Below are 72,089 nucleotides of genomic sequence, written 5' to 3' on the forward strand. Positions count from 1 at the left end.
AACCCACCGGTCGGAGGTTATGAGAGGCCACCTGTAGTGAAAAAATTTTAATCTCCCCCCGACTGGTAGATCGTCCGGCACAGGTACATGTATAGCAGCTATGCTCATCTGGAGCCAGTCAAAAGCCCGTCCCTTGCTTTTGCTGGGGAGCTGCAGGGGCCTGTCTGCGCACACGCTGTTGATGCAAACGAGCCTGAGAAGGCTGTCGGGAAGGTGGATTGTACCTACGCTTATTGTAAGCATAGGGAGCATTCTTCCTTCCCCGGAAAAACCATCTACCTGTTGAGGTAGATGCTGAAGGCGCCCAGTGGGAGAGCTTGTCGAGGGCGGTTTCCCGCTGGTGGAGCTGCTCTACCACCTGCTCGACTTTCTCGCCAAAAATATTATCCCCCCATGGCAAGGAACATCCGCAAGCCACTGCTGGGTTCGATTGTCCAGGTCAGAGGCACGCAGCCATGAGAGTCTGCGCATCACTATACCTTGAGTAGCGGATCTGGATGCAACATCAAAAGTGTCGTAAGCACCCCTGGCCAGGAATTAGCGACACGCCTTCAGCTGCCTGACCACCTCCTGAAAAGGCCTGGCATGCTCCACAGGGAGCTTGTCCACCAGGTCCGCCAGTTGCTTCACATTGTTCCGCATGTGGATGCTCGTGTAGAGCTGGTAAGACTGAAATTTGGATACGAGCATAGAGGACTGATAGGCCTTCCTCCCAAAAGAATCCAGGGTTCTAGATTCTCGTCCCAGGGGCACAGAGGCAAAATCTCTAGAACTCCTTGCTCTCTTGAGAGCGGAATCCACAACCATAGATTCGTGAGGTAACTGCGTCCTCATCAACTTAGGTTCTCCGTGAATCCGATATTGGGACTCAGCTGTTTTGGGAATGGTGGGATTAGTTAGCGGTTTCATTCAATCCTAAGCAATGTCTCCTTAAGGACATTATGCAAAGGGACAATGGATGACTCCTTTGGTGGCAAAGGATAGTCAAGGACCTCGAGCATCTCAGTCCTGGGCTCATCCACAGACACCGCAGGGAAGGGAATGCCCACAGACTTTTCCCGGACAAATGAAGAGAAAGAAAGACTCTCCGGGGGAGAAAGCTTTCTTTCTGGAGAAGGAGTAGGATCAGAGGGAAGACCACAAGACTCCTCAGAAGAGAAATACCTGGGATCCTCCTCTTCCTCCCACAAGGCATCCTCCTCGGTGTCGGACAAGAGTTCTCTGACTGCAGTCCGAAACTGGGCCCGTCTTGACGCCGAGGAATCCCATCCTTAATGGCGATGTCAAGAAGTCGACTCCCATGCCGGCGACGATGAAGCTCCCTCTAGCGATGTCGACGGGGAGTCGACCTGGGTGGCAGCCGAGGTCGATACTGCAAGCAGTACCGGCATCGGGGGCCGCACCACAGGCACAGAGCCAGCTGCCGCTTCCATCAACTGTACCAAGGGCGCAAGCACCCCCAGTACTGGAAGAGACTGATGCAGCACCCCTTCCAGAAGACATGGGAGAATGGCTCGGATGCGCTCGTCCAGAGTGTCTGCCGGGAAAAGCTGTGGGGCCGGTGCAGGAGTCGGTACCTGGCTGTCCGAGGACCGACGCACAGACACCTCTTGAATGGAGGGTGAGCGCTCCTCCCAGCATCGACGCTTCACGGGTGCCGAATCCTTCGACGCCCTGGAGCTCCCGGTAGCTTGTCTAGGAGACCGATGGTGATGCTTCTTAGCCTTCGCTCGAGGCACGTCATCAGTACTCCTCAGTACCGATGAGGAGGACGTGGAATCCACACGCCTCCTCGGGGTCGGGTCCAAAAGTGGTCAGTCCCGGTGGGCCTACACAGCAGGAGTCTTTGAGGCAGGTGGAGACCCACTCGATGGCTCACTGCTCCCAGCGTGTGGTGGTCTCCGGACAGCCATTACCTGCGCTCCTGATGTCGATGCCATCTCCGGTGCCGACATCAACGACGCTGACCTCGGTACCGATGTCGACACCGAAGTCTCAGGCAAAGCTCCAAACAGACGGTCCCGCTGAGCTTGTCTCGACACCTGTGTCCGCTTTTTAAGACTAAGACACAACTTACAAGCGTCTGAGCGATGGTCGGGCCCAAGGCACTGAATACACCATGAGTGGGGGTCGGTACCTGAGACTGCCCGGTTGCATCGAGCGCACTTCTTGAAGCCACTGGGAATCTTCGATGTCATGGACAGAAAAATAGCGGCGGTTAAGTCAAAGTTCTCGATGGTGCCAAAAAGAAGGGCACAAAAATGAGAAACATGTACGCACGAACTAAAGAGGGCTGCGATGGAAACGAAAAGAAACTTAAGAGGGGACAAAACCTAAGAAATAAAGGATTTGGGTTTTTTTTTTAAAGAAAACAGCTCAACCAGAGCAAAAAATGAAAGAAAAAATGGGAAAACACCACAAAAACAAAGGCTCTTTTCAGGGCACACGGAGAGAGACAGCAAGCAGTCACTCCCTTACCACGGAAAGAAAATAACTGATCGGGACTCTCGCGTGACGGGCGGAAAGATGGCCACGCCTGTGCGTGCTCGAAGGCTCTAGCAAACTTTTGTTGCTAGGAAGATTTCCGTTTACCACGGAGAGAAAAAGAACTGATTAGGACTCTCACGTGATGGGTGGAAAGATGGCCACGCCCGTGCGCGCTCGAAGGCTCTAGAAAACTTTTGTTGCCAGTCGTGAGAACAAGCAGCCTACTTGTCCTCAGAGAATGGTAGGTTGACTCTAACTAGGAGCAGTGAAGGGGGGGGGGGGGGGAAGAGATCAACGGTGAGCCGTTGCACAGCACAAGGCTTAGGGAAGGCCTGTAGGGGTGAAAAGGGAGGATAGGTAGGGGTACTTGGCTGGTGTGCAAAACATTGATTGCGAAACTGGGGAGCAAGTGGGATTTTGCTAATAGTGGGGTAACATGATCACGACGATGGGCATGACAGAGAACTGACTGGAGATACTTGAGAAAGGAGTTAGAGAGACCAGAGTACATTGAGTTGCAATAATCCAAGTACATAGTGACCAGGGAGTGAAGGAGTGTAGCACAGGAATCATTGTCTAAATACTACTACTCCTTATCATTTCTATAGCGCTACTAGACGTACACAGCGCTGTACTATTGAACATGAAGAGACAGTCCCTGCTCAAAAGAGCTTACAATCTAATCAAGACAAACAGGACAAATAAGGGATAAGGGAATTACCAAGGTGGGAATGATTAAACATACATGGATACTGTACAAGTGAATAGGAGTACAAGTGAAAAGGTGTTAAAAGCAGCATCAAAAAGATGAGCTTTTAGCCTAGATTTGAAGACAGCCAGAGACGAAGTTTGACGTACTGGCTCAGGAAGTCTATTACAGGCATATGGTGCAGCAAGATAAAAGGAACAGAGTCTGGAGTTGGCAGTGGAGGAGAAGGATACAGATAAGAGAGATTTACCCAATGAACGGAGTTCCCGGGGAAGAGTGTAGGGAGAGGCAGGGCCGCCGAGAGACTAGGCCGAGCCCAGGGCAAGGCTGCCCCGCCTCCGCCCCCCGTCGCTTCCCCTGCCGCTTAACGCTTGGCTGCTCTGCACATGCTCAGCTGACCGACTGGCGTCCCCCCTAGGAAGAAAATCGCATGCAAATGAGCTAACAGCGAGCAGCTCATTTGCATGCGATTTCCTTCATGCATGCCCATTTTTTTCAGAATCGCTAAGCAGCAACCGGGTATTGGTACGGGAAAGTCTTTTTTTCTTGTAGTTCATCTGGGCCTAAGTTATTTTGCCAAAGATCACAAGGAGCAGCAGTGGAATACGACCTAAACATTCTGTTGGCTTGGAAAGATTAATAAAATTAAACCATGTGCAATGTTACCTTCACTGTCAACAGATGTTAAAAGATTAATTTTACAATCATAGGCACCAACTTTTCAAAATGACTGGGGGTGCCAAACACAACACAAATTACCTCTCTTTGGATACAGTGAAGGTGCTTGCTCATTATTGGGGCGTTTTGAGTACCATCTGTACCACAAAGCTGGCACCTATGCTTACAATTTAATCACAGAAGGCCACTATCCCAAGGGAACAGGTATTGTGTGCTTCCCCACCAGTTGCAAGTATATATAGCAACCAGTAGCAAACTCATGGTTCAGTCACTAGATGTCTTCCTACATCTCAAACATTAAAGTTCTATGGGGTTTTTTTTTTGTTTTTTTTTTAATATTGTTTATTAACACAACTTCATGCAATACAAGATATTATGACCACAAAATTGAAAAAAAAAAAAAAAACATTTCACAAAAAAATTGTTAACTAACAAAAAAGACTATCAAATCTGCTCAAACATATGCTGAACCTATGATTTTCATTTTTCTCCCCCCCTCCCCTCCCTCTTTGCTTCCAAACAAACTCTCCAACTGATACCCCTCCCTCACCCTCCCCTAACAATTCAGGATCCTGCTTTTTTCTGTGGGAGTAAGTGAGTCCCAGAACGGCGACCAAACCTTACAAAAAAAATCTCCCCTTGCAGAGGCCAGCTCGCGGATCTTCTGTTTCTCCACTGAGCAGCACTGCATCATGGCGCTACGCCAGTGCGATGTGCAGGGGGCCTCTCGTGTGGTCCATTGCTGCAAAATTGTTCTTTTCCCCATCAACACAGCTCTCCTTAAAAAAGCCCTCAGTCCCTCTGGTAGCGGTCCTTGCACCAGAAAGACATCAAATAGTTGGCCCGGAGTAGGCCTCCACCGTACCCTCCACATGCCCGACACCTGTCCGCCCATTGCCAACCAAAAGGAACGCACCAATGGACATGACCAAAACATGTGTCCCAGAGATGCTCCCGGGCCCCTACATTTAGGGCAATCATCTGACTCTCGCAAAGTTGCTCTGAAAGCTCTGTGGGGCGAAATATGAAGGCGCAGCAAGAATTTGTAGTTCAACTCTGTCCATGCTGCATTCTCAGTCACTCTCTGAGACGATTTCAAACAAATCTCCAGTTGTTGTGGTGTCAAACACCAGCGAAGCTCTTTGGACCATCTATCGCATATGAGAGTAGTGTCCAATGGCGTTAAAGAGTCTCGCAAGCAGCTATGGTAGTATTTCAGTGGGGTTCTCTGCTGCGCCTCCAGCCCCAGCAAATCGTCCTGCAATTCCCACACACCCCTGGCCAGGGAACCGGCCGGCAATGAACGGACATAATGACTTAGCTGTAGATATGCAAATGTATCACCCCCTTCCAGACCAAATTCCTCACATAAGGTCTGAAACGGTTTCATTGACCCCTGCTCTGTTACTACCTGAAATAGGAACCGGATCCCCCGCGCTGACCATTTTTTAAATAGGGTCGAGGACCCTCCCTCCGGGAATGCCAGGTTACCCCGAATTGGCAACAGGGGCGACACCGATCTGTCCCACTTATAGGTTTTGCTTATCCAGTGCCATGTTTTCCTTAAAGGGTTCAAAATATATTTGTAAGGACCCAGAGGAGGTAACTGGTTTGTTGGCGCCTGTAACCAGTATGCAAAATGTAGCGGTTCTGTCAGAGCAGTCTCAATCCCAGTACATGAAAAGTGTTCAGTGGATCGGAACCAGTCCGACAGATGGCGCAAACAGCTGGCTATCGAAAATAATTTCAGGTCCAAAAGTCCTAGTCCCCCTTTCCCTTTCGGCCGCATCAATGTCTTGATCCCAATACGTGCTCTCTTTCCTTGCCATAAGAACCCATTAAGCTGTCTCTGAAGCCATGTGTCCTCTTTACAACTCAGAATGAGCGGGAGCATTTGTAAATATATGTCCACTTGGGGAACAGGGTCATGTTATATAGAGCTATTCGTCCTTGTAATGAGAGAGGTAACCCCCTCCACCCCCGCAGTGTTGTTACTAGCTTGTCTTTCAGTGGACCGAGGTTTATCTCAGCTAACCAGGAAAGATCAGATGGAATTAGCACACCTAAATATCTGACCACCCCCTCTGCCCATTGGAACGGAAAGTCCCCCACCCACTCCTCCCTCACCGCAGATTGAACCGGGAGAGCTACTGACTTATGTAAATTTAGAGAAAGGCCAGAAAAAAAACCAAACTCCTCTATAACCTCTATTAGATGGGGGACCGAGATGGTAGGTTGGGTGAGGGTCAAAAAAAGATCATCCGCGAATGCAAGTACCCTTGTTTCTTTCCCACGACATGTTACTCCTTTTATATTGTGATCTTTTAGTATGGTGCGCAAGAGGGGTTCTAAGTACAATAAGAACAATAATGGGGACAGGGGACACCCCTGTCTGGTACCCCTTGCCACTTTAAAAGCGTCCGAACGAAGTCCATTAACCAGTACCCGTGCCGTGGTGTCCCGGTAAAGCGTATTTATGGCAGCCAAAAGCCTCCCTCCCACCCCAATATATTCAATGGTTTGGAACAAATAGTCCCAGTTGACTTTATCGAAGGCCTTGGCTGCATCAAACCTCACTAATAGTAGTGGGTCCCCTGTAGCCTGCCCGTAGGCCGTTGCCAACAATACTTTCCGCACATGGGTAACTGCATGACGGCCTCTTACAAAGCCCACTTGGTGTTCCCCTACCAGAGATGGAATATGGGCTGCCAACCTGTCTGCCAGTATCCTAGCCAAGATTTTTATATCCACATTGAGGAGAGATATAGGTCTATAGGACTCCATCTGGTCCAATGGCTTGCCAGGTTTAGGAATCAGAGTAATAAGTGCTTCATTTTCTCCCTTAGAAAATGAGCCCCGGTCTATCACTTCATTATAGTAATCTATTAAAGGACCATATATTTGGGGTGCCATGATTTTATAGTATTCATTTGAGAAACCATCTACCCCTGGGGCAGACCCCAGCTTTAGTTTCTTGATGACTTTTTGCACTTCTATCCCCTGAAGTGGTTTAGACAGAGCCTGTTGGGCCTCTACCCTCAACTTGGGCATCCCTGCATCGTCTAAATAGTCCCTCAACAAAGGCCCACGTTCACAATTCCCTGTGGCATACATATCCTCAAAAAAATCTCGGAACCCATCTAAAATAGCTTGTGGCGTAGAAACTTGTGACCCCCGCTGGTTGATAATCTTGGGGATAAACTGTCGCGGAATGTTCGACCGTGCCACCCTCGCCAAGAGTCTGCCCGGTTTGTTTCTAAAGCACTGGAACCTAAGGCGACCCGCCGATAGATGTCTCTGCGCTTGTTCGTGAAGAAGGGAGTTAAGCGCCACCAGGGAGGCATCCATCTTGTCTTTGTGAATCCTAGAAGGATCAGCAATAAATTTTTTTTTTGCTAATTTATACTCCCCTTCCAGGCGCAGCACCCCTGCCGCCATTCTCTTGGCCCTAGCACTTTGAAAAGCAATCACCTCTCCTCTTATAACAGCTTCAGAGGCCTCCCAAAATGTGATTGAGGAATCACATGAGTCAGCGTTAGTGTCAACATAAAATTGCCATTTTGTCTGTAAGTGTTCAATGAACTGTTTGTCTTGGTGTAAAAAAGACGGAAATCTCCATGGTCGTGCCCCTGTTACACCCACAGCCAGATCCAAAACCAGCCAGATCACTGCATGATCAGAGACAGCTAATGGGCCTATCTCAGCCCTCCGAACCCTAAAGAACCAAGACTGGGATATCAGTATGTAATCAATTCTCGACCAGGTTTGGTGGACTTTAGATTGGTGTGTATAATCTCTAGTGGTGGGGTTATGCACCCACCAAGGGTCCACCAAATGAAGTTGGCGGCAAAGCGTCCCCATGTCCTTCCCTCCCCCCGGTCCCCTGAAAGCCCTAGGGGAAGATCTATCCAGGGCAGGGTTCAGTACTTGGTTGAAGTCCCCCGCCCAGATCCATGGAGCATCGGCATTTTGAAGGCCCAGGGCAGTAAGAGTTTGAAAGAAGCTTGGGCTATATTAATTGGGGCCATAAACCGTGCACAGATAATACTGTTGGCCCTGGTAGTTCATCTGCACTAACACTATACGGCCCTCAGCGTCCTTGTGGATTAATTTGAACTGACATGGGAGACCCTTTTTAATTAAAATGGCCACCCCACTTTTCTTACCCCCTGAAGAGGAATAAAAACACTCCCCTACCCACTGTTGCTTTAGTTTTTTGTGTTCAATGTCCGTAAGCTTAGTTTCTTGGAGACATGCGATGGTGGCACCCCTGCGCCTCAACTGTGTCAATATTTTGTACCGTTTCACCGGGGATGTAATTCCAGAGACATTCCAGGAAAATATTTTTATCTGAGAACGATCAGCCAGTCGCCAAAATTTCAATAGTTAGGATGACAGATTTACTACTCTGAACATCCCCGGGGGCCAGCCCCTCCCCCCAAGGGATCCAACTTCCATACAGAGCAGGGGTTCTCAGTACAACCATATGATTCACCAATGATATCCCCCTTCTCATACCTTTACTCACTCCCACAGCACTAGTGCACCTCCATGTAGCCCTCTCCCCCTCTCTCCCCTCCCTCCCCACTAACCTAATCCCCTTCCCTCTCTCTCCTCCCCCCTCCCCCCACCCTTGTCCCTTCCATCCCTCTCCAACCCCCTCCCCTCCACCCCTTCCTCCCTTCCCTTTAAACCCACACATGTATTACCCATTAGAATGGGTCCCAGGGGTTTTCCTTGTCTCCCTGCACCCGACTCCTAATGCAATTTAAACAATATACCAACCCTGCAACTTAGTGTTCTAGTCCTGATCAGATTAGCCCAGTACTTAGGACTATATGCAGTTCAGCCACTGCCTGCAGCGTCCCGGTCCTTCAGCTCCAGTTGTTGCACATACTTCTGTGCCTCCTCAGGAGTTCCAAGGGTTCTCCACTGACCATTGTCTTTGACTTTTAGCACTGCAGGGTAAGCCAACATAAACTGGGTGCTCATTTCATGCAGCTTTTTGCAGTATGGTGTAAACAGCTTCCTCTTCTCCTGCAGAGCTGCAGAATAGTCTTGGAAGATAAGTATTTGGTTACCATCAAATTTGGTTTCATTCCGTTTCATCCGAAATCCCCTGAGAATTTCCTCTTTATGTACATAATTATGTACTTTCAGGATTACTGTTCTTGGGTTGCGTTGGCCATCTTGCTGTTTGCCCACGCGATGGGCCCTCTCCAAGCATAAGGGCCCCGCGTGGTCAGATAAAGCGAATTCCTTAGCCAGCCATTTTTCCAGCACTGAGGGTAGCACCGACGCACCCACCGATTCCGGTAGGCCCACAATTCTTAAATTGGCTCGACGAGACCTGTTCTCTAATTCATCCAGTTTTTCAGTTACAGACTCCATTTTTTTCCCGATCTCTTTAAACTGTTGCACGTTGGGGATTAGAGACTCCTCCACTGCTGACACCCGCTGCTCGAGCTCTCCCGTTCTCCTTGTTGTATCCGTGATTAGCGCCTCCATCGTCGCGAGGCGTTCTAATACTTTGTCCCATTTAGGTTCGACCACCGCTCCAACTACCTCCGCCAGTTGCCGCAGCTGCTCCGCCGAGAAAGCCGTGGAGTCTTTTGGCGGCGGGCTCGCCTCAGCGCCGCCCGCCGTTTTCGGCTTCTCTTTTTCTTTCTTAGAGCTTTTGGGCGCCATTGGTTGGTTCGGGGAGTTCAAAAATTTTTCCATATAATCTCCCCTCGCAATTCCACAGTTGTGGCAGTGTTTGCTTGTAGTTTGCAGGGTTTATTCCTGAAAGATCGAGTCGGGGCCTGGGAGAACGCGGAAACCACGTCTGCCTTGCCTTAAAGCATCACGTGACCGTCTAAAGTTCTATGGTTTTATCACTATGTTTCACACTAGAATTTACAGTAAACAAAATGAAATACAGTTGGGACAGAGGGATGTGAGGAATGCATATGGATCATGTGTCACTGAATTATTTCCAACCCCTCTGTGTGCATGCTTCTATACATGTGTGTGTATATACTTGTTGGCTCTCTTGTGTGTCAATGTCCTTGAAAGGAGATGAAAAGGGGAGGGCAATTTGAAAGGTGAAATTCCCTAACTGCTGTATTACAGTGAATGAATTACTGCTGTAGCTGCTGGAACCGCCTTGCTCATAGAAATGCACTGAGCCTTTTTTTTTTTTTTTAATTTAAAGGAGGGACTTTATTTTTCTGCAGCTTTCAGTCTAACCTGATCCATTTTCAAACTTAAGTTTCTTTTCCCCAGTTTTGCTTCCATGCCAAATTTGATACTGAGCCATTGTTATTTTGGCCCCCCGTTATTTTTTTTCAAATCATCAAGTTTAATTTCTTTCCAACTTTTTATTGGCTTTGAAAGAATAACTTTAGGAAATATTAGAAAGTTTGCTGCAACTCTCTTTGATCAGATAGAACCTCCACAATCCTACTTCTCTTACCAAGAGAGTGGTGGTGCTTACCTTTGAGAATTGGTCTAGCCCATGGTTTCTCAGGCCTGTTCTAGTAACCCCAGCTTCATTTAACCACTTGTTATTTGGCACGTTCAGCAAACCTGGAATCCTCATAAAGATTTCAATAAATTCTATATGCAGTTTGTAACATGCTGACCTAGTCTAGATTTTATATACAAAATTTAAGGGAGTCATTCACTAATGGTTAATGCATGGTGTTAACTCTCTCACTGTATAGGTAGGGGTACTCTTGTGAGTGGAAGATCTCTTGTTGATGTTTTGGGCCTACTGATAATCCCTCCCTTTCCATCCACACTGGTGAAATGATAGTCAGCTGCTGGTGCCTGCAACACCTCTGCATGCCTCCCAAATTCTACAAGCTCATTCATTTTGCTACAAAACCAGCCAGCTAAGACCTCTCTATTAGGCTTCAGCAATTTCCAGAACAGATAAGTGATTCAAAATTAAATCATTTCAACAATGAAAAGATAGAAGCTTTGTCAAAGAAAGCAAGAATTCATACGGGACCTTAGAAAATAATGTATTTTTAAACATTTGTTCTCTCTTACAAATAAAATTAATCTTCCTGAGATATACAATTCATTTACAATTGATTCTCCAGCAGAATCTAGTTCAATAAAAAGACTAAAAAAAAACCCCCTTCAAATTAATTTCTTATAAAGTTTGGTCTTTGTATCTGTTTCGTCCCCCAGTAAAAATGGAATCTTGCAATTCAGTTATTTTTAAGAAATGTGCTTTTAGTATAATGTTTGCTGCCCATACTGTCTTTGAAAATAGTTCTATATCAGGCACAATAACATAGTAAAGAGTGGCAAATAAAAATAAACAAAAAAACCTATCCAGTCTGCCCAGCAGTGATTTGTCCTCTGGTTATATGGGAGTTTGTATGCATATCTGAAAACCAATATCCAGTCCCTCAGCTAACCTATTAAAGTAATAATTGCCTTTTAGAGTTGCCCATTTCTCATTGCTTTCTCATAGAACCACTGGTTTTAGGACTACAGCTGCTGCTCTGTGTTCATTACTTCAGTGCTTCATTTCCATCCTCTTGCCACCAGGGATCCTCTGTGTTCATATCACTCTTTTTAAAATTCTGCTACGTATCTGAACTTGACTGAATTGTAATATTACACGTTGGATTGACGTATAGTACACATAAATGGTGAATATTCTGGAAGGTAGGGAAGGGAGGTGGGGAGGGAGGGAGGGAGGGAGGAGGGGGGGAAATGTAAAAAAGGAGATGAAGAGATTGTTATTTAGTTTGCACTCATTTTAACTTGTTTGTCCAGTTTGGATATGTGCTGAGAGGATTGCTTGTATGTTTTGCATTTTCATCAATAAAAATTATTGAAACATAAAATTCTGCTACTGATTTTATCTCTACTGCCTCCTCTTGGAAAGCATTTGAGGCATCTAGCACCCTTTCCGTGAAAAAAATATTTTCTGACATTGTTTCTGAATCAACTCCCTTGGAACTCCACATTATGACTCCCAGTTCTATAACTTCCTTTCCACTAAAAAAAGAAAGGTTGCTTTTTAGATTACTACTGCCCTTCAGGTATTTAAATACTGCTATCATATCCCCCATGTCTCTCCTCTAGGATACACAGTCACTTTCGCTGTCCACCCCATCCAGGCTGTCTCTCTCTTCCTCAGTCTCCACAATCCTCATCTGATTGTGGTCTCCAATCTGTACATTTCTGGCATGTTGAATCTGGATGACTGGTTGGGTACCACCTGAGGCATACTGAGTTCCTTGGGCATCAGAAAAATGCTGAAAGGGCATGCCATTTAATTGGTAGGGCATATGAGCCATCGGGGGAGGCACTGGGCCCAGTGATGGGAAAATTTGAGAACAGTCTAATGGGAAACCACTAGCTGTCCCTGGAATTTGCGGCATGCCTGGTTGAAATGGTTGCTGTGGTCCTGGAAGATGGAAAGTGGGAGTATTGTACATAGTCTGCAGAAGCTTCAGATGTTGACTAGACAAAGCTAAAGTGGCATCTTTTATTTGCTGGTTGTATATCACCTGTTTTTCGGTTATCTTATTTCTCCTCTTCAGTTCTCTGACCGCCTGCTCCTGCTTCCAGTTTTCCTTCATCTGTTGAATTCGATATGGATTGAATGTTTTCCGTGCAGTCCTTAAAAACGTTGGTAATTTTTCATTTAGAGGTACAATGCTGTTCAGCACCATGGGGATTTCTTTCAGTGGGTCCTCCTTGGGCAGGAATGGAATGACGCTATTGAATTTGTGTTTCTTATTAATAGAATTCATTAGTACAGTGTTGGTTTGGAGACGAGCCCAGCGAGATACAAAATGGCTAGTGAGCAGCAGGATTGTGAAGGCTGAGTTATCTACAGCATCCTCAATGCAGGTTAGAGGACTGTACCCTGGCATCTCAAATTCTTCACAGTAGGTGGTTCCATCAGGAATCCCAAAGTTTTTTAAAGTGTCTCGCACCTTTATGGCAATAGCTTCATCTCCTTTGGCATGAAGAACAACAAAACTGAAGAATGTGCTTTCACTATCTACTGTCTCAGTTAACAGAGGAGTGGCAGAGGAGATAGGTTTAGAGTCTATATTGTGTTGCAAAGTACTATTATTGTCTGCCGGAGGCACAGTGGAGCTGGGACTGCTCTGAGCAATCTCTGTGCTGGAAGATACTCCAACTGATGTCACATCTGTTCTTTGGCCACTGCCATTTTCAGGTTCATCTGTCAGCATTACATGTTGACTGGTGCTACTGGGGTCTGTGCATTCTATAGGAAAACAATAGCTAGTCTGAGGCACTGAGGTTTCAGAACCTGGGCCAGTGGAAGGATAACTACATGAAACCTCTGACTCCTGACTATTGTGCGTAGTTGGCATACTGGGCTCTTGTACTGCTTCATCCTCCTCATTAGCGTTCTGAACCCCAAGATCATCCTCCCCCACTCTGTGCTGTACTGGACCATGTATGTTGTCTTGGCAAAGCTTGCTTGGTTCAATATGGTTATTGCTACATTGAGTAGGCCTGCTGAGAAATTCTGCTGTAGGGGACTGACTGATTTCCAGATTACTGCTGAAAGATGCCATGTTGCTAAAGGAATGCAGTGATCCAAGTGCTGTGGGAGCACAGCCCTCATTCCTTCTCCTGTTGCTGGGAATTGATAAGGGGGATGTTGGAGCTGTAACATTAGGGATGGATTTTAAAGTCAGAGGTTCGTTAAACCCAGTACTGTTGAAGCTATGAACACCACATGCCTGCAGAGATTCACTCAAAAGATTCTGCAGTGAGAACTTATCACCAGATTTAGAAGCCTCAATGGCCACTTGATAGGCTCGATTCCTGGCAGACTCTGCACAGAGGTTTTCCTTTACCAATAGTGTGTAAATTCGTGCCACTGTTATCAGGACATCTGGATTTTGATGAGGGGCCACAGAGTTACTGCCATAATTTTGGTGCCATTCTGAATGCTGTATTTTATTAGAAATATGTGGTGCCACTTGGTCAGTGTCTAATGTGGTTAGAGCCACCTGTGCTTCGTCATCTTGTCCCAAAGTGTTGAGGATCATAGCTTGGAGTAGTTTTACATACTTAGTACTGGATCTCATACTATTCAGTTTGTCTTGGAGGCTAAGGAGCTTCTTTTTAGGGGTTTTGTTTAAGACGTTACAGATATTCTTGTAGGTTGGATGTATAGCTAACATCTCAGCCATTTTGTCATGTATGCAGTCCACAGCAGGATTAAGTAACATAAAAAGAATAGTGAGTCAGTGGGCACTGGTCATCATCATACAAAAAAGGAGCCAAGAATTGTTCCCAAAACACATTTCCCTTGTGGTGCTTTACGCTCTTCCTCAGTGCCGAGCACCTGGACCTGCAATGAACAGAACAAATTGTTAAAGACTAAGTTAGCATCCAGGAATGTTTTCCTGATTTATTAATATGTTTTAAATCTGAAATGTTCTTTATAGTTCAATTAAGTTTCTGAGTGCACACAGAAAAATGTGTTTATATATTGCGAACAAATATTACAGCAATAATAAATTCAGCAGGGGGAAGAAAAAATATGTTTTTTTAGAATATATAAACAAAAGGATTAGAGAGGAAAAGCAATCTTATTACTTAAACATAATTAAAGAAAGTAACAACAGTACTAAAGAGATACTTAAGGTGATGAAAACTATTTCAGGGACAGTAGCAACAAGGTCAAGGGTGGTGTTAACTGCAAAAGACTTTGCAACTTATTTCCAATAGAAAATCACTGAATTTAACTCATCACTCCAGAGTTATCTACAGACAGATCAGACCAACTTAACACGGGACAAGGGTGAGAACTAATACCAAAGGGAGAATGGTGGGACTGTGGCAGATTGCTCTTGGCCTTCCTTTGCATTAGTAACAGTGATTTGGAAATTTGCTAAAGGAGGATGTCCTGTAGACCCTTTGCCCTTGTGGATAATGAAAACAATTCCTGATTCTTTATTACTGTATATTGCAAAATGGGCAAATCTTTCTTTATAGGAAGGATGTTACCCAGAACAATTGGGTCAAATCAAAGAGAGAAAAGGTAGGGTTAAAGCAATTTATGAATTATCACCCAGTAGCAGACATTCCAGTAATGGCAAAGACAGTGGAAGCTATAGTAGGTAGGCAGCGACAGGATCATCTGTTAGATTATGTTTAAATCATCTGTTGACCCTCCCTTACCTAATCTTCAAACACTAAGAACTATACCTGTTATCATGAAATGAAATGATTATGTCATTACCATACTCTGTAAGCCACATTGAGCCTGCAAATAGGTGGGGAAATGTGGGATACAAATGCAATAAATAATAATAATAAATAATAATTATTGAAGCAGCCGATTATAAAAAAACAAAGCGTCACACCTGCGGTGTAAGGATTCAATTTCAAATACAATTGGATGTTTTATCAAATATTCAAACTTTTCTTTAATAACAACTCTCCCTCCTCCCCCACCCTATCAACCCCTCTTCCCTCCTCCTCCTAAACTTTAATAATCCTTAACATTAAGGCACATTAACCACATTGTGAGGAGAGCCACAGCCCAGAAAAATAATGTTCTAAGGCTGATTCAATAAACGGCTACGTGTAGCAGGGTGTAACGTGTCCCAAAATCGCTCCCAAGTACGCTGGAACTGTATCCCCTCCTTTTTATTTATTTATTTTTTATTACATTTGTACCCTGCGCTTTCCCACTCATGGCAGGCTCAATGTGGCAGGCAATGGAGGGTTAAGTGACTTGCCCAGAGTCACAAGGAGCTGCCTGTGCCGGGAATCGAACTCAGGTCCTCAGTTCCCCAGGACCAAAGTCCACCACCCTAACCACTAGGCCACTAATATCTCTGAGCCCAAAATGCTCCAACTTAAGTTAATCATATGAGTGCTCCACATTGCTACTTTCGGGCCACAGGATTGTCTCCAGTGTAACAGTATGACTTTCTTACCAATTAGAATAGCTCTGTGTAAAAATGATTTAAAACCTGGTGGACTCGGTTTCTGGTGATGACATATATTAAAGAGCATTAATGGGTCCTGTGCCACTCTATATTTACAAAGCCCATAAACGGTCTGCAACAGTTGTGACCAAAAGTGGCTGATTAACGGACAGTTCCAAAACATATGGCTTAGGTTTGCTGATCTCTGATGACATTTTGGGCAGTCTCCTGTTCCACCATATGAAGCACGATAGGCTCTGTATGGAGATTTATATTTATATTGTAATTCTGAATAATGAGCAAAGGGGCGATGTTTCAGTACGTTCAAGCCAAAAGTTTGACATTGTTCTGCTGCTACTCCATTGCTAATTCCTTTGACCAAATCTGAGCAAAGTGGTTATAATCCAAATCCTCTGTTACATTATAAATTACTAGATCCAGCATAATTGGGATTCTACAGCCTCTAAAGGATGGAGATGGCAGTGCCAGCGGTAATGACTGAATTGAAGTTGATGCTAGAAAAAGACCAGCAAGTATTTCTGATGCAATTAGATTTATCTGCAGCCTTTGATTTAATGCTCTACTGATTACTGTTACAGAGACTGAGTGATGTAGGAGCTGTGGACTCTGTTATTAGATGGTTTACAGGTTTTCTGAGACAAAGAATTTTAAAGGGGAGTTGGAAGGGACAATTCTCGGTACCTAAGGTTATGAATCGAGGAGTCCTACAAGTGTCACCATCGTCCCCAATCATTTTTAATTTATTTCTTAGTCCATTAAGATGAGTGTTTAAATCTTTGCAGGTAAGCGCTGAACTAAAGGAGTGTCAATATGGAATCACCTATAGCAGTGTTTCCCAAGTCCAGTCCTGGAGTATCCCCTTGCCAGTCAGGTTTTCAGGATATCTACAATGAATATGCATGAACTTGATTTGTATACAGTGCCTCCATTATATGCGAATCTCTTTCATGCATATTCATTGTTGATATCCTGAAAACCTACCTGGCAAAGAGTACTCCAAGACTGGTAGCAAAGAGTACTCCAAGACTGGACTTGGGAAACTCTATCTATAGAGCATATGTTCCTCATGTGAGACTCCTCATGAGAGATTCCTGAGAAAATTAAAAAATCATGGGAGAGCAGGCAATGTCCTTTTGTGGATTAGGAATTGGTTACTGGCCAAGGACTTTCACTAACCACACCCTCTCCAAAAGACATTACACAATGTGATACCCGCAAGCGAGCCTTCTCCAGAGTAGCTTAACACAAGACTATCTCTACTTCAGCAAGCAGGTGAAAGTTTGGCTCTTCAACCAGGCCTTTACTGGAAGAAGTAACTAACTCGCTGGTCTCACTCACACACACAAGGAGTACTCAGGCTGCATATACTGCAGCAGGACATGTTTATCCACTCCTACCCTAGCTGAGATAATATTTAACCATCTCTCTGACCTCACATGCAACTTTCTTCAAATCAATCACCTTACTTTCTAATTCTTCCTACTTTCTTACTCATCTATATGTTACAACTTTGCCTTACCCCTACCAATTATAATGTTCTAGTACATATTGAGGGGCATAATCGAATGCAAACGCCTATCTCCATGGGCGTTTATCTCCGAGAACGGGTCCATGAAGGGGCGGGCCGAACCGTATTTTCGAAAAAATGGACGTTTTTGAGCTGGGCGTTTGTTTTTTTAGCGATAATGGAAACTAAAAACGCCCAGCTCAAAAACGTCCTAATCCGAGCCATTTGGTTGTGGGAGGGGCCACGATTCGTAGTACACTGGCCCCCCTGATATGCCAGGACACCAACTGGGCAATCTAGGTCAGTGCGGTGGACTTCAGAAAAAGCTCCCACATGCATAGCTCCCTTACCACGGGTGCTGAGCTCCCAACCCCCCTCCCCCAAAACCCACTACCCACAAATGTACAACACTACCATAGCTCTTAGGGGTGAAGGGGGCACCTACATGTGGGTACAGTGGGTTTTGGAGGCCTCCCATTTACCAGCACAAGTGTTACAGGTGGGGGGGATGGGCCTGGGGCCACCTGGCTGAAGTGCACTGCGGTACCCACTAAAAGTGCTCCAGGGACCTGCATACACGCAGGCCTCTAGGACTTGTTGCTGCTGTATAACATTGGCACACCAGTTGACACCTGAAGACTAATCTCTCTGAAAACGTCCTTTATTGGAATAACCGCGTTTACTCACAGTTAACTGCAGATCAGAGGTTGTGCCCCACTGGCAACGAGTCTCCCTGGTACTGAGATTAGCAGTAGGTCAGAGCTGGCAGAATGCTGTACAATGCCCTCTTTCAGCCACATTTAAGGTAAGAGCTAAGTTCTCTAACGTGGCTAACACAGGAAAGGGAACTAAAACTGGCTTACAAAAATGGCCACTACTGCATGGACTACAACAGGAAACACAACAGGGTACACTCTGACCCAGTAGGCAGGGGGAAAAGCACCATGGGAGAAGAGCCTACCAACTACCAACATCGTGAGACTGTAACACAAGCTAATGAAATCACGGAGCCCAATACCCTACACCCACCACAATGCAATGCTGATGTGACCCTGTACTGCACCCGAGAGCCACATCTGACCCAGGGAAAGGCTGTGACAGGATCGAACACATTCTGCTGTCATGGAGGTGGGTACGGCATTTGAGGCTGGCATACAGGCTGGAAAAAAAGTTTTTAAAATGGGGTTTTTTTTGGTGGGAGGGGGTTAGTGACCACTGGGGGAGTCCGGGGAGGTCATCCACGATTCCCTCCAGTGGTCATCTGGGCAGTTGGGGCACGTTTTTGGGACTTGTTCGTGAGAAAAAAGGGTCCAAAAAAAGTGACCCAAAATCGCGGTCAAAACGCCTTTTTTTTCGATTATCAGCTAAAGACGCCCATCTCTCCTCAGCTGATAACCACGCCCCAGTCCTGCCTCCACCACACCTCCGACACGCTCCCATCAACTTTATTCATTTCCGCCACGGAGTGCAGTTGGGAACGCCCAAAATCGGCTTTCGATTATACCGATTTGGGCGCCTTTGCGAGAAAAACGCCCATCTCCCAATTTGGGTCGAAATATAGGCGTTTTTCTTTTTTTCGATTAGAAGCAGGATTGTGTTGTCACTGCAAGCAGTATACCATGCCATACTTTGTATTGCTCTTCGAATATTTTTACAGCTCTAATTGCCTCCTGCTCGTGTTTGATCTATTCTTACTGTACACTGCCTTGAGTGAATTCCTTCAAAAAGGCGGTAAATAAATCCTAATAAATAAATAAATGTTGATACTTATACAATCATGTCAGGGAAATGGAGAAAAACTCTGCAGTCTTGAGTGGGTTCCTAACAGCTGACTACAGAAGCCTCCATTTTGGATACTGAAATTCAACCAGGTATGTTCCACATAAGGCCAACAGTGCAATCCAAACTATAGTCCATTATTTCACCTCCCAATAGCTCCTCATTTTAGACTGCAAGTGCAGATTGTGAAACAAAACCCTTTCACCCCACAATCTCCTATACTGCAGCAAACATCAGTGGGAAAGATATATGCTTGCAAGGTTACTAATGCCATAGATCTTGCATTTTGAACTAGGTTAAGCATAAAAATCAAGTTTGTGGTTGACACTTCATGACTAAGAGCTGGTAGCAATGGGAAAATTCATTAATTCAAAGATCTGAGAAGTTTTGAGAGAAGAGGACATTTCTCTGGTAAGTGAACGTTATTTTGCTCTGTGCTTTGGTGATTTAAAGACTGGAGGTAAAACAGAAACTGCAGGATTATTGATAAAGACAGTGTGAATTTAGAAAAGCAAACTTTATTAACTAGTTTCCATAGTGTAAAACCCTTTTCCCCATAGTTTTATACTTGAACATTCTGCCAGAGGTAGAAACTTAGCTGTCTCCGCCAATGGCATTAGCAGATTGCCTCTAGAAGGCACAGCAGGGCCTAGTTCAGTTTTTATACCCACCTCTCCTCCTGAATGTCTGCCCCTACTACACCTCTTCCTATACAGTCTTAGGGCTCCTTTTACAAAGCTGCGCTAGCAATTCCGGCACAGCACATATGATGAAGCCTATTCAGTTCCTATGGGCTTTGTCGCATTTGCTGCGCCGGAATCACTAGTGCGGTTTTGTAAAAGGAGCCTTTAATTTATAATCAATTATTCTAATTAGGATAACAAGAGGGGTGTTTTCATTACAGAATTTGAATTACATTTCATTACTTTCTGAAAAGCAAACACTAAATAAATATAATCTTAAGGCTCTTTATATTAGTATAATATCCATAGTACCTTAACAAGTTTTAATTAAACTCAGTAATACTAAGATGTAGACAGCAGTCCAGAAGTGAGAGGGATGCTATCCAGTTTTTTTTGCATCGAGTGCCACATATATGATTATCTCCCAGTTGGCGAGAAGTTATATGTGTTTGCTCGATGCAAACAGTTCCTGGCTCTCAAAGAACAAGTTTGTTCTCTTGAGGCTAAAGTAGCAAACCTGGAGAAGCTGAGGGAGACAGCGAGCTACAGGAACATTGTACAGAAGTCCCACCTCCTGTCTGGCAGTCCCTGGATGTGTCTCCAGGAGCTTCTGTCCAGGAAGGAAGGGTTAGAACAGCTGTTGTAGTTGGTGATTTGAACATTAAGCATGTACATAACTGGGTAGCTGGTGGACATGAGGATCACCTGTGTCGCTGCCTGATGCGAAGATGGCAGACCTCATGTGTCACCTAGCCAGGATTTTAGATAGTGCTGGGGAGGAGCCAGCTGTCTTGGTACATGTGGGTACCAATGACATAGGAAAATGTGGAAGGGAGGTTCTGGAAGCCAAATTTAGGCTCTTAGGTAGAAAGCTGAAATCCAGATCCTCTGTGGTAGCATTTTCGGAAGTGCTCCCCGTTCCACACACAGGACCCAAGAGGCAGGCAGAGCTCCACAGTCTCAATGTGTGGTTGAGATGATGGTGCAGGGATGAGGGATTTAGATTTGTTAGGAACTGGGCAACATTCTGGGAAAGAGGCAACCTATTCCAAAAGGATGGACTCCACCTTAACTGGTGGCACCAGTGGCGTAGCCTGGACCACCCAAATTAGATTTGGGCTCCCCAGAATCTGCAAATTTGGCTGGCAAGGGTCCCCAAGGCCCACCAACAGAAGCCTTCCTCCAGCGCTTTTCGTGGCCTGCCCTGCTTCCCCACCCCCGTGTGCATGCTTGGTTTTAGAGAAACTGAGCACGCACGAGGCTTCGTGTATGCTCAATTTCATTAAAACTGAGCATGCACGCCACAGGGGGCAGCAGGGCAGCGAACAGCGCTGGAGGAAGGCTTCTGCTGGTAGGGCTTGGGGAACCCCGCCAGCCCAGGTATGTGGGGTTGCGGGAAGCAGAGAGCAACGGGGAGGTCTGGCTATGCACCCGGTTGGCACTACCATTTAAAAAGGAAATAGAGCAGCTTTTAAACTAAAATGGGGAGAAATCCAACAGTTGCCCAGGAATATATGGTTTGGTGTGGAGTATCCTTCAAGGATACTATTGAAAAAGGACAGTCAGGGAATCCCAATTGTGAGAGTGCAGGTGAAAGGGGATCCGGGAAGGCACAAAGAAAGGGGGTGCAGGCAGCCGGGGAACCCCAACGGGGCAGATTTCATGTGCACAACACCCACATTCAGAAAGCTGGTCTACCGGAGGCAGAGAGGTTGGCCGGGTTAAGGAAGAAGAGGAGGAACTACCAGTCCCAGAATCCTTCTCTTCCCCACCCGGCGGTGCAAGAGTTAGGGGGAGGAGATAGAAGATTGGGAAATGGTCTCAGAGGAAGGTGATGAGGGCCAGCTGGAGAGTTTGGGGGCGGGGGAAGTTGGAGAGGAGGATAAAATTGAGGTTACTGAAGGACTAGGGGAGGAACAGATGGCGATTGGAGCCCTGGCTCAAACCCAAAAAGCTGCTGTAAGAGGGTGGCTAGCTGTACCTTGGAGAGACTGGTGGAAGACCAGAGGAGAGAGGCTGAGGCACTGGGGGAAATCTCTACTAAAGAGGAAACAGGTGCAGCCTGTGGGAGAGAAAGAGAGCTGGGCACAACTGAAACCCCAGCCTGAACCAGGTGGGAATAAAGCTGTGTAACCATGCTGTAAGAAGGTGCAAGAAAGACTGTGTAAACTGTTTCATACTAAAAAGGTCTGGGCTGCAACCTACCAAGCTATTGGGGGTTTTCCCTCTGATAATGTACTGTTCCCTAAGTGAAGTAATCTGAGCCAAAGTGAAGTGAAGTTATATGGACTGTTTTTAAACCTGAGTTTGAAGTTATATGGACTGTTTTTGAACCTGAATTTGACTGTGTTGAACCTGAATTGTGCTCTGGGCTGCGAGCCTAAACAACCTGGAGTGAAGGGTGTTTTGTTGATTTGAAGCAAGAAACTAAAAGCTCTTACTTATAAACATTGGGCTTTGAATGTGCCTCTGTGAAAGGAACGGAGGGAGGAGGAAGTCCTGGGAGTTCGCAGGGCCTGGAGCCAAGGCTCAGAGGAGCCAGATTGCTGTGGAGTGAAGGCGACAGTTGTGTGGAGGAAGAGGCAGCTAAGCAGGGTCAAGCCTGGCTGGGTCCTGGATGGGCGACCCAGCTACACAATACAGAGGTTTCAACAATGGTGAAAGAAGGCCAGGGGTGTTTTAGGACACAGTAGAGTAAAAGATGCAAATTATCCCCATCAACATCTAAGCAGCTTGTAGATGCAAGGAAAAAACACAACTTGAAGTGTGTATATACAAATGCTAGAAGTCTAAAAAAGATAATATGGAAGAGTTGGAGTATATAGCACTAAATGAAAAGGTAGATATAATAGGCATCTCAGAGACCTGGTGGAAGGAGGACAATCGATGGGACACTGTGTTATCAGGGTACAAAATTATATCACAATGATGGAGTGGATCAATTTGGAGGGGGAATTATACTATATGTTAAAAGGGGAATTGAGTCAAACAAAATAAACATTCTACATGAAACAGACAGCAGCGTGGAATAATTATGGATAGAAATTCCAAGTGTGAAGGGAAGGAATATACTGTTAGGGTTGTATTACAGTCCACTAGGACAAAATGAACAAACAGATGAAGAAATGTTTACAGAAATTAGGAAAGCTGGCAAATTGAGCAACAGTATAATAATGGGTGATTTCAATTACTTCAATATTAACTGGATAAATGTTACATCAGGGAGTGCTAGGGAGATAGAATTCTTAGACATAACAAATGATATGACTGCTTTATGGAGCAACTGGTCCAGGAACTGACAAAAGGGGGAGCTATTTAGATCTAGTCGTTAGTAGAATGCAGGGCATAGTATGAGAGGTAATGGTGCTGGGTCTGCTGGGAAACAGTGATCATAATATGACCAAATTTGAGCTAAGATCTGGATTGAAGTCACAAAGGAAATCTACTGTAACAATGTTTAATTTTCAAAATATCAACTATGATAAAAAGAGGAAAACAGTTAAAAATAAGAAAAAAGGTTAGGACTTGAAATCAAGCATGGACGTTGTTTTAAAATAGCACAAGAAAAACCACCAAGGTGGAGGAACATATATACCCACTACATGTATTTCACAAGGAGTAAAGAAGATGGGGTATTGGATAGGTCGAAATGTATTTATTTCATGATTTTAAATTTATGACCTTAACAATTATTTATTTTATAGAGTTTGATATACCACTATATGCAAAAAGATGGCTTCAAGGTGGTTTACAATTTTTAAAAAATGGCATGTCGCTACAAGAGGCAGAATGAATTTAGTGGTGAGCAGGATAGGCAAGGGATGAGAGGTGAGTTATTAGGGCAGACTTGAATTTAGTGTAAGAGGATTCTGAGCAGAGGTGGGAAGGCAATGTGTATTATGTTGTTGTATGGACCTTTGTTTTTATCTTTATGCCTTTTATCGCTGTAGCGGCTCTTCCATTTCAATCGATATTTTACTCTTTACTTTCATGTATTTTATTGCTTGTGTGTTGATTGTTTTTCTCAGACCCTGAAACAGGCCTTGTATGGAAACACGGTCCCATATTGGGTCCCAGTTTTTGTTCAATAAAGACTGATTAGTGTTCTATCAGTTGTATGTGTGTCTCAAGTTTGTTGTTTAAAAATACCATCTTGGAAGCCCAGACCAGATGTATTCCACGTATTTACAAAGGTGGAAAGAAGAGCAAACGACAGCCAGCATGGTTAAAAGGTGAAGTGAAAGAGCCAAAAGAACATCCTTCAAAGAATGGAAAAAAGGACTCAAATGAAGAAAACAAGAAGCAATATAAGTACTGGCAAATTAGATGCAAAGCATTGATAAAGAAGGCTAAAGAGAATATGAAGAGAAACTTGCCACAGAGGCTAAAACTCACAGCAACAACTTTTTCAGATACTTCAGAAGCAGAAAGCCTGTGAGGGAATCTGTGGGACCATTAGAACATGAAGGAGCAAAAGAGGCACTCAGGGAAGACAAGGCTATAGCGGACAGATTGAATGAATTGTTTGCTTCAATCTTTATGGAAGAAGATGTAAGAGATCTACCTGTACCAGAAATGGTTTTCAAGGGTGACGATGAGGTGGAACTGAAAGAAATCTCAGTGAACCTGGAAGGTATACTGAGCCAAATTAGCAAATTAAAGAGTAGTAAATCCTGGACCAGATGGCATGCACCCTAGGGTACTGAAAGAACTCAAACATGAAATTGCTGATTTGCTGTTAGTGATCTGTAACCTGTCATTAAAATTGTCCATAGTACCTGTAGATCGGACAGTGGCCAATGTAAGGCCAATTTTTAAAAAGGGTTCCGGGGTGATCTGGGAAATTACAGATCGGTAAGCTTGACTTCAGTGCTGGGAAAAACGGAGGAAAACTATTATAAAGAATAAAATTACTGAACACATAGACAAAGATGGTTTAATGGAACAGAGTTAGCAAGGATTCAGCCAAGGGAAGTCTTTCCTCACCAATCTGCTTCATTCCTTTGAAGGCGTGATTAAACATATTGATAAAGGTGAGCTGGTTGATGTAGTGTATCTAGATTTTCAGAAAGCTTTTGACAAAGTTTCTCAGGAGAGGCTCTTGAGAAAATTAAAGAATCATGAGATATGAGGCAATGTTCTGTTGTGAATTAGAAACTGGTTATTGGACAGAAAACAGAGGGTAGGGTTTAATGGCCATTTTTATCAATGAAGGAGGGTGAATAGTGACGTACCGCAGGGATCTGAACTGGGACCGATGATATTTAACATATTTGATCTGGAAATCAGAACAAGTGAGGTGATTAAATTTGCAGATGACAAAACTATTCAAAGTTGTTAAAATACATGCGGACTGTGAAAAATACCAGGAAGACTTTAGGAAATTGGAAAACTGGGCGTCTAAATGGCAAATGAAATTGAATGTGGACAAATGCAAAGTGATGCACATTGGGAAGAATAATCCAAACCATAGTTACCTGATGCTAGGGTCCACCTCGGGAGTCAGCACCCAAGAAAATTATGTAGGTGTCATTGTAGACAATATGCTGAAATCTTCTGCCCAGTGTGCACTGGCAGACAAAAAAGCAAACTGGATGCTAGGAATTATTAGGAAAAGGATTGCAAATAAGACCAAGAATACCATAATGCTTCTGTACCACTCCATGGTGTGACCTCACCATCTCAAAAAAGATATTGCAGAAGGAGATGGAACTCCTCAAATGAAGAAAGGCTAAAGTAGTTAGGACTCTTCAGCTTAGAAAAGAAATGACTGAGGGAAGAGATGATTGAGGTCCACTAAATCCTGAGTGGTGTAGTAACAAGTAAAAGTGAATTGATTTTCTACTCTTTCAAAAAGTACAAAGACTAGGGGACACTAAATGAAGTTACATGGAAATACTTTTAAAACAAATAGGAGGAAATATTTTTTCACTCAACAAATAGTTAAGTTCTGGAACTTGTTGTCAATGGATGTGGTGACAGCAGTTAGCACATCTGTGTTTTAAAAAAATGTTTAGACAAGTTCCTGGAGGAAAAGTCCATAGTCTGCAATTGAGAAAGACATGGGGAAGCCACTGCTTGACCTGGGGATTGACAGCATGAAATGCTACTATTTGGGTTTCTGCCAGGTTCTCTCTCTCTCAGAAACACAATTTATCCTCTCTTTGGCTTCTCATCAATAAAGCTCAAGGACAGTCACTTACGCTGGCAGGTATTAAGCTGAGAATATCTTGCTTTTCTCATGGCCAGTTTTAAGTGGTGTGCTCAGGAGTTGGAATTGATAAAAACGTGTATGAGTTCACCCTGAACTATAAAACAAAAACACTTTATAGCCCAATGCTTTCCAATAAAAGTCCGACGTAATATATATTTTACAAAGTTTATCAGACTGACCATTTTCAAATATGTCAACCATTAGATGTTTGATTTCCCTGAGCAACGCCATGTAATTCAACTAATATGAGGGAGAAAGAAAGAGGCCCAGTTCATTTACTATATATATATATATATATAAGAGGAATATCAGAATATCGTAATGAAGCTTGTAGAATCTCAATTGTTTAAACAACCAATCGACCACTAGATATCTACCTATGCAAGAGTAGGTGCTTGAACGGAGGAAAAAGCCTCAAACGAACCGCTAAGGTACTCCTTATGTTAACGAATCAACTTTAGGGAGACCTGCGGACTCATCACAGGCAAAAAACCTCCTGACTCTTTATTTTACAGCTCTTCAATTCTCTAGTCTAGTTGAAATACTTAATGTAATTATGGAGAAACTTAGCTTTCCAGCTGTCCAATCATTCATTGAAGCTCTTCAGCTACCACGGCCTCAGTATGTCTCATGTCACTTTTTTTCTCTACTGTGTCTCTTCTTATGTGGTTCTTCCTACAGGATGTTTTCTTCTTCACTGCCTTCTTTCCCATATTTATTCATGCCCTGTGACTTACTCCATGCCCATATCCTCTTATCCCTCAGTTTCATTCTCTCTACCTCTGCTTTGTGAATCTTATCCATTGTGATTCATACACCTTTCTCTAGAGAGCTGTTTAAGAGGTTAGGACTCTTCAGATTAGAAAAGAGATGTCTGAGGGGAGATATGATAGAGGTCTACAAAAAACTGAGTGGTGTAGAACGGGTAAACATAAACAGATTTTTTACTCTTTCAGAAAGTACAAAGACTAGGGGACACTCAAGGAAGTTACATGGTACTACTTTTAAAATAAATCACTTATGGAGTTTTTGGATCATGGAGTGCCATGTTGGAGATTTAGAACCTAACATTCAGGAGAGATTGCAGAAAAAGGAGAAATTAGACCTTACCTGCTAATTTGCTTTCCTTTAATCCCTCCGGACCGGCCCAGGATTGGACTGATGGGTTGTGCTCGCCTACCAGCAGGTGGAGACTGAGAAAAAACTCTGACTCTAGATAGCCAATAAGAGCCCTGGTCATGTGACCTTAACCTCAGTATTTGAATAACAAAGCAGAAAGGAAAGATCAGACCTATCTTCTGTGCCATGAGGAATATAAGCAGCCAGAAAGCACTAGCAAACAAAACGTGCTTATCATACGGCGGAGCCGTGATCTTGGGCTCACCAACAACTCATTGTAGAGCTGAGGTATGGCCAACTATGTACAGATTTATGAGCATATAAATATACGAATTTATTTCACTGTGAAAAGATATAAACAGGAAAACTTGCAGAATATTTAAGATATAGCCTTGTAACTTGTAGAACCTTTAAGCATTTTCTTAAGACTGTCTAACTCACAGAAATCGCTCTGTAGACGACAGTTCAAAATCTGTACACAGTAAAGTGGAATATATATATTCTGAAAGATACCACGGGAGGGGCCTGGGCCGGTCCGGAGGGATTAAAGGAAAGCAAATTAGCAGGTAAGGTCTAATTTCTCCTTCCTTAGCATCCCTCCAGACCGGCCCAGGATTGGACTGATGGGACGTAACAAAGCAGTAGTCCTAAGGGAGGGACCCCCGCAAACCAGCGGTGAGCACTCTTGATGCGAAGATGGCCTCCTGACGACACTGAACATCCAGCCTGTAATGCTTAGAGAATGAATGAAGAGAGGACCATGTCGCCGCCTTACAGATTTCCGCTGGCGGAACCAAGGAGCACTCTGCCCACGAGGCTGCCTGTCCTCGAGTAGAATGAGCTTTAACCGTCTCCGGAACTGGTCTGCCTGATAAAAGGTAAGCAGACGCTATCATCTCCTTAATCCAGCGAGACAAAGTTGCCTTAGAAGCTGACAACCCTTTGCGGTGACCCGCAAAAAGAAGAAAGAGACGGTCCGAGCGACGGAAGTCTTCAGTAACCGCGAGATACCTTTTAAGGACTCTCTTAACGTCCAGAGTACGCAAGTTCCGCTGCTCCTGTGTTCCTGAGGCCGATCCCAGTACCGGGAGAAAAACCGACTGGGAGAGATGAAAACGAGATAGCACCTTAGGCAAAAAGGAAGGAACTGGCCGAAGGACCACGCGCTCTTTAGAGAATTCCAGGAATGGAGATCTACAGGAAAAAGCTTGCAACTCTGAGACCCTCCGAGCAGATGCAATAGCCACCAAGAACAGTGCCTTAAGCGTTAAATCCTTCAAAGAACAAGCTTGTAAAGGCTCAAAAGGAGGTTTTGTTAGAGTCGTGAGAACCAGATTGAGATCCCAAGATGGAAACACCGCCCTGACCGGAGGACGAAGAAGACTTACCCCCTTCAAAAAACGGACCACATCGGGAAGGCTGGCGACAGACTTACCCCGAATGCGACCTCTGAAACAGGAGAGAGCTGCCGCCTGCACTTTGAGTGAAGAAAGAGAAAGTCCTTTATCAAAACCTCGCTGCAGAAAATCTAACATCTGAGCCACGGACGCCCGGAAAGGGACAACGCCCGCCTCTGCACACCAAGCCTCAAAAATTCTCCAAGTACGAATATAGCTCAGAGAGGTGGAACGCCGACGAGAACGAAGCATGGTGGAAATCACAGGTGCTGAGAAACCCCTCTTAGCTAACCGGGCTCGTTCAAGAGCCAAGCCGTAAGACAAAATCGAGCCGGATCTGGATGTGGTACTGGTCCTTGCACCAGCAAGTCCTTGTGCACGGGAAGCTGAAGAGGAACCACTGCCGACAGACGTTGGAGATCCGCGTACCAAGGACGCCGAGGCCAGTCTGGAGCCACCAAAATCACTGGCCCCTCGTGTTCCTCGATCCTCTGTAGGAGACGACCTATTAGAGGCCATGGCGGAAACGCATAAAGAAGACCGGAGGGCCACTGCTGTAACAGAGCATCTACCCCTGCCGCTCTGACATCCCTGCGACGACTGAAGAACCGAGGGACCTTGGAGTTGAGCCCTGAGGCGAACAGATCCAGAACTGGAGTGCCCCAGCGTTGCACTATGCAGTGAAAGGCCTGATCGCTGAGAGCCCACTCCCCGGGATCGAGAGTGTGTCGACTGAGAAAGTCTGCCCGCACATTGTCGACCCCCGCTACATGCGAGGCTGATATGGCGGAGAGGTGAACCTCCGCCCACGCGAGAAGACTCTCCGCTTCTCGATACAAGAGACGACACCTCGTTCCTCCCTGGCGGTTGATGTAGGCCACTGCCGAGGCATTGTCTGAGAGAACTCGTACCGCCTTGCCTACTAGGAGATGACCAAAGTGCTGCAGGGCTAACCGAATCGCCCTGGTCTCCAAGAAATTGATGGATTGAGCTGCTTCCAGCGGGGACCACAGCCCCTGGGTCCACTTGTCCAGGCAGTGAGCTCCCCAGCCCCGGAGACTGGCATCTGTTGTTAATGGTATCCACCGAGGAGACTCCAACGGCATTCCTGCCGAGAGATTCTTCATCCGTAGCCACCAGCAAAGAGAGCTGCGTTCTGGATGACGGAGTAACAACTTCATCGTGAGAGGATGTCGCTGAGAAGACCACCGGGAGAGCAGGGACCACTGAAGAGACCTCATGTGCAATCTGGCCCAGGGCACTACCTCTATTGTTGCTGCCATCGAACTGAGAACCTGCAGATAATCCCGAGCCGACGGGGTTTTCTGATGAAGTAATCCCAGAACCTGAGACCTGAGCTTCAAGACTCTTCCTTGCGGGAGGAAAACTCGACCCTTCTCTGTATCGAAGGTGACTCCCAAATACTCTACCAACTGAGAGGGAACCAACCGGCTCTTGGCCAGATTCACTACCCAACCTAGGGACTGCAAGAAAGCTACCACTCGCTGAGTGACCTGACAACTCTCCTGATAAGACTTCGCTCTGATCAACCAGTCGTCTAAGTAAGGATGAACGAGGATTCCCTCTTTCCTGAGAGCCGCTGCCACCACTACCATAACCTTGGTAAACGTGCATGGAGCCGTCGCGAGACCAAAGGGCAGAGCTCGAAACTGGTAATGCTTTCCTAGGATGGCAAAGCGCAAGAACTGGTGGTGAGCCGGACATATCGGGATATGCAAATAAGCCTCTGTGAGATCTAATGCTGTTAAATACTCTCCTTGGCGAACTGCCACTATGACGGAGCGAAGAGTCTCCATACGAAAGCTTGTGACCTTGAGCGCCCGATTGACAGCCTTGAGATCTAAAATTGGCCGAAAAGCATCTTCTTTCTTTGGGACCACAAAATAAATTGAATAGCGACCCCGCTTCTGCTCCGAGGGAGGAACTGGATAAATTGCTTGAAGATCTAAGAGCCTCTGCAGAGTCTCCCGAACCGCCCGCGCTTTGCAGCGAGAGCGACAGGGGGACTCCAGAAAGGCTTCTGAAATAGGCCTTGCGAACTCTAAGGCATAACCGTCTCGAACAACGTCCAAGACCCACTGATCCGAAGTAATGTGGACCCACCTCTGATAGAACTGTGAAAGACGAGCTCCCACAGGGACCAGTGGAGAGTCCTTCGCACCTTCATTGGGAAGCACGAGACGGGGAGCGAAAATTCGCGGAAGAAAATCTACCTGCTCTTCGGTAACCCCGAAAGGACTGAGTTCTGTTAAAAAATCGAGACCTCTGTGTCTGAGGACCCCTATCAGATAGAAATCTACGGAAAGGACGAATACCACGACGACCAAACAAAGCACCCCGACTAGGCAGCCGAGGCCTATCTTCCGGGAGACGAGGAACTTTAGCGTCACCTAGAGACTGCACCAACTTATCCAATTCCTCTCCAAACAAGAAAGAGCCCCGAAAAGGGAATCTACTTAACTTAGATTTAGAGGCTGCATCCGCCGACCACCCTTTCAACCAGAGGGAGCGACGTGCAGCGACCCCCAAGGCCAAGGACTTAGAAGATGCCCTCAACAGATCATATAGGGCATCGGCTAAAAAGGCAGAGCCCGTCTCAATCTTGGCCACTTCTACATCAATAGCACCTAGATCATCAGAAGATCTATCCAAAACTCTTTCCGCCCAACGAAAACAAGCTCTGGCCACCAGATGGCCGCCTGCACTGCCAGAGAAGAAACATGAAAACTATTCTTTAGAAGAGTGTCTAGCCTCCTATCCTGAGCATCCTGCAGAGCAGTCCCTCCATCCACAGGGACCGTATTGCGCTTAGTAACCGCCGAGACCACGGCATCCACCACGGGAAGCTTAAGCAGAGCTCCATCCGCCTCCGGGACAGGATAAAGCCGATTCATAGATTTGGAGAAACGAAAAACAGCATCCGGGGCCTCCCATTGTGCCTTAATAACCTCCCAAATATCCTGATGCATAGGGAAAGTTTTAGAGGAAGACCTAGATCCCTTTATCAAAACATCAATTTTCCTCACCTCTGAGACAGGGAGCGGATCCTCAAAATGCAACGTTGAGGCTACCATGGAAATAAGTTCCTGCAAGTCCTCCTTGTGGAACACTCTAGCCACCGAGGGATCCTCCCCCTGTGGCAAGGGCACTGAGTCTGAATCCAAGGAGGGAAAATCCTCCCAAGAAGGATCTGCTAGGTCCTGCAGACCCTCTTCTTCCTCTAAAAGGGGCATATCCAGATCCTGGTGAGAAAAAACATCCAACTGTGAGTCCCAATCCCTAGGTCTCTTGGGAGGGAGAACAGAGCTAACAGGATCCCCTGGCGCTGCTGCTCCTGCCTTGTCCTTCTGCATAAGAAAAGCGCGGTACATCTGCAGCACAAACTCAGGAGGAAATCCCCCTGCCTGAGTGCCTGCAGCCTGCACCATCGCCCCTGATTCTGGATTCCCTAAGGCCCCTGAAGTGCGGGAAAGAGACTGACCCCCCGAAGGAGAAACCGGAGGAGGAACCAAAATGGCCGCCGTTCGCGCCAAACTTCCAGCACCACCCCCCGATACCGCGCCTGAGGCCTCCGCACTCAGCGGCAAAGATAACGAGGGAGAAGGAAGAACCGCCGCACTGGCCCCCGAAACCGACGAAGGGACGGAGGAATCATGCGCTGTGCAGTACTTACAAGCGCCGGAGGAATTAACTCCCCGACGCTGACATACAGAACATCGTTTCAACTTTTCCGACATATTGAAGACACGAGCACGCGCGTGCACGCGCCGGCGCGGTTCGCGCGGGAGCCTTTTTTTTTTTTTTTTTTTTTAATGCTCCCCAAGAAAAAATAGCGATAGCTTCAGCAAAATAAACAGAAATAAATTCTGGCCCCAATCAATAGACTGCAAGTTCTACTTAGGCTGGCTGTCTGTCTTAGAGCTCTTTTCTCTTTTTTTTTTTTTAACAGCTGCCTCAAACAAAGCTCAATGCTCGTTAGGTCAGAGGGGAAAAAAGATTCCTCTTTTAAATTACACTGGCTGCCTCTCCCAAAGGCGAACACCTTTCCTCAGAAAGGGTGGCCCTTCCCTCTTATTTTTTTATTTTATTTATTTTATTTTATTTTTTTAATAATTATCACTGCACAGGAGGGAGATGGGGAGGAAGGGGGGAGGGACTCGGGACACCCGAGTGTAACACCCCAGAGGCTACAAATAATGATAAAAATCTGGGAAAAGCCTCTAATCAATACTTCTCAGGCACAGAAAAGAAGATACACAGAAAAGAAACCTATATATTAGAGAAGAGACTAATGGGCTCGCTTCCTACCTGCTGGGAGACTGAGAAAATACTGAGGCTAAGGTCACATGACCAGGGCTCTTATTGGCTATCTAGAGTCAGAGTTTTTTCTGTCTCCACCTACTGGTAGGCGAGCACAACCCATCAGTCCAATCCTGGGCCGGTCCGGAGGGATGCTAAGGAAAAGTGAGGTTATGCTAAGGGGGGAAATGGGACTTGATATACCGCCTTTCTGATGTTTTTGCAACTACATTCAAAGCGGTATACATATATTCAGGTACTTATTTTGTACCTGGGGCAATGGAGGGTTAAGTGACTTGCCCAGAGTCACAAGGAGCTGCAGTGGGAATCGAACTCAGTTCCCCAGGATCAAAGTCCACTGCACTAACCACTAGGCTACTCCTCTACTCTAAGGATGTGTATGGGAAGCATGAGTGAAGATTGAGAGTTTTGCATTTGGCTACAGTGTTTGTTGTTTTTCTTTAGACAGTCGCACTGACCATGGACCCTGAAGCAGGACATGAAACTCTGGCCATAGTCGGCCGTGGATGGAACCAAGACTGTGCCACTGCAAAGAAAAGTTACAGGTTACTGATTATCTTACAGAACCATTAAAATACTTTGATTAGGACATATTAAAGTACTATCAAGAAACGGTGGAGGTTTTGATGCCGGTGATGCGAGTGAGTACTCCGTAAAGTGAATGACAGTTGAACTGTGAAGATCGGAGTTACTTCACGATACTTGAGGCTTTTCCTCCATGTCTTTATGACTATAAGTCAAAAGTATCACACTGTTATAAGAATAAAGGATTCTAGTAAATGACTACTTTTAAAATCAACAGGAGGAAATATTTTTTCACTCAACAAATAGTTAAGCTCTGGAACTTGTTGCCAGAGGATGTGGTATCAGCGGTTAGTGTATCTGGGTTTAAAAAAGGTTTGGATAAGTTCCTGGAGCAAATGTCCATAGTCTGCTACCAAGATAGACATGGGGAAAGCCACTGCTTGTCTCTGGGATCAGTAGAATTAATCTTGCTACTACTTAGGATTTTGTCATGTACTTGTGACCAGAATTGGCCACTGTTGGAAGCAGGATACTGGCTAGATGGACCATTGGTCTGACCCAGGCCCAGATGCACTAAACCTAACAAACCAGCAACGTGGTTTTTATACCAGTTCTAGCTGATTTAGCGAGCAAGGAGTAAAACGAGACATCCACAAAAGGGTTCTCCAAGATCTTTTCCTATCACGGTAGCAGCTAACAAAAACGGAATGCAAAGTTATTATAATAAGTAATTACTATACAAATGTGCATGCAAAGCTATGCACAAATGTTTTCCGACCTGATGTATAGAAGCAACCCCTACCTTTACCGTTGAAAATTTAACAGGCAGTCTGCAGCTGTCGGTTCTGACAGTTCTTGCTAGTACTCCACAAGGGTCCTCTTGTGCAGAAGACATGAGAGCAAAGTGCTTTTGTCAGCAAAGGGTGCAACACATTATTGTAAGAGCCCAGCGATCCATGCCTACAGCACACCTGGATAGAAAAGAAAGGGGAGGAGGGAGAGAGAATGAGAGAGCAGAAAAGTCTTTTCCCTACAGCCGGCTGCCCTTCCTATAGGCTATGCATGAGCAGTCTCAGCAGCCCCGAGCACACACACACACACAAAAAAAAGCTATACCTTGCGACGGAGGTGGGGAGATTTCAGGATCTACCGCCCCCTCCCCCCCAGGCAAGATACTGTAGGCTTGGAAGGAGTGTGCAGGCTCCCGGCATCAGCAGACTGGTAGTTTTTGAAAAAAATAAAAATAAAAAGCTACACCGGCTGTCATACATGCAGCTTGTATGTGTGTATGAGAGCCATCTGAAGCATGCACAGAGCAGCCAAGCTTAGCGACTGGCTGTTCTGCACATGCTCAGCTCACCACCTGGCTGCCCCCATATCGCATGCAAATGAGCTGGGTCACAAAAGCAATGAGTGGCTCATTTGCATGTGATTCTCTTTGGGAATCCCTCTGTATTTTCAAATTGGCAATGTTTACCAATTTGGAAATACAGATGGATTCTTAAAGGAGACCTTTGTGCATCTGGGCCCCTGTATATTATGGCTATTTCTATGTTCTTATCTGTCCACAGGATGGCAGTGCAGATCCACAAAAGAGGAAAAACATGGGTATAATACCCCAGCAGAGAACATCCAGACAGATTAACATCCTAAATTCTATAGACCAGTTTTTTTCATTAATGGGGTGGGGGGGTTAAATGTCACAGAATAAACACAACACCTTAGCATGGTGATTGTACCTCAGAATAATGAATGTGGAAACCCTACAACTTAGCTGTAGGCTAAACTGTCAAACTTAAGATACACAAGTGATAACATTAGATTTTGCTTTAGCAACAAACAAACCAAAATGACACTCAGTATATGAAGGCTTATTCCCTCAATTTTTTTATGCCATATAGCTGTGGAGCTTTCTTTCCCCACCAAATTGTGTTCTTTCATCTTCCTTTCTCCATAATGCAACTGTCATAGAGACAGTTGTTGCTAGGGGAGCCCACAGACTATAACGCCTTCCTAGACTGGTGTGAAGAAACCTGCTTCTGTTGGCCTGAGGAGCAAAAGCCAGATCTAGGAGCAAGACTGGTTGAGTAAGCTTAGGGGGAGTTACTATAACTAAGGCCCCACACGGAATCAAGGGCAACTTAAGAGTTTCAGAATTCTAGTTACCTCTGAAACAGATGTCAGACCCTGGCTGGCCTGGTGGTTCAGTAGAAGTGCTATGGGCTGCCACATGGAGGACCTAGATTTGATTCTTGGGTCACACCTATTCCTTAGCCTAACGGTTAGAACAGCAGGCTGAGAACCAGGGAGGCTGGTTCAAATCTTACCACAGCTCCTTGTGATCTTGAGCAATTCACTTAACCCTCCGTTGCCTCAGGTACAAACTTAGATTGTAAGCCCTCTGGGGACAGGAGAATACCTGCTGAGTTAAATCCAAAACCCCTTCCCCCTCCCTGTGAAAGCCAGTTCCAGGGATACTGAAACCATAGCCATAGCATCAATGATGACACTATTAGCCAGACTTAGGATGAGCAGGCTCCAGAGGAGGTCACAGTGTGTGGCTCCAGCTCAAAGACTGTAATTACTAGACTCAACAGGAGTGGAGGGAGGAGAGTTATAATTATGAATGAAAGCATGTAGGTCAAATTCTGATTAAGCCAGAAGCACAAAGGAGTAGGATGAAACTGCCAGGGTGAAAAATACAATAAACATTTTAAAATTACATATCCAACCTAATCACATTTTTACAAGTATGGAAAGGGAGAGAGACATCTCACCCACTCTTTTGGTTGTTCCTCAACTCCGAAGTAAGAAACTGTGAATTGTATTTCAAAGATTCAAATGCACACAAATAATTTTATGTTTGACTGCTGCTTGTACATACTATTTTCATATTTGTATTTGTGGTTAATATGTTAATTTTATGTTAAGAATGATTTTATTGTGTATGTTCTTTTGGAAACAAGCTAGAATCATGAGACAGAGCGGCTACAAAATTTTTTAAATAAATAAAATAATCTAAAGCCGTCATCTCTCTCACCACAAACTATTTTTTTTTGTAATTATCTTTATTAGAACCACATAATGGCAAGAACAATAATATCTGTAAAAGGAGATATACAGCATGGTAATTTTTGAAGTTTCATCCCCCCCACCACCCTCTTCCCACCCCCCATACATTCACTTCAAGAGATCAGACCACACATGTTGTTTCTTCATGGCAGTCTAATCTGCAAATAGTAACAAAACAGAACCTTAGCATCTACATTAGTCAATACTTCAAGTTATAGATTCAACAGATAGCTATGAGGACGGCATGACCCCACACTGGGGACCAAACTTGTTGAAAAGACTTCCAGGCTCTAGGAGATCACTGGCTAGCATTCAGTCTCTCCATCTTCATTAAATTGAAAAGTTCATTCCTTCAAGCAGTAACCGATGGTGTTGTAGCACGTCTCCAACACATCAAGATAGCCTTTCTGTCTAAAGAAAATGCCTTATGCAGCAGATTAGGCCTCGATCTCAGATCAAAGGAAACAAAGTTCAAGAACAATTGAATGTCCACCCAGAGAGGGCAGGTGTCTACCTATTGTTGAAGGTAGGTCTGCACCCGCATCCAGAAAGGTCTTATTAAGAAGCAGGTTCAGAACATATGCACTAATGTAGCCGACTCAGTTCTACAACTCTGGCACTCTGCTGCTGCAGCAATTTGAGTCAAAAAGGCCCAATGAGGGGAAATGTACAAACGGAGCCAAAACTTATATTGTTGTTCTTGAAAAGCTGATGAACGTGAAAGACGCTTCAAGTGTTTCATGAGCAACCACAGCTGATCACTCATAGCTCGTTCTTCCATCAATAAAGTCCTGTTCCAAACATTTGCCAAAGCATCACAATCAAAGGCAGGAGCCAGATTTTGTAAACTGATCTGATAAAGGGACAAACTTACTTTAGAAGTTCGGGATATGAGCAAAGTTTCAGAAAGTAAGTCTAGAGCACCTTCATTTAAGGTAGACGCATCCAGCACACGTACATAGTGGCGCACCTGATTGAAAGTGAGCCAGTCACCAGATTGCAGACCCCCCACCCCCTGAAGCTGTTTCAAAGGACTTCATAGATCGTGCATCCGCCACCAGGTCACGAACATTTTAAATATAACTTGGTCCCGTCAGGATCCAAGTCTTTATTACCCCAGACAGGGAGCAATATGGTGGAGGACGAGGGAAGTTTCAGCTGCTTACAAATCCATTTCCAACATTGGCACATAGCTTTTAGAATAGGGTGTGCTGCAGTAGTAATCAGTCACGTAGGGTGTGCGGTATGAAGATAGTACAATAGGTGTATTGGCGCAAGCAACTGCTGTTCCAGTTCAATAGGGGTAAAGTGAGCTGCTCCTTTTATCCAGTCCACTAGATGTCTCACAATGCAAGCCACATTATAATGTCTCAAATCATGCAATTTTAAGCCCCCCTTCTCAAAAGGAAGAAAGAGTTGAGATAAAGAGACTCTAGGCCTTTTGTTATGTCAGAGAAATTTGTTAAGACTCTTCTGAAAGAGAGCCATATCCTGGTTAGTAAGGTAAATGGGAAAGGTCTGTAAGACATAGAGCCATTGCGGCAATGACACCATTTTGTATAAGGCTATTGGGCCTATGAGGGACAATGGCAATGGTGCCCTCACCACAAACTTTTAAATAGCAGGTTCCTCCACACAGATTTACACAATTTGGATTGTTTCACCTTGATTTTCTCTTTGTATTGTTACAGATGATGGTACCCATAAATTCAGATTTAAACTTTTAAAAGTAAAGCCTTGGAGATCACGTGATGCAGTGAGAGCAACGGCTGTGAAATAGTTGTGCTCCGGGGCCCCCGCTCTTTCCTCTCAATTTAACGGGAATTGGATCTCGCTGAGCAGCAGGGAGACGCTCGAAATCAGCGTACAAATAGTGGATGGACCAGTTCTTGGTCTCGATGCCGGCAGGAACTGCAAGAAAGAACTCTAAAATTGAAAAAGGGAGAACCGCGACGCCTGACGCAGAACCCAAAATGGCGACTGCAATAGCGGGACCAAATACTGAGTTCACGGAACAACAAGTAGCCCAAATAGCCAAGGCAGTGGGTTTGGCTTTGGAACCGCGATTTGAGGCATTAGCGGACAAAATGAGCAAGTGGGACGCTGTAATAGCGGAATTAACAAAGCGCACGCTGGAAGTGGAAAACCGCGTGTCTGTTGCAGAAGATGCATGGAATACCGCCGAACCAAAGCTGAAAGATATGGCGCTTCAATTACAGCAACAAAATGACAAGATTGAAGAATTGGAAAACAGAGCCCGTCGTTCTAACTTACGGATAGTGGGCTTTCCTGAATCTGTTGCAGAAAGAAATCTGGGACCGATACTGGAAGCGTGGCTGAAGCAAGAATTCGCTTTGTCAGACAGCAACGGGGCACTGTGCCTTGAGCGGGCACACAGGATCGGCAGATTACAAGCTGACAAGACCAGGCCCCGAGTGGCTATTGTGAAAATACATAACTATTTACATAAGGAGGAAATCCTAAGAGGCTATAAAGCGAAGCGAGAGACTTTGAAATATGATGACAACAGGATTCTGATTTTCCCGGACTATTCGGCCGGAGTTCAGGAACGCAGAAAGCGGTTTCACCCTTTATGTTCTAAGTTGGCAGACAAGAAGATTCGTTTTATGCTGAGCTACCCGGCAGTCCTGAAAATACAGCGAGATGGCAAATGGAATACTTTTGACTCTGTGGCAATGGCCTCAGAGTTTGTGAATCAGGACATTGGGGAAAAGAGGGAGACCACCTGAGGACAAGCTGGGGTTAGAAATCAGATGTAAAGCTGGTGATCGTGGAAGAGAAGAGCTGATTTACTGATCTTGTAAAGTTCAAAATGAGGTCATGTTTACTGATGATGTGTTAAGTAACAGATGATGTTTTGCTGATGTTGAAAGTAAAGGGGGGGAGCGGGGGTCCTAGCATGTATGTGATTTCTGGGATGGGTATAGGCTCATCACAAGCACGGGTTTGTTATAAGGGGCAAGGGCAAAGGGTGAGAGGGGGGGGAAGATGGATAAGATGGGATGGGGGGGGGAGGGAAGACTTGGGTCAGAGGGGGGCGGGTAGGACGGGTAGGGAGGGAGCGGGGAGCAATGCAATGTATCTAGGCTATAAATGTATGCAAGTGGGAAAGTTAAGGTGCTGGCATGGCGGTGGTTTAAGATTCAAGAGGCTGGGGGGAGGGCTGGGCTCCCGGACTCGAAGTATATACATAAACATGATTCATAGGTGGGCTGTTAGACAATTGTCTCTTCCTCATGTAAGATAATATCCTGGAATGTGGGGGGGATCTCCTCCCCGATAAAGCGAAAGAAAATTCTGGCACATTTGAACCGGTTGCAGGCAGACATCGCCTGTCTTCAAGAAACTAGACTATCTGATGAGGAACATAAAAAGTTGGAGAGGTCGTGGGTGGGGCAGATAGAATGGGCCTCTTCAGGAGCGCGCAGAGGGGGAGTGGCAATACTGTTTAGGAAGTCCTTGGTTTGTTCAGTTGAGAGGGTCATGGCTGATGATGGGGGAAGATACCTGCTGGTGAAGCTCTGTTTACAGGGTAGGGAGGTATATTTGCTATCTCTTTATGGACCCACTCCATGGGAGCCGGGGTTCTTCCCTAACCTTCTCAAAAACCTAATACCATTTCAAGGAAAGACTTTCATAATTGCGGGTGATATGAATGCTTTGTTGGACCCTGCCCTGGATAGCACGGGGAGTAGAGCACAAGGGACTTTGAATGCAGGGGGGGTAGGGACTTTGTTGACTTTTGTCACATCCTTAGGGGTAATTGACACTTGGAGGTCACTGCATCCGGAAGAGAGGGATTTTACCCATAGATCAAGGGCACATGGCTCTTGGGCACGTTTAGACCACGTGTTTGTCTCAGCCAGTCTTTTCTCAGAGATCTCGGAGGCACAGATAGAACAGGTGGTGATCTCGGATCATGCGCCGATATGGGTAGCGCTGGAGGCTCCAGGGGACAGTCATTACATAAGGCGCTGGCGATTCCCAAATTATTTAGTCAAAGACCAGGAGTTTCTTAAGTATTTGCAGGGGAAGTGGGAGGAGTTCTCCCTTCACAATGAGCAGCACAGGGAGGATCCAGGGCTGTTTTGGTGTACAGCAAAGGCAGTTCTGAGAGGGGACATTATCCAGTACACAGCCACGAGACGTAAAAAAGTTGCGGCTAACATTATAAATCTAACTGGGCGGTTGCGACGGGCCAAGCGTGCATTATTAGAAGCCCCTTCTCGGGTTAATAAAGAAAACTATCTGTCCTTGCAGATAACTCTCAATTCATTGATTCATGAACAGACCAAAAGACAGATGGTTTTTCAGAGGTATAGGTACTTCAGGCATGGAGACCGCCAGGGAGGACTCCTGGCCCGTATGGTAAAATCGTGGAAGGGTAATGGGACAATAGGAGCTCTAAAAGATGCAAAGGGGCGAGTAACAAATCGCACAGAGGGAATTTTGCGGATATTTAAAGAATATTTTCAGGATTTGTACGCGACCAGGAGCCCTCCGAATAAAGAAGAGGTGGTAGCTTTTCTGGAAAGGGCAGGGATGGGAAAGTTTACTCCGGAGGTTCAGGAGGTTTTGGCTGGTCCCTTCCAACCTAAGGAATTGCAGACGGCAATAAAGGGGTTGAAACTAAATTCTTCCCCCGGGATTGATGGCTTTTCGGGAGAATTTTATAAAACTATGCAGCTTCCAGTGTTGAGGTCTTTGTTGGAGTATTATAATGCAGTGCTTGACTCTGGAACGTTCCCGCCACACGAAAACACAGCCCTAATAGTTATGCTCCTTAAACCGGGTAAACCATCAGAAGATCCTGAATCGTACCGGCCCATCTCACTGATAAATGTGGACATTAAGCTTTTATCCAAAATGATGGCGAATAGATTGATTGGTTATCTCCCAGGAGTGGTGAGTACAGCGCAGGTGGGGTTTGTCCCGAAGAGACACTCGGTGCTACACGTTCGCAGAATTTTATTGGCAATGGCCAAGAGTGTCTCTGGGGGGAATCCAGCAGTGTTGATCAGTTTGGACGCCTCTAAGGCTTTCGATAATGTGGGGTGGGAATATCTTTTTTACTTACTGCAGTGGATGGAAGTGCCGGAAGGGTTTTGGAAGGCCATAAAGACATTATACACTGGAATAGGAGCACACATTGCAGTAAATGGGGGTAGATCGGACTGGTTTCCCATATGCAGGGGAACTAGACAGGGGTGCCCCCCTTGTCCCCTATATTGTTTGACCTTTTTCTAGAGCCCTTAATCAGAGTATTGAACAGCTCCGTGGAGGTGGTGGGGGTGGACATTGGCTCTGAAATAGTTAAAACGCTGGCATATGCGGATGACATTGTGATGATGTTGTCGAATCCGCAGGTTTCCTTGCGGAAGGCTCTGTCTAAAATAAAAGACTTTGGCAGGATCTCCGGCTTCTCCTTAAATTTACAAAAGTCTTGTGCAATGGCCCTAGACGAGACAGTACAACTTGAGTGGAGGGGGGAATTCCCTCTGCGATGGGTGGATAGAGAATTGAAATATTTAGGTGTCCTTCTCCCCAGAGATTTAAAACGGCTTTACTCAGGCAATGCTAAACCGATGATTGAGATGACAAAGCGGAAACTGGCACTTTGGGAGGGACTGCCACTATCATTGTGGGGGCGAATAGCGCTTTTTAACATGTTGATTGCCCCCAAGTGGCTATATTTATTTCAACAGTTACCAATATGTTTGAAGGGAACAGATGAAAAGAGAGTGAATCGCCTTCTTCAACGATATCTTTGGCGGGGGAAAAGGCCTAGGCTCCCGATGTCCACTCTTACATCGCCTAGGGATTGCGGTGGGATGGGCCTGACCAGTTTAAAGACCTTATCGGTGGCATGTGAAATGCGGCACATTAATGACTGGTTCCGGGGTACCTCTGAATTTTCAGTGACACAGGCGGAGGTAAGGTGGTTCCCGGGGTGGCATTTTAGTAGTCTCTTGCATGGGGGGAAAGGGATGCCTCCACACGCACTAGCACACCATCCTCTGTTACCAGCTATGAGAGCTACTTGGAGATGGATTTGTAGAAGACACCAGTTTTCGGGTAAGAGCACGCCATGGTTGGCCATTTGTGATAATCCAGCCTTCCCGCCAGGTCAGGGGGGAGGAGTGTTCCTACGCTGGGCAAGGAAGGGGTTAATATACTTATCTCATGTGCTCACGGAGGAGGGGAAGTTAAAGGCCCTTTCAGAATTAACGAAGGTATTGGGGGAGGAGACAAGTCATCATTTTGCGTATTTTCAATTACATCATTACATTTCCTCCCTCTGCTGGACGGACCTAACTGAAGACGTCCAAGAAGTGCTAGCAGAAATGTATTCCTTGGGGGCGCAGATGTCTGTGCCACTCCGGTTTCATCTTCAGCAATTGAGAGAGACATCATCTGAGATAGATTATGCACGCTTGGTCCGTAGCTGGAGGGAGGACTTGAATTGTGAGGTGACAGAAGATTTATGTAAATCTCTTATAAAACAGTTATACTCTATGAGGATCTCGATTCCACAGAGGGAACGTATGTATAAAATCCTGTTACGAATGTATATACCCCCCAGGAGAGCTTCTAAGATGATAGCGAACTGTGATGGTTCTTGCCCCAAATGTGGAATCGCCAATGCCTCTTTGGGTCATATGTTTTGGCGCTGTGCACGAGTGCAACAGTTTTGGGGAGGGCTCTTGCAGGCGATAGACAGTCAGTGGGGATGTACAATGTTGAAAGACCCCTTAATAATCTTTTTCAAAAATACCTACACGTCTACGCCGCCAGCAGGATTTAAAAGATATATACAAATGGCTGTTTATTTTGGGCTTACATCCATTCTAAAATTCTGGACATCAGAAACGGGACCCTCTCTAACATTTTGGAGAGCTCAGATGATTGCCCAAATGAGAACAGATAGATGCCAGGTTAAATCATGGGATAGTGTACCTGGGCAGCAATTTCGAATGCAATGGGAACCTCTATGGCTGACTTTGCCCTCACGGGGGAGAAGCTTCATATTGAATTTTTGACTACACTTAGATCATTATGAGAGAGGGGTAGGATGAATCTCGCTGTGTCAGATGGGTATAGAATGAGGACCACACCACATTGAGAGACTACTTGCATTAAGCTCAGAACTTATTGAAGGGTCAGGAAGGGAGGGGAAGGTGGGCGGGGAGGGTTTAAGGGTTCATATGCTGACCGCTCAGATGCCAGAGCAAACACCACAGAGGCGACTTGCAGCCGAAGGGTCATAAGAGTGTAGACCCTGGGCAGCTTTGCATAATGAATGGCATATTAGTTTCTGCCATTAAGAAGCTTGTTGTACAGTGGATATTAAGAGGTTAGACACTGGGACGCCGGTATTTGGGTCCTATGGGAGAAATCGATTAGTTGAATGCTGGCAATGTTGAAGAGTTATAAGAAACATGTCTGTTAAAGGTATCTGAGGGCATGGAAAGGGTGGGGGGTTGGGACATAAAATGTAAAATGCACGAGAATACTGTTCTGTGTTAGATATAATATCTATGTGGTTTGATTTGTGATTATGTACAAGTTCTAAGTTGCTCAATAAACAGATTCAAACATAAAAGTAAAGCCTTTGTGTCCTTCCTTGACTGGAAAGTGAGTGTGAGTGTTACTTGGAAAGTCCAGAACCCTGCTCAAACTCAGCTGATCAGTATCACAACAAAGGGAGGTTAGATAGAACTTCCCTTACCTATACTCTCTTAGGACCTCTTTTACAATGCCGTGCAATTCCTGTACAGTAAATGAGAGGAAGCCCATTCAATTCCTATGAACTTCCTCTCATTTGCCACATGGGAATCGCTAGCACAGCTTTGTAAGAGGCCCTTAATTGCTGCTAGTGTGATTTACACTTAGAACCATTCACCCAAAGCAAACAACTGTTTATTGTATCGATAATCAAATTGGGAGCTCTCTGGATAACAGAGCTTGTAGTCATGTGATTCATCCTGAACACTTCCATGTACATTGACATCACATATAAAGGTTCAATTTCATTATAAGTTTGGCTAAACAAATGTGTTACAATGCCTGCCCTCTCTCAGTATAATACTCAAATCGCTACAGCAAAATGAGTTCTCCTTCCTAGGATACTAATGTAGAGCCAGTAATATTATTCACATAGAAAAGAGGTTTCTTATTTGGCTATACAAAATACCCTATTTTCCATATTTTCAGACACGATTAGAGCATTTCAGTAGAAGGACTTTGAAAATGCTAAGTTACTGAAAAGGAAGTAATTTCCTAGGTATAGTTCAAAAACCTTCTGATTTGTGAATCACCACGGTAATTGTCTTTAATGTCAAGATACTCCTGCCCAATTCTAACAAATAGGTTCTGAGACAAAAGAAGACAATTATGTGTAATTTCTTACAAATCAGCACAACCAGACTGTGACATCTGCCCTCAAAACTCTCTGGCCAACTATCAATGGGTCTTTCTTGGGCCTGTAACCAATGCATTGATCATTTCATTATTGAGAGAGATGTATCAGCAAAAGTGTAATAAATCAAGAGGCAGCTAAAACAAGCAAGCCTCTGAAGTTCCACGTTTATGTTGTTATTCCCCCAAAAGACATCATTGTTCAGTATTCAAAAACGTATTAAATCACTGGAGTCAAAAATCATAGGAGACACCAGTGGTATTGGCACACATGATGTATGAACATGGCATAATGAAAAGTGGATTCTGGAATAGAGGTTTTTATAAACAAAAGGCAGACATGGAGGCATATTTTCAAAGCACTTTGGGAGGCTAAGTTCCATAGGTTTCTATGGAACTTTGGGAGGCTAAGTGCTTTGAAAATGAGCTTGATGGTCACAAAAATAAAAGGTATGCCCCTAATAGTTAAGGAAGTAGGAAATATAGTAAATATATATTAAGAAGAGGAGCAGAAGGTAGGGAATGACACGGGGACAAAGTTTGTCCCCATCCCCACCCTTGCAAACTCAAAACTCCATCCTCACCCCATCCCCACAACAGTACAAAATCTTATTCATACAAAAAGCAAAAAGCAAGTGATTGTCTTTTACTGGAAATGATGGAACTAGTGCTGTGGAGTTTGAGTTCACAGAGATGGGATGGACAAAGTTTGCAGGGACAGGGTGCGGATGGGGGTGAAAGCATACGAGAACGGGGTAGGGATTGGGTCAAATTTTGTCCCTGTGTGATTCTCTAGCAGAAGGCTGCTCCTTATAGCCTTATGCAAGTCACTCAACCCTCCATTGCTTTAGGTTAAACAGTAGGCAGGCTCTTGTAGCAATGCCAGACCAGGTCATATCCTCTCCCCCTATACTGGGCAGTAGCAACAAAGTGGTGCCTCACACTGTACAGGAGAAGGCAATGGTCTGCAGGAGTTAGTTTAACTCAAGAAAAAACCCACACACTTGGATCTTAAAATGTAGATAGCCAAACTTCCAGTGGGTTCAGAAAGCTCTGCTGTTGATTTTGTAAAAGATTTTAAAATTGATTATTAAAAATTGTGGAGAATGTAAACAAAGGCAAAATGAAAGAGTAACTATCAAAAGGAAGGGCCAAAGGTACAGGAGAATCCACTAAAAAGAAGAAAGCAGGAACAAATATAGAAGAGGTCAGTAAAAAAAACACATCCTCGGTGTCTTGGAGTGTTCAGCAACCATTAGACAGCAAGGGGGGGAAATGCTGGATAACAGGATAGAGGGAGTAAATTAATATAACTAAGACCTGGTGGGCATTGGTGTCAGTCTCCAGGATGCGAAATACGCCTGAAACGTTGTGGGAATAGATGTACACCTCCCCCAGCTTGGACGTGACATGGATGAGTCCTGGTGGCACGCACGGGTGCCAACAATCTCTAGACTGAAAGGGGTCAATATGGCTGAGTTGTTGTGGGCATAGGGGACAGGGCTCTAGGCTGGAGACGGTGAATATGGCAGAGTCTTGGTGGTCATACCAGCCAGTCTTTAGGCTGGAGGGGATAAGTATAGAAGAATCTGGTACACGGACCCAGGTTATCACAATTGGGCCCAATAATTACCTGATATCCGGGAGAACTTAAACGACTGGCGGGCCCAAAAAGCCACTACCATCTGCAGAACCGAGCCACCACGAACCGACTACGATCGCGACCCTTAGACACACAGCGTCCCGCAGCAGCAGCTCTACTGCCCGGCCTGGCCGCCTTTCCGGATGCTGACAACGGGGCGGAGCCAGGAGGCATGACCAGGAAGCATCACCAGCCAGAAAGGACAAGGAGGCTTGCCGAGTGCCGAGGGAAGCTGAGGCCGGGCTCGAGAGAGGCCGCGCCCCTGGGTCGAGTGATTGCAAGAGAAACCGAGCCAAAGGCCGACGGATTTCGAGTTCAGGCACGAATAGAACAGAGACAGGCTAAGATCACGTCTAAAGCTGCCAGAGGCCAGGTCCGAGCAAATCCGAGAGAAACCGTGGTCACGCGGGGGAGATTTGGAGCTCAGGCCCGAGTTGATCCGAGACAGACCGAGATCAGGCCTAAACCAGCCAGAGGACAGGCCGGAGTAAATCCAAGAGGATCTGGGGTGGGGAGATACCGAGCTCAGGCTCAAGTAAATCCCAGAGAGGTCAAGGCCTGGTCTGAGGGATTCCGAGGTCAGGCCCAAGTAAATCTGAGAGAGGATGAGATCTGGCCTGAAGGCTTAGGAACCCAGGACCAAGTAGATACAAGACAGGCCAAGACCTGTCACAGATCATCCCAAAGTCAGACCCTAGTAATTCTGAGAGAAGCTGAGGCTAATGCCTGGCCCAAGGGAGTCCATCTTCTAGTCCAACTAAATCTGAGTGAGGCCAAGATCAGGCCCAAAGCAGCTCAAGGCCGAGTAAACCCAAGAGAGGCTGAGGGATTCCGAGCTCACTCCAGGCCCAAGAAAGCCCAAAACCAGGCCTGGAGGTGCCTGAAAGAAGATGAGCTTGAACAAACCCGAGCCCAAGCTCAAGGAGGTCCAAGAGAAACCAAGACCAGGCCACAGAGAGTTTGGGTATATTCAAAAGAGCCAGATGCCAGGCACAGGTCAGCCCAAGGCCAGGATGAAGTACATTTGAGAAATATCGAGGTCAGGCCCAAAACACCCCTAGGTCAAAAGAGTCTGCGAGATACTGAGCATAGGCACAGAAGAACCCAAATCCTGGCTCAGAAGAACCTCAGAGTAGCTCAACCAAGTCCTGATGAACTTCAAGGTCAAACACAAGATGCTGTGAGAAAGACAGAGCCCAAGCCTGAGAGAGTCCAACATGTCCCAAAGAGTTTCAAGGCCACAGAGAAAGTCCAAACCCAGGCCCACAAAAGTCTGAAAGAAACTGAAACGTGGCCTGAAAAAATCCAAGCCCAGATCCAAGACATAAGGAAACAAGCTAAACAAAAGTCTGAGGAAGTCTGTACTCAGGTCCGAGATAGTCGAAAACAGACCAAACAATGGTCCAAGACAGTCCAAGCCCAGGTACAAAAAAATATGAAGGAGACTGATCCCAGGCCCAAAAGAATTCATATCCATAGCAAAAAGAGCCTGGAACAGGCTAAACTTGGGCCTAAGACAGTCCAGGCTCAAGCCCAAGTCAGTCTGAAAGCAACCAAGACCAGACCCGAGTGGTTCCTAGCTCATGCCCAAAAGAGTCTGAAAGCAACCAAGACCAGACCTGAGTGGTTCCTAGCTCATGCCCAAAAGAGTCTGAAAGAGATTGAGCCTCAGCTTGACAGAGTTCTAGTCCAGACCCAAGAGAGTCCAAGAGAGACAGAGCCCAGCATTGAAAAAGTCAGCATCCAAGTACAAGTAAAACCTAAAGAAACTGAAACCTGCATTGAGAGATTTCGAATCCAGGCCCGTGAAAGTCCAACAGAAACCAATACTAGATTTGATAGAGTTCAACTCCAAATCCAAAGTGAGAGAGAGAGAGTCCAAAATCAGGCCAAAGGAAAACTGAGAGAAATTGAGCTCAAGCTTGAGAGAGTCCAGCTGCAGACCCAAGAGAAATCAAATCTGGACCTAAGAGAGCCTAAGAGAAGACAAGCTCAGAGAATTCAAGCTGAGACCCAAGGAAAGTTGAGTCCAGGTCTAAGAGAGCCAGAACTCAGACCTGCAAGAATCTGAGGCTATACACAAGAAAATCTGATTCCTATCTTGAAAGAAGATAGCTTCAGATGAGAAAGTCGGACAAAAAAATCCAGGGGAAGATGAACTCATACTTAAGAAAGTCTGAACTTAGACCTGTGAAAATCCAATTTCAGTCCCAGGCCCTTCAGAATCTGATCCTTAGCATGAAAGAATTAGCAGATATCCAAGTTGAGACCCAAGAGAGTACAAGGAAAGCTGATTCAGAAAAGCCCATAGGCAGTTGAATCCAGAATGTCCAAACTAAGACCCAAAACCCAGCTGAGAGACCCAAGGGCAGCTGAACAGAGGCCTGACTTTACACCAAGACCCAAGAAAGTCCTAGTGAAAGAGAATTAAAAAAAATGTAAGCTGAGCCCTAAGAAAGGCTGAACAAAAGCAAAGGGAAGCCAGGAGAGTCTGCACCTAAATTTAAGGGATGTGAGGTCTAGAGAGTTCAAGTAGAAACCTGAGGGAACTACTAGAATTGAAAAAGTGACCCCAGCACCATTAATTTAGGAAAGCTGATGGGAGATGTAATGTTTATATTATATGTACTGTACAACCTTCATTTTTGCAGAACCTGACATACTTGTGAGTTCCCACATATGATAACAGCATTTATGCTTACTTTACATACAGCGACTGCTGTTGAAGGAAGTAGTAACAGGAGATCCCAGGCCTTGTTGCTTCACATTTCTAGTCCCACTTTCCCTTTTGAGGGCAGTAAAATCCCAGACTCTAGCCAGCTCTTTCACAGCTGGGAAGGGAATCTCCCACTGCTGCTTGCTTTGGGTGGTTGGTAGGGTTCGTCATCCTTCTGGTACTAATAAACTGGTTTACAGTAGTACATTCTGTTTTCACTAACTTTCTTAAATCAATTAATGTGCAAACAATATTGTGGAGAGAACAGAACTGAATAACATTTTTCTCCAGCAGAGGACAGTGTTTACCAATCTTTATGTGGTCATGACCCCATGATTCTGGCCAAATCAAATTATGTGACTCCCTCCAGAGGTGCAGATGATGCACCTATGGGCAGCCACCCAGGTCATGATCCCTAATGTAGGTTTTATGACCCCATTTAGGGTCATGACCTACAGTTTGGGAAACTTTGCAATAGATATATACTTTGAGAAAAGTATTTTTCTCATTATTTTCTAGTTTATTTGCTATTTTTAACACATCTGAAAAACATTTATACCATTGATTCCCAAACTTAACCTGGGGAACCTAGAGCCATTCAGGTTGTCAGGAACCCCACAGTAAGTATGCTTATGATAAATTTGCATATACAGCAAGGAAGAGACCACACGTCTATCTCTGCGTTTGGAAAGAGCCTACCTTCCCTACTCCTTCTCTGCTGTAAATTTGCATGTACTGCATCTATAAAATATGCAGATTTATGTCAGATGTATTCATTGTGGATATCCTGAAAATCTGACTGGCTTTAAGGTCACTAGGACAGTACTAGGAACTGCTGACTTACAGTAGGCACTGGTTGTGTCCATCTTTTTGGAGGCTTGCAAGCTTTTGTTAAAGTGGACCGATTAGGTTCAAACTTTGTGTGAAGACCCACCATAGTGCTGGAACTTATTAAAATCCATCAGTGAAAAATTGAAATGTTACAAAATCATGACCTTGTTATTGTCATCTTGCTTTCATATAGCACTGAGAGCAAAGGAGAATAGAGAGAAATCAGTGCAGGCATAGGATGAATTATTAGTATTTGCTAATAGTTAATGTTTTCTACTCCATGACGCTATAGTCAGGAGGCTTGCCAGACAGTTACTAAGGGGTCCTTTTACTAAGGTGCGCTGAAAAATGGCAGTAGTGTAGGTGCGGGTTTTGGGCGTGCGCAGAATCATTTTTTAGCATGCCTGTAAAAAAGGCCTCTCCCCCCCCCCCCCCCCCCAGAAAATTGACGTGTGGCAAAATCAAAATTCCTCAGCAATCATCCAGACCGTTCAAGACGCTTGGGTTATGCACTCCTACCAGCAGGAGACTGAGAACACTGGGATAGGAGGAAATGTCCTATTGTGGATTAAAAACTGGTTGAAGGATAGGAAACAGAGAGTGGGGTTAAATGGGCAGTATTCACAATGGAGAAGGGTAGTTAGTGGGGTTCCTCAGGGGTCTGTGCTAGGACCGCTGCTTTTTAATATATTTATAAATGATTTAGAGATGGGAGTAACTAGCGAGGTAATTAAATTTGCTGATGACACAAAGTTATTCAAAGTCGTTAACTCGCGACAGGATTGTGAAAAATTACAAGAGGACCTTACGAGACTGGGCGGCTAAATGGCAGATGACGTTTAATGTGAGCAAGTGCAAGGTGATGCATGTGGGAAAAAAGAACCCGAATTATAGCTACGTCATGCAAGGTTCCACGTTAGGAGTTACGGACCAAGAAAGGGATCTGGGTGCGTCGTCGATAACACACTGAAACCTTCTGCTCAGTGTGCTGCTGCGGCTAGGAAAGCGAATAGAATGTTGGGTATTATTAGGAAAGGTATGGAAAGCAGGTGTGAGGATGTTATAATGCCGTTGTATCGCTCCATGGTGCGACTGCACCTTGAGTATTGTGTTCAATTCTGGTCGCCGCATCTCAAGAAAGATATAGTAGAATTGGAAAAGGTGCAGCGAAGGGCGACTAAAATGATAGCGGGGATGGGACGACTTCCCTATGAAGAAAGACTAAGGAGGCTAGGGCTATTCAGCTTGGAGAAGAGACGGCTGAGAGGAGACATGATAGAGGTATATAAAATAATGAGTGGAGTGGAACAGGTGGATGTGAAGCGTCTGTTCACGCTTTCCAAAAATACTAGGACTAGGGGGCATGCGATTAAACTACAGTGTAGTAAATTTAAAACAAATCGGAGAAAATGTTTCTTCACCCAATGTGTAATTAAACTCTGGAATTCATTGCCGGGAAATGTGGTGAAGGCGGTTAGCTTAGCAGAGTTTTAAAAGGGGTTGGACGGTTTCCTAAAGGACAAGTCCATAAACCGCTACTAAACGGACTTGGAAAAATCCAAAATCCCAGGAATAACATGTATAGAATGTTTGTACGTTTGGGAAGCTTGCCAGGTGCCCTTGGCCTGGATTGGCCGCTGTCGTGGACAAGATGCTGGGCTCGATGGACCCTTGGTCTTTTCCCAGTATGGCATTACTTATGTACTTATGTAAAACTTCTTATACAAGTAGACTGTGCAGACCTTCTACTAACCAGTGTTTTCTCAGTCTCAGCAGAGGTTAGATGTGTGCAGCCTGAGTAGTGTACTCAGTCTGGTAGGCCTGTTTGGAGTTTCTAGTTTGGGTTGTAAAGAGGCCCTAAATTTACTGACAACCGGTAAAAAAAGTTTCTTAGATTGCTTTCAGGAAAAAAAAATAAACTTGATTCTTTACATTGAAAAATATTAGTTCTAGAAGCTGTGTTGGTCTTGGAGAAGGGTAGTTACAGCTGGAATTTTTCTCAGCTGTAATTCTTTTCAAGGAACCAACAAAAGACATGCAGTACACAAGCTTTGACATATATGAATTTTGGATATCCCCATAGCTCATACCTGAAAAAGGGTTCTGTGTTGTCTCAGTAGCTCGTATGAGATCCTTTGTATTGCTCTGTTGAAATGTCTCACAGTCTAGAAAGCACAGGTGTAGTCTGGATTGGTCATGGGGATGGCACCCTTCAAATATTATGGGTGCTAAAGCTGAATTGATACCTCCCCCCCAAAAAAAAAAAAAAAGTGAAAAGGCAAACTACACTTATGCTGCAAAGACGCCAGTTATTTTGGTTAAACATAACAATGAGTCTGTCAAGAACTGCCTGCTAGGAATGACAGTGAAAAAAACAATCCAATAAGAGGAATTGGGCTTGGGACAGCTAGTAAGGGAGATCATACAGTAAGCAGGGGAAACTAGGTAGACTGGGTACATCAAGTGGGGGTTAATATGGTAGGCTTAACTCTGCTTTGTGGCCATATAGATACTGAAAGCCAGGGTATACAGTAGCAAGGTATGGATTGTCATGTCACTAGGGACCCAAGCTTCAACTAGCTACTATTATTACGTAATATTTCCGTCACAATGGTTGGACCAATATTTTGAGTAGACATATTGTGCTCATGTTCATTCATGCTACAATCAAAAAGTACATCTAGCTCAGCGCATTTCAGAGGAGAAATAAAATATGATCGTCATATCTATGGAAAAGATCCTTTGGTGGATGGGTACTTTACTCCTTGGATTTGACTACTCACCATTCCAAAACCAAGCTTAAGGCAAGTTACCTACTGTACCTGAATCTATTTTCATGCCCTAGAGAACTTAAAATCTAAGACAATACTTGAGCCAATGGAAGGGGCCTGCATATCAGCAATTATAAAAGCGTACTTCTGTGGATAAAGCACTGTTTTGCCCATGGAAATTCTTTTGAAGCTTACCCTCATTATCAGTTATCCAACCTCAAAGTATATTTTGCTCTGGCTGTTTCTTCAAAGGTCCAGTCTCTGCTTTCAATGAGCCTCACTCCCTCCTTTTAGGCAAACACCACAAAGAACACTGGCACACAACATACAGTTTCATTAATTGTCACATAGTCAAGAGAGGTTTTGCTACTAAAGTGTTGGGGTTGTTTTGGGGAGTCTCACCACCAAACCTTGGAGGACAGGCCCAGCCCAGTGGATTCTGAGCAGAGTTCTGATTAAATTGAAGATGATTGTTAAATATTTGATAATGAGGCAGTTTTAATCTTGCTTAAAATCCGTATTGTGATTCTTTTTGTTGTGAATAAGTTGAGTTGAATGAAGATTTTTGCCCCAAGGGAGGGATACCTGTTGATCGAGTTTGGAGGGATTTCTCCACTATTCAGTGAATTCTCTAAATTCTTTGAGATATATGTGTCAACTTATTGTATTTTGAACCCATGTCCTTATTTGATGGAATTGGCACCATTATCATATCAGGTTCATTTATTAACATGGATTGAATCACAATTATCTTCAGGCATTGATTCCATTTTTCACTAAAGTGTTAGAAGGTTTAGTTGTGTTACAATTTTCTCAATATTTAGAGCAATATGTTATTCTCCATACATCTCAATCGGGCTTTCCAACTTTTTATAATACAGAAACAATTATAGTTTCTCTGTTGGATAGGGTAAGATTGTTACTGAGTGAAGGCAAAAGTGCATTATTACTCCAGTTTGATTTATCATCCACTTTTGATTTAGTGGATCATTCCCTCCTCTTACAGAATTTAGAGGATATTGGAATAACTGGAAAGGTCTTGAAGTGGTTTGAGGGTTTTTTAACCAAACAATCTTATAGGGTGAAATGGAATGGTGAGCTGTCATTGTGGTGGCATAATTCCTGCGGAGTGCCGCAGGGGTAGCCTTTGTCTCCGATACTATTTAATACATTTTTGTGATCTCTTGGCTGTCTTTTAGAGAGTAATGGTTTTCATCATTATATTTATGCGGACAACATTATGGTATTAATTCCTATTCCATTATGTATTGATATTTATCTGTCTAGAATTTCTCTTTCTATGAATTTGCTGGATACTTGGATGAGATATTGTAAGTTAAAATTTAATTCAGAAAAAAACAAGATCTTATGTTTTGATGTAAAGTCAGAGAATATCCCCAAATTTATTACAGTTAAATATTGTGATTACACTATTTCAAAAGTTATACAAGTTTTATGAATTCAGATTGACAGTGTGGTGTCACTGGAAATGCATGTTAATGCACTAATTAAGAAGTGCTTTTTCATTATGAGAAAGCTGTGTATGATACGAAAATATTTTGATAGACATCACTTTGAACGTTTAATGCATGCAGTCATACTATCTTACCTTGACTATTGCAATTTGATATATCTAGGCTGTACAAAGAAGTTACTGAAAAGATTACAAACTGGGCAGAATACGGCAGTCCATTCGATATTTGGGCTTTCTAAACATAAGAGTATATCTCTTTTTTATATTAAGTTACATTGGCTACCAATTGAGCTAGAATCTTTTTTAAACTTGTTGTTTTTTATTTAAAATATTAAAGGGTTTGGTTCCTGATTATTTGTTGTCTCATTTTTGTTTTAGTGCCAGAATTAGAAGGCTTGCTATTCTCATGCTATTTGCGTTTCGCTCAGTTAAGGGAAAAGAAGCGTTTTTAACCATCTTTGAGAAATTACTGGCTTTTCAAACAGCCAGGTTTTGGAAGAAGTTTGCAGGTTTATTTCTCATTTCCTCGACAGTACCATACATTTAGAAGGAAGGTTAAATCTGTTTGTTTAAAAACATTTTTTTACAAGAAAATTAATATTTTAGGGTATGTTTGTTTTATGTAGAGTTTATATAATTTCCAGAGATTGTTCTGGTCTCTTGACTTTTGTAACCTGCTTAGAACTGTGAGGTTATAGCAGGAAACCATAAAGGCTGCATGCAACCAAAGAATGTAGCTGATCTGTTATCCAACATTTTGGTCCTCCTTTATCAGCAACCAGAGGTCCTGTATTAATTGGTGGATTCAGCTTTTGTATTATTGTTAACTTTCTAACTCATCTTTTTTGAAAGCTAAGAAATAGCCAAAAGAAAGGAACTGAAATGCACTGTTTTTTTTTTTTTTTACTTTTCCACTTCAGTTAGATATATGTAATAGAGAAAGCTACCAAAACAAACCACTTGCTATGTGTTAGGCTTAATCAAAACCTAAATGCCCTACTAGTATGAATTCCTACCTTATGTGACCCTCATATTATCTCTAGAAATATTTTTAATGAAGAGTTTTAAAATCAGAGACTATTGTGTTAATTAAAAAAGTAGGATGAAGCTGCTAAAATCTGAAATTTCAGAGCTGAATAGTTTCCTTTTTTACACTACACAGAAGTGATCTTCAGTGGAATCCTCAATCTTCAATAGACATTTTAAACAACCCCTTTTGTGGTTAGAAGATTTCTGACAATTGTTTTTTGTTCATCCAACATTTATCACTTAGGTCAATCAGAACTGCTCCTACTGGGGTTGCAGTCAAAGTCAGATTTTGCTTTAACGTGCATCTGTTTGAAAGAGAGAAGAGGGGAGGATGTCCTCTCCCAAAGCAGTGAAAATAAACCCTCTTCTAAGGGTTGACCATGTCTGTGATAAAAAGAGCAACTCCTCCTGCTTCATGGTAGCCCCCTCTTTCAAGCACTTTTCAGTCTGAGTTACAGTGTTCATCAACTCTAGGTACTTAAAGATGCAAAGTTTTGCAGGCTGTTGTGGTTCTTAATGTCACTTTTAAGACAGGGGTTCTGATGGAATGGTTTTGTTCAGATCAAGCATTGTTAGGAGATAGGTCTGTCCCGTGCACTCCACTCCATGGATAAATCCTTCTTATCTGTTCCCTTCTCCACTACTGCCAACTCTAGACTTCTGTCTCCCTGCACCCTACGCCTGGAATAAACTTCCTGAGCCCCTACGTCTTGCCCCATCCTTGGCCACTTTTAAATCTAGACTGAAAGCCCACCTCTTTAACATTGCTTTTGACTCGTAACCACTCGCCTCCACCTACCCTCCTCTCCTCCTTCCTGTACACATTAATTGATTTGATTTGCTTACTTTATTTCTTATCTATTAGATTGTAAGCTCTTTGAGCAGGGACTGTCTTTCTTCTTTGTTTGTGCAGTGCTGTGTACGCCTTGTAGCGCTATAGAAATGCTAAATAGTAGTAGTAGTAGTAGTAAGAAGGAGGAGACATCCTTTTTTTTTTATCATGGTCCTTTTAGCAGATGACGTTTAATATGAGCAAGTGCAAAGTGATGCATATGGGAAAGAGGAACCCGAACTATAGCTACGTGATACAAGGTTCCACATATTGGAGTCACCAATCAGGAAAAGGATCTAAGTGTCATCGTTTTCAAATCCAAACTTAAAGCCCACCTCTTTACCACTGCTTTTGACTCCTAACCACTGCTCACTTGCCCTGTCCTTTTATCCTTACCTCTTTATTCCCCCTTAATTGTTCTGTCTGTCTGCCTGTCTTATCTAGATTGTAAGCTCTTTGAGCAGGGACTGTCTTTTTTGTGTATGGTGTACAGCGCTGCGTATGCCTTGTAGCGCTAAAGAAATGATAAGTAGTAGTAGTAGTATGATATGTTGAAACCCTCTGCTCAGTGTGTAGTGGTGGCAAAGAAAGCAAATAGAATGTTAGGTATTATTAGGAAAGGAATGGAAAACAAAGGTCCATCAAGCCCAGCATCCTGTTTCCAACAGTGCCGAATCCAGGTCACAAATACCTGGCAAGATCCCAAAAAAGTACAAAACATTTTATGCTGCTTATCCCAGAAATAAGCAGTGGGTTTCCCCCCAAGTCCATTGTAATAACAGTCTATGGACTTTTCCTTTAGGAAGCCATCCAAACCTTTTTTAAACCCCGCTAAGCTAACTGCCTTTACCACAGTCTCTGGCAACAAATTCCAGAGTTTAATTACACGTTGAGTGAAGAAACATTTTCTCTGATTCGTTTTAAATTTACTACCTTGTAACTTCATTGAATGCCCCCTAGTCCTAGTATTTTTGGAAAGAGTAAACAGACGCTTCATGTATTTCCTTTCCACGCCACTCATTATTTTATAGACCGCTATCATATCTCCCCTTAGCCGTCTTTTCTTCAAGCTGAAGAGCCCTAGCCGCTTTAGCCTTTTCTCATAGGGAAGTCATCACATTGTGGGGAGATTTTTACAGGGCAGAGGGATGGGTGCTGTTATGCTGAATGGAGGTGGTGGGGGGGTATTTCTATTTTGATCTGTTTCCTTGCCTAGTCCTTCGGACACAGTTGGATTGTGGGTTTTTTTTTTAGTTCTTGAAATTGGTGGCTGTTTTGTTTTGAGGGATGAAGAATGTTGGGAGTGGGGGTGATGTGTCTAGTCCTTGGGACACTGCTCAGTCCAATTTACTGGATATCCACAGTACACATGGGAGGTTTGCATATAACGAGCCAATGCATGCAAACCTCTCATGTGTATTCACTGTGTGGATATCCAGATAGATGGATTAGTCAGTGTTCCAAGGACTAGGTGAGGAAACCCAGATCTCTTACTCTCTTTAGTCTTCCATTCATTTGACCCTCTCTGCCAGAGATGATCCAACTGAATGAAACGTTCAAAATTTTTTTTTTCTGATTGTATTTATATGTAGTTTGTGCAGCTTATATCCCCCGATTGGCCCCAATGTAGGGAGTACAAAAACAAAAGTTGGACTGGGGCACCACAGCCTCTTAAACTGGTCATAATCAGCTCTATCTGCCCTTGCACTGTCAAGTTAATTCTGGGGTGGTTTGCAGAGCCAGTATTTAATTGGTTAGAGACAATATTCACGCTGCTAACTAGTTAGGTGAACGAATAAAATTAGGACAGCAACTGCAAAAAGGCTGTTCTAACTTTATCTGCGTAGTTAACCAGATCCATTATAAAGATAATATAAATAAAAGAATAAATGGAAAATATGGTGACAGCTTTTTAATGGACTAAATATGTTTTTGATTAGCTTTGAGGCCAAAACTTTCTCCTTCATATCTGGAAAGTATACTGCTGTTATAGTATGCTTGTCCCAACTTAAGGAAGGGAAAATTAGGTTCTTACCTTGGTAATTTTCTTTCCTTTAGTCACAGCAGATTAATCCATTAACTGATGGGTTGTATCCGCCTACCAGCAGGTGGAGATAGAGAACACTGAAGAACCACAGTGACCCTTGGACGGCTAGCCCCAACTGCCTTCAGTATTTGAAATTTCCAAAGCAGAGTGAATAAGAAAGTTAACATCACATAAACTTTCCTCACAGTGAACAAATGCCCCAGAACTGGAGCAATAACCATACAAAGGAGGGACGATCTCAACCTCCTGTAATAGAACAGCATGTAGAAATTCTGAGAACTGGTTTCCAACTTCTCCCAATGAGATATATATCTGCATGAAAGATCTGAACAAAGAACAAAGTCAGGGAGGGATCATGGATTCATCTGCTGTGACTAAAGGAAAGAAAATTACCAAGGTAAGAACCTAATTTTCCCTTCCTTGTCATCAGCAGCAGATGAATCCATGAACTGATGGGATGTACAAAAGCACTCCCTACTTAGGGTGGGAACAGGCCACTCCATGAGCAAGCAGTTGTGCTCCAAAAATCGCGTCCTGCTTCACTGCAACATCCAGCCTGTAATGCCGGACAAATGAGAGCTGAGAAGCCCAAGTAGCCACACTACAGATCTGAAGAGAGAGTGCACCCGTTTCAGCCCACAAAGAGAAAATGGCTCTCATGCAAAGCACCTTAAATGCTTCAGGCGGAGACCGGCCTGAAAGTAGATATGCAGAAAAGATGACTTCCTTGAGCCAATGGGCTATAGTGGCCTTAGACGCCGGGCCCCCGCATCGAGGACCTGTCAACAATACAAAAAGGTCATCAGAAGTCCTGAAGTCATTTGACATCTGTAGATACTGGAACAGAGCCCTGCGGACATCCAAAAGATGTAACTGCCCAAAGGAGTCATGGAAATCTTCCCTAGAAAAGGAAGGAAGGGCTGGTTCAGGTGAAACGCTGAAACCACTTTAGGCAGAAAGGAAGGCACTGTACGTACCGTTACTCCGGACTCCGAGAATTGTAGAAAAGTGTCCCGACAGGACCGCCTGCAGCTCAGACACGCGTCTAGCCGATGTGATGGCAACCAAAAAGACTGTCTTGAGAGTCACATCCTTCTCCGAAGCTCGCATAAGCGGCTCGAAAGCCGAACGCTGGAGAGCCTTCAACACCAGCCCCAGGTTCCAGGCTCCTTTTCTCTCTCTCGTTCCTTTTATAACTCATTTTCTCTCTTTCTCGTTCCCTCGTTCCTTCTATACCTCCTTTTTGCTCTCTCGTTCCCTCACTCCTATTCCTCCTCTTCCGCTCTTTCTCGTTCCCTCGTTCCTTCTATACCTTTTTCGCTCTCGTTCCCTCGTTCTTTCTATTCCTCCTTTTTTCTCTTTCTTGTTCCCTCGTTCCTTCTATACCTCCTTTTTCGCTCTCTCGTTCCCTCATTCATTCTATACCTCCTTTTCACTCTCGTTCTTTCTATTCCTCCTTTTTTCTCTTTCCCTCGTTCCTTCTATACATCCTTTTCTCACTTTCTCGTTCCCTTGTTCTTTCTATTCCTCCTTTTTTCCTTTCTCGTTCCCTCGTTCCGTCTATACCTCCTTGTTTCTCTCTTTCCCTCATTCCGTCTATACCTCCTTTTTTCTTTCTCGTTCCCTCGTTCCTTCTATATCTCCTTTTCGCTCTCTTTCTCGTTCCCTCATTCTTTCTATACCTCCTTTTCTCTCTTTCAAGTGGCAGCATTGGCATGCTTCCGAGGGAAAGTCTCTGGCTTGTCCCTTGCTGCTCATCCAGACATTGCCCGATTTCTCGGAGGGGGGCTGCGGCTCCGCCCTCCAGTGCAGTTTATGTTGGGGTCAAAAGCAAATTAAGGATTCAAAACTTCTGTTCAGGGTTATAAATTCTAGACAAGGAATTGTAAGCCAGGCCTTTTTGTAAGCCATCCTGCAAAAAGTCCAGCACCGGCGAGACAGTAGCCCGCGTGGGAGTGATCGCCTTTGATACCACGCCTCAAACTTGCGCCAGATCTGAGCACAAGCTAGGGAGGTGGACCGCTTGCGGGCCTGCAAGAGAGTGGAAATGACCTTGTCAGAGTAGCCCTTATCTCTCAATTGCGCCCTCTCAAGAGCCAGGCCGTAAGACCAAATCGGCAGGGATCCTCCATAGACACCGGACCTTGAACCAACAAGGCCAGCACCAGAGGCAAATTAAATGGAGCCTCCACCATCATCCGACGGTGATCCGCATACCACGGACGCCTTGGCCAGTCTGGAGCGATAAGAATCACCAATCCTCAGTGTAGTTGAATCCGAGGGAGGACTCGCCCTATCAAGGGCCAAGGAGGGAACACATACAGGAGGCCCACAGGTCAGGGTTGAGCCAGTGAATCCAACCCCACCGAGTGAGGATCTCGCCTGCTGAAAAAGCGAGGGACTTTGGCGTTTGCACTTGACGCCATTACATCCATGCCGGGTGTCCCCCATTTGGCACAAATCTGAAGAAAAACTTCTTCTGCCAGTTCCCATTCTGCCGAGTCGATTTGGTGCCTGCTGAGAAAATCGGCTTGCACGTTGCTCTGAGCTGCTATGTGAGCTGCTGACAGAAGCTGCAGGTGGAGCTCGGCCCAGTGGCAAATTTGAGCGGCCTCCGCGGCCAGGGCCCTGCACTGAGTGCCGCCCTGACGATTTATGTAGGCCACCACTGTCGTATTGTCTGACAGGACCCGGACCGCAAGCCCCTTCAGAGTCTTTTGGAAGGCCATAAGAGCCTGAAATATCGCTCTCAGTTCCAAGCGATTGATGGACCACCCCGCTTCCACGGTTGTCCACTGACCCTGAGCATAGCTTCCCTGGCAATACGCTCCCCAGCCCAAAAGGCTGGCAACTGTTATCACCAGGCACCAAAAAGGAAGCGCAAGCGGCATTCCTTGGCGCAGCATCCTGTCAGAGAGCTAACACTTCATACTGAGCCAGGCCGCAGGGAGCCACATTAGTCTGCGTTGATATTCCTGGGAAATCGGAGACCATTGTTGAAGCAGGGCAATCTACAGAGGCCTCATATGCACTCTCACCCATGGAACCACCTCCAAAGTGGCCGTCATCGACCCCAGCAGCTGGACCATGTCCCAAGCTCGCGGGCGAGGCATCCGCAGGAGCAGACGGACCTGATTTTGAAGCTTGCACTGCCCTTGGTCGGGGAGAAAGACAAACCCTGAGGCCGTGTCAAACCGGACCCCCAAATACTGAAGAGACTGAGAGGGGGTCAGGTGACTTTTGGGTATATTGACCGCCCAGCCTAACGCTTGCAGGACTGTAACCACTCTGGCTGTGGCAAGACGACTTTCGGCTGCCGAATCCGCTCTGATGAGGGTGAACTCTGATACCCTCTCGCCTGAGACAGGCAGCTATGACCACCATTACCTTGGAAGAGGTACGGGGAGCTGTGGCTAGGCCGAAAGGCAAGGCCCGAAACTGAAAATGTTATCCCAACACCGCAAACCAGAGGATCCGCTGATGTGGGGGCCAAATAGGAATGTGCAAATACACTTCTTTTAGGTCCAGAGACATGAGAAACCCTCCTGGCTGTACCGCCGCAATGATGGAGTGCAGGGTTTCCATGTGAAAGTGTTGTACTCTTAGGGCCTCATTGACTCTTCGCAAGTCGAGGATCGGTCTGAAAGACCCGCCTTTTCGAGGCAAGACAAAAGAAATGAAATAGCGGCCGCAGCCGCGTTCGGCGGGAGGCACCGGGATCACCACTCCAAGGTGCAGCAAGACTTGCAAGGTCTTCTCTACTGCCGTCCGTCTCATCTTCCGCCAGGGTCGCTTTACTCATACTACCCCCTCCTCAAGTCGCTTCACTGGCTCCCTATCCGTTTTCGCATCCTGTTCAAACTTCTTCTACTAACCTATAAATGTACTCACTCTGCTGCTCCCCAGTATCTCTCCACACTTGTCCTTCCCTACACCCCTTCCCGTGCACTCCGCTCCATGGATAAATCCTTTTTATCTGTTCCCTTCTCCACTACTGCCAACTCCAGACTTCGCGCCTTCTGTCTCGCTGCACCCTACGCCTGGAATAAACTTCGTGAGCCCCCTACGTCTTGCCCCATCCTTGGCCACCTTTAAATCTAGACTGAAAGCCCACCTCTTTAACATTGCTTTTGACTCGTAACCACTTGTAACCACCCACCCTCCTCTCCTCCTTCCTGTACACATTAATTCATTTGATTTGCTTAATTTATTTTTTGTCTATTAGATTGTAAGCTCTTTGAGCAGGGACCGTCTTTCTTCTATGTTTGTGCAGCGCTGCGTACGCCTTGCAGCGCTATAGAAATGCTAAATAGTAGTAGTAGTAGTAGTAGTTTTACGGCAGTGCCGCATCGGGACTCCACAAACTCGTCTCTCACCGGGGCACCGGCACCGAATTCCAATCGGTAACCTTCTCTGATCAGGTCCAGGACCCACTGATCCGAGGTAATCTTGGTCCACTCCTCTAGAAAGAGGGAAAGCTGTCCTCCTACTGCAGGAATCGAGGAGTGGACCGGCATCCCGTCATTGTGGAGGACGCCCCTGAACTCCATGCTGAGACCCGGCTGCTGTGGAGCGTTTGTCCGAGTGAAAGGAGTTCCTCTGCTGAAAACAGGGAACATTGAGAAAACCCAGCAGAGCGCCCCAGACGATACCTAGGAGCTTCACGGAAGCGAGGTCTAGAGTAGGAGGGAAACACAGAACCCTTGGAAGAAGGCCTTGGCCTATCCTCAGGTAACCGCTGGGGCTTAGAGTCCCCTAGGTCTTTAACAATGTTCTCCAAATCCTCTCCAAATAACAGGAGGCCCCGAAAGGGTAACCTCACCAGCCTTTGCTTAGAGGCCATGTCAGCCGCCCAATGCCATAGCCCCGCCACAGACATCTGTTTAGCCGAAGCTCTGACCAGATCATAAAAGGTGTCAGCCAAAAATGACAGGGCTGACTCCATCCGCGGGGCAACCTCAGAGAGGGACCCCGCACCATCCGCGGGCTGTTCCACCGCCTGTTGTAACCGGGAAAGACATGCGCGGGCTACATAGGAACTGCAAATAGACGCCTTTGGCAAGGCCCGCAATTTCAAAGGACTGCTTCAGCGCGGATTCCAGCCACCGGTCCTGCATGTCTTTCAAAGTGACCCCTCCCTCTACTGGGAGAGTGGTCTTTTTAGTCATCGCCGTGACCAACGCATCCACTTTAGGCACCCCCAAAGGGGCCAAGTGCTCCTCACTCAGAGGGTAAAGCTGACCCATAGCCCTGGCCATTTTCAAAGGCCCATCGGGGTCAGACCATTGAGCTGAAATAAGTTCTTGGATGGAGTCATGCACAGGAAAGGCCCGAATAGGCTTCTTAGTACTCGCCATCCTAAGATTAACAGAGGAGGCATCGCCCTCGGCAGGATCATCAATCGAGAAGGCCTGCAAGGCGTCAGTAATGAGAGCTGGCAGCTCGTCGCAGTGGAAAATCCGAACCGCATTGGGATCATCTGAATCCAGTGGCAAACAGGCACCCTCATCTGGATCATCCATCCATGAGGGCCTGCCAGACCCCTCAGACTCCCCACAGCCTGACCCGGGGGGGGGGGGTGGAGGAGGTGCACCACTTTCAGATGGGAAATTTACCCGTCTACGTTTAGCGTCCTTCCAACGCTTGGGGGAAGAAATAACCTCTGTAGCCAGCCCTGGGCCATCAACACCCGGAGGGGATCCAGAATGCAATGCAATGTCAGACACCTGCGGCAGAGCTCTTTTCACCATGAAGGATTTATGCATTAAAAGCACAAACTCAGGGGAGAAAAACTCACCATGACTCTCCGCTTCCGAATTAGGAGAAATGGATGTTGGAGCTCCTTTGGCATGGGCTACTGAGACAAAGTCAGCATGGTTTTGTGAAGGGAAGTCTTGCCTCACAAATCTACTGCATTTTTTCGAGGGGGTGGACAAAGAGGAGCCGGTGGATATTGTATATCTAGATTTTCAGAAGGCGTTTGACAAAGTGCCGCATGAAAGACTCCAAAGGAAACTGGTGAGTCATGGGATCGGAGGCAGTGTATTATTATGGATTAAGAGCTGGTTAAAGGATAGGAAGCAGAGAGTAGGGTTAAATGGCCATTATTCTCGATGGAGAAGGGTGGTTAGTGTGGTCCCTCAGAGGTCTGTGCTGGGACCGCTGCTTTTTAACATATTTATAAATGACCTCGAGATGGGAGTAACTAGTGAGGTAATTAAATTCGCAGATGACACAGAGGCTCATTTTCAAAGCACTTAACCTCCCAAAGTTCCATAGAAACCTATGGAACTTAGCCTCCCAAAGTGCTTTGAAAATATGCCTCACAGTTATCCAGGGTCGTCTCATCGCGGGAGGAGTGTGAAAAATTACAAGAAGACCTCGTGAGACTGGGGGATTGGGCATCCAAATGGCAGATGAAGTTCAACGTTGACAAGTGCAAAGTGATGCATGTGGGAAAGAGGAACCCGAATTACAGCTATGTTATGCAAGGTTCCGCGTTAAGAGTTACAGACCGAGAAAGGGATCTGGGAGTCATCGTGGATAGGATGTTGAAATCTTCAGCTCAATGTGCTGCGGCGGCTAAGAAGGCGAACAGAATGTTGAGTATTATTAGAAAAGGGATGGAAACCAAGCATGAGGATGTTATAATGCCGTTATATCGCTCCATGGTGTGACCGCACCTGGAGTATTGTGTTCAGTTCTGGTCGCCTCATCTCAAAAAAGATATAAAGGAATTGGAGAAGGTGCAGAGAAGGGCGACAAAAATGATAAAAGGGATGGGACGACTACCCTATGAGGAGAGATTAAGATGGCTAGGACTCTTTAGCCTGGAGAGAAGGCGGCTGAGAGGTGATATGATAGAGGTTTACAAAATAATGAGCGGGATAGAGCGGACAGATGTGAAGCATTTGTTTACGCTTTCTAACAATAATAGAACCAGGGGACACAAGATGAAATTAGAATGTGGTAGGTTTAAAACAAATCGGAGAAAGTTTTTCTTTACTCAGCACGTAGTTAGACTCTGGAACTCATTGCCGGAGAAGGTAGTGATGGCAGCTGGCCTTGCTGAGTTTAAAGGGGGTCTGGACAGATTTCTGAAGGAAAAGTCCATTGATCGTTATTAAATTTGGGTTTTTTTGCCAGGTTCTTGGGGCCTGGATTGGCCGCTGTCGGAGATAGTGTGCTGGGCTTGATGGACCTTTGGTCTTTTCCCAGCGTGGCAGTGCTTATGTGCTTATTTATTTATTGCATTTGTACCCCACATTTTCCCACCTTATGAGGTGTCCCCCTACACTCAGACTCCTCTGCAACCGGGAGGGTTGAGACATGAGGCGCTTCCAAAATGGCGCCCACTGCCCGCTCCATCGAGCGGGAAGAATCGCTCGGCATGCTTGTACTAGCACGAGCGTCTAAGCACGTTTTGCACAGCCCCACTGCTGATCTGCGCTTACCACAACAGGAGCAGCACTTAACTCCCTTAGCAGCCATTGCCCGACTGGACGGAAATATAGCTATAAAATGGCGGCTTCGCTCCAAAACTTACCCCGTTCGGAACGGCGTCCGCAGGACCTCCCCGGAGGAGCTGGGCACCACTCTCACCTCAGCAGACCGAGTCAACGAGCTCCGGTCAAGCTGCACAGAACCAGAATCTCTGAAAAAAAAGCCTCAGAAATAGCAACGCTGTACGCGCGTACTTTTTTTTTTTTTTTACGCTGTGATGAAAGTTGGAGGCAGGCAGCAACAGAGGAACTCCGGGAGGTAAGGCAGGGAAAAGGCGAACCTATATGCCTTTAAAGTGGGCACCACCAGCCACAACACCCTTGCTCAACTGGCAAAGCACAGGAGCCACCCCAGGCAGAAATCCATGAGCTGATCAAGCTACGTCCACACCTGCTGGAAGATAGAGAAATACTGAAGGCAGTTGGGGCTAGCCGTCCAAGGGTCACTGTGGTTCTTCAGTGTTCTCTATCTCCACCTGCTGGTAGGCGGATACAACCCATCAGTTAATGGATTCATCTGCTGATGATGACAAGGAAGGAGGTTTTGCCTTCTTTACAAACCTGGAGACCCCCTGCATGCTATATGTATGAGCGTGCTATACCAAAGTTTTGTTACATTGCTGGCCAAATCTCTCCCTTTCCCTTCCTCTCCTCCCCTTCCTGGAGCCCTCTGTGCGCCAGCAATTCCTCCTCCCTTTGGCATTCCCACATTGTGGTCTTTTTCCCTCCCCAACATCCTCTCCTATTTAGGTCGGCAGTGGAGCTGCTGTCTTTGGTCTCCCTGCTGTCTGCTCTGCTCTCCTTTGCATGCAGAATGTGGCTTCTTGGGGATTCAGTCTAATTTTTGTCTATATATTTCTATTATTAGTTTGTGGTTATTTATTCTATATTTGATGAGGGTCTACCTGTGTTCCTGTGTGTAAAAGGAATTGCCTAATCTTTAAGTTTGTACTCTTATTTAACTTACTGTAAGCCACATTGAGCCTGCACAAGTGGGAAAATGTGGGATATAAGCAACAAATAAATAAATAAATAAATAAAAGACCATACATTCTGTTAGCATCAAATGTCTGTGTAGGATTGATCTGATCCAGCTTGTAAGTGTATTAATGTTCTACTAGCCACTGCAATGTTTATGGTGCTGCCTTTTCCTAGGAAGGCTCTTGTTGTGTGACCCCCTGTTATATGGAATTGCTGTATAGGTCCTGAGTGATTTTGTAGAGGTTTGTATTACTTCACAGTATGCTTGGTACTGGATTTTGGTTTTAGCTCTATGCGAGATATATTCAAGTATAGTAGGTATTTTCCTGTCTCTGGAGGGCTTACAATCTGTTTGTATCTGAGGCCATGGAAGGTTAAATGACTTATCCAAGATCTTAAGGAATGGCACTGAGATTTGAACCCTGGCTTCCCTGGTTCTCAGACTGATACTCTAATACAGATAATACATATTCTAAACATGTTTGGTAACAATAAAGACCAGAAGATCTGAAGCCTAGTGGCCATTTGGCAACCTACCAACAACAAAAAAAGTGATAGCAAATCATTTTATGAGTGCCATTAACCACAACATTTCTGTAACAGTTTTGCTGAACACCACTGTTCACATGGCCAACAGGAAGACACTGGACCAAAGAGATAGGACTGTCTCAAAGTACATAAGTATTGCCATACTGGGAAGACCAAAGGTCTATCAAGCCCAGCATCCTGTTTCCAACAGTGGCCAATCCAGGTCACAAATACCTGGCAAGATCCCCAAAAAGTACAAAACATTTTATACTGCTTATCCCAGAAATAGTGGATTTTCCCCAAGTCCATTTAAGAATGGTCTATGGACTTTTCCTTTAGGAAGCGTTCCAAACCTTTTTAAAACTTCGTTAAGCCTTTACCACATTCTCTGGCAACGAATTCCAGAGTTTAATTACACATTGAGTGAATAAAAATTTTCTACGATTCGTTTTAAATTGACTACATTGTAGCTTCATCGCATGCCCCCCTAGTCCTAGTATTTTTGGAAAGCGTAAACAGACGCTTCACATCTACCTGTTCAACTCCACTCATTATTTTATAAACCTCTATCATATCTGCCCTCAGCCGCCTATTCTCCAAGCTGAAGAGCCCTAGCTGCTTTAGCCTTTCCTCATAGGAAAGTCGTCCCATCCCCTTTATCATTTTTGTTGCCTTTTTCTAATTCCACTATATATTTTTTGAGATGTGGCGACCAGAATTGAACACAATATTAAAGTACTTCCATGTATTTCCAGAATACTGCAAATATTGTTCTGTTAATATGCTGTATTATTTTGATTTTTGACACATAATTCCTGGAGTGTATTCAGTGTGTATTACCATTAGTAGCAGAGATACTGTGGTGACATCTGATACAGCTGCACTAGAGCCACACAGTGAAGGACTCCTCCTTTGCAGTGTTCAAATGTGCCTTACTCTCCTTTTACTACTGACATAGGTGTCCCGTCCCCCCCCACTCCAAGGATTTTAACTTGCCTTGTTCCATTCCAGTCTGCCCCATATCCTACCCTAGCTCTGTCCCACGGAGTACTGATATTGATTTGGAAGCTCAGCATGGAAAGACTGAGGACCCCAAGTGCTAAAGAGATACTGCGTCAACTCATACAGGGTAATTCACTTATTAAAATCAAGCGTGGTACCAGAAGATTGGAGGGTGGCCAATGTAACACCGATTTTTATTTATAAACGATTTTTATTGATGAACAGACATTCAAAACAGAATTATTAAGAGCAAACATTCTGTGATCATACTGACATTTCTTGTACATTAACTTACATCGTATCTGTATCATCACTTTTTTAACATTTACCCCCCACCTAACCACCTCCCCTATATCCTCTTAACTTTGAGCTTCATACTTCATGGTAGCAAGTTCTTCCGTAATTTATCAGCTACCTTTAATCCAACTTCCACAAGGAGCGTATGTCCTCTTGGTTCCCCTTGAACTAGGGCATTCCTAACTTATTGAGTACGGCACTTCTTGCTTTATGAGAGATATTTTGTAAATATAGGTTCCATATATTGATAAATTTCTTTCTTCTCTTTAGGTTTCCATAGACCTCCGTAGCCTCCCACAGCATTAGCTCGTGGAACCTGTGCCTCCAAAGCCAAACAGAGGGCAGTTCTGCCTGCATCCAGTGTCTCAGTATGCACTTTTTGCCCACTGCAAATGCCTTACATAAAAATAACTCCAAATTTTTATCTGATATCCCATATGCATTGCTTTTATTCAAAAGTACTCCTCTCCAGGAGGGGAGTATCCTTTGCCCTAATACTTGTTCTAAGTATTTCTGTGTCGCTCTCCAAAATGATTTTATTCTATCACATCTCCAAAATGCATGTAAAAAGGTATTCCTCTCTCTGTGGCATTTAGGGCATTGGGCATCAGAGATTCAGCCCGCCTTTGCTGCTTGTGATTGTGTTATGTATCCCCTATGTATAACCCTAAATTGGCTCTCCTGCAGCTCAGCCCCCCCCCCCCCCCCCCCACTTGCCTGGGTATGTCTTTGATCAGTTTTGCAAAGTTTATGCCTTTCAACTCATATCCCAAATCTTTACTCCATGTGTCTTTAAGCTTCTCATATGTTTGAGAAGGACCGAGCGACACCAGAGCTCTATGCAAACTCGATATTGAAACCTGTCCGTATGCATCCCCTTTCAGGAACTCTCGCATCCTATGACCCAATTTTGTGCCCAAAGCTGCCTGATCCAAACTAAACCAATAATGACGTAGTTGTCTGTATATGTAATGATCCTTGTTGGCAAGTGCAATTCTCTGCTGCAGGTCCTGAAAACTATATAGGCCTCCCTCTTCATTCATTAGGTGTTCAAGCAGAGTAATTCCCATTTCCAACCATCTAGCAATTATCCCTTTCTCTAACCCCGGGGGAAAATCCCTATTCCCCCGCAATGGGAGTTGATCACTAACATTGGGATCTTGTCTCCAGGATTGCATGAGGAATTGCCAGACACGTTGCAGTGGTTGCAGCAGTATGCTTCCCCTACAGGTAATTGGCAAACTTTGTGTTTTAGCCTGCAGAAGAAAATTCAAATGCCAAGGACCAAAGAGTGCACGTTCCCAGCTAAGCGGCATATGTTGATTTGTATTAAGCAACCAATCCCTGATATGTCTCAAAAGGCACGCCTGATTGTATCGCTTAATACAAGGGAATCCTAGCCCTCCCTGAGCCCATCCATCATATACAGTAGATATTCAAATCGTAGTTTAGACTTCCGCCCCCCCATAAGAATTTCTGACACATCCTATTTAATTTTCGTAAATCTTTACCCAGTTTATGTATTGGCAACACCTGTAAAATATAGAGCCACCTCGGGAATATGATCATTTTAAATAGGTTGATTCTGCCCATTAATGATAAAGGCAAATGGCTCCATCTCTCAAGAGAGCGTTTGGTGTCCTGTAACAGCTTTTCGAAATTAATCTTATACAGTGTGGTGGTATCCATAGTCAGCCGCACTCCTAGATATCGAAATGATTCCTCCGCCCATTTCAACGGGAGCTGTCTTTGCCAAGCTCCCGCTTGATCTCCCTTCCTCTGCAAAGCTTCAGATTTCTCTAGATTTAGCTTAAAGCCAGAGAAATCCCCAAACTCTGCCATACATTCTAAAAGCGCTGTCAGTGATGTTTCAGGATAAGTCACATGTGCCAGTAAATCGTCAGCGAAGGCTGCTATTTTAAAGATATCTGTGCCAACCTTGACTCCTTGTACATCGGGTGTCTGTTGGATATTTCTAATCAGTGGGTCAAGTGTTAATACAAACAATAAAGACGACAGGGGACATCCCTGCCTGGTCCCCCTATGTATAGGGAATGGAGGGGACAAAATTCCATTAACCCACACCTGGGCTTGTGGAAGATAATATAATGCTCGGATCGCCTCCTGAAAAAACCTTCTTATACCATAAGCGGCTAGTGTGCCAAATAAGAAGTCCCAGACCACCCTGTCGAACGCCTTTTCGGCATTGAAACTAACTAACACTGACGGTGTGGCCTGTGTAGACACCTCCTCCAAGGTTACCAATACCTTTCTCACATTTTTAGTTATAGTTCTGCCCTGTACAAATCCAACCTGTGAGTCCTCAATAATATCTGGCAATACTCGAGACAGGTGGTTTGCCAAGACTTTAGCAAACAGTTTTGCTTCAAAATTTAGTAACGATATGGGCCTATAAGATTTGGGTTTCTGTATATCACGCCCTGGTTTTGGAAGCACTATGATCTGCGCTGTTCGTAAAGAAATGGGCATTTGCTGCTCTTGCACTATGACATTAAACATTGAAGTAAGGGGTTCTACGACTTCATCCCTCATCAGTTTGTATAATTCTCCTCTATAGCCATCTGGGCCTGGGGCCTTCCCCAATGGTGCCTGTTGTATAGCCCATGACACTTCATCTGTCGTTATGGGAGCATTTAACATGTTTAGGTTCTGTGCATCTATCTGCGGAAAGTCTTGCCCAGCCAAATACACCTCACTATCCATCGGGTTGGGTCAGGAATGGCATATAACTTCTGATAGTATTCTTGCAAGGTACGATTTATAAAGACATCTTTATTTTCTAAAATACCACTTGAAGAATACAATGTGTTTATTTTATAATTGCCTTGCCTAGGATTTGCCAGCCTAGCCATCATCCTACCACTTTTATTAGCGTATTTATATAACTGATATCTGTAGTACGTGTAATTCTTTTGGGCCTTAGTATGTAGTCTCTCATTTAAGGTTTGCTGCAGTTCTAGAAGCTTGGCTTTTAATAGAACATCATGTTGGCGACCGTACTCACGCCTTAAACATGTTATGTCCTTTTCCAACCTGTGCATGTCCCTCTCCCATGTCTTTTTCTGATGACTTGTGTAAGCGATAATCTCACCCTGGATTACAGCCTTGGCTGTATCCCAGTAGAGTATGGGAGTTGCCCTATGCTCCTGATTGGTATCTTGAAACTGCCTGTATTTGTTTAGTATAAATTCCCGAAAACCCTGGTCTTTATATAGCCTTATAGGGAACTTCCATCGGTATTGACCAGGACTTCCCTCTATAGGTTCCATAAGACCATCACCATTGCATGATCTGAGATTTTGATGGGACCTATTTCTGCTGAGCGAATTTTTGTAAATAATTGACGAGAGATAAAAATATAATCAATCCGCGACATGGTGGCGTGTGCTCGAGACAAATGAGTGTAGTCTCGCTCCAGCGGATGTAAAGTACGCCACACATCCACCAGGTCCAGAACCTTACTCAACAGACCTATTCCTCTGGAATCTGCTCCTGACCCCCCTTTG

At 44.9% G+C, this 72,089-nt stretch overlaps 1 protein-coding gene across 2 annotated transcripts; it reads right to left on the reverse strand.

The window, feature by feature from the left end:
• Positions 1-11,719: 11,719 nt before the first annotated feature.
• On the reverse strand, positions 11,720-46,619 carry TICAM1 (toll like receptor adaptor molecule 1). Of its 2 annotated transcripts, XM_030217918.1 has the most exons (3): positions 46,544-46,619; positions 34,202-34,370; positions 11,720-14,225 (listed from the first exon to the last, which is right to left on the reverse strand). In XM_030217918.1, exon 3 carries the CDS (start codon positions 14,101-14,103, stop codon positions 11,962-11,964), a length of 2,142 nt encoding a protein of 713 aa, XP_030073778.1. In that variant the 5' UTR covers positions 14,104-14,225; positions 34,202-34,370; positions 46,544-46,619; the 3' UTR covers positions 11,720-11,961. The 2 variants fall into 2 exon arrangements, with proteins under 2 accessions (XP_030073778.1, XP_030073779.1); XM_030217919.1 differs by lacking the exon at positions 34,202-34,370 and having other exon boundaries at positions 46,544-46,615.
• Between the last annotated feature and the right edge of the window lie 25,470 nt (positions 46,620-72,089).

Source organism: Microcaecilia unicolor, chromosome 11 (assembly GCF_901765095.1).
Source record: "Microcaecilia unicolor chromosome 11, aMicUni1.1, whole genome shotgun sequence".
NCBI classification, from domain to species: domain Eukaryota; kingdom Metazoa; phylum Chordata; class Amphibia; order Gymnophiona; family Siphonopidae; genus Microcaecilia; species Microcaecilia unicolor.

Coding starts and splice junctions, on each gene's coding strand:
- TICAM1 (XM_030217918.1), bottom strand. CDS start 14,103: ATGTTACTTAATCCTGCTGTGGACTGCATACATGACAAAATGGCTGAG.